Raw genomic sequence first — 72089 nt, 5'->3', positions numbered from 1 at the left:
CTGCACACTGCCCCCATCCCCCTCTTTCCCCCCACCCGACAGTCTTACTAGCTGGATGCTGTTCTCCAAGCTGCCAGACTGCATATTGGCAATCGGATTGGTATTGGCTGATATGGCTCATTAATAATTGGCCATTGGTATCAGCCCAAAAAAATCTCTATTAGTGCACCCCTAGTCCCTAGTTCTCTAATGTGCAATCCACACAATCATGCCTCCTGCCATGCCACATATGCATGGCAGGATGCGTGACTGTGGGATCACAAATCAGATCCCATCATGCTTTACTGCCTGTGCAGGGGATGTCTGATTCTGAGTTCCCCCTCCACTGGCAAGAAGCACATTCTTGTGGCTGGATCCCCCCTCAGTTGATGAGGCTTCCAGCTGCAGGGGTGCCAATGCTTCCCTGCAGCTGGGAGACCACAGCTACCGCAGTCTGTCAGTTGTGAGTGGGCAGGCTACACACGCAAATTAAAGCTGGATAGAGACCAACTATAAAGTTATTACAAATTTTCCAGCAATAACTTTATAGTTGATTGGACCTTTTTAAGGTGCCACAGTTAATTTGGATGTGTAGTCAGTCTAAATTAATTGTGCAATTAACCAGGCAATTGCATAATAGATGTAATGTGTGGAGAGGGCCATAGTATAATGGCTATGTCCATTCTGGAAAATCCACATTTAAAAAACTCAATTAGATTCATATTTACTGTTTCCAAGCAGCAATATTTTACTATGTAAACACTTTTTATTACTGAGGTTCTTACTTCTTCCCCTGTATATTAAATTGCTTTGAATCAGAAAAGGCTTTTCAGAACAGGTTTCTCACTGTATCAGCAAGAACTTATTCTGACTTCCTCAGAACATCTCCACTTCCAATCAGGTTTCCCTGCTGCAGACTCATCTCTCACTCCTGTGTGTGAAGAGAAACGTTGTCTTTAGGTCAATCACTCATTTCTCCCTATCCATCATGACTAGTCCTGTAGCAGCATTCCTTACAGCAGGCCATCACTACTGGGTGCTTTCATTATCATAAGCCCATACTGTGCTTAGCATAAATATTGCCAGCTACAGACCTAGTTTTCCAGTAACTTATTAGATATGCCATGTTAGCTAATCTGCCATAAAATATTTATCACCCTACAGGGGTTAGAAAAATGACATGCTGCTGTTGTGAAAGAATGAACAGCAAATGAGATGATTTCCCTGACAGGCCTAGACTGCTTTTGTGAACTCAGCAACATGAAGGTAAAGCAAAGTATAGCTTCTATATACTATTTTAGCTAGAGCATGTAAGTTGATTAGATTAAAAATATCTATGGCTTTAGTCAGCAAATATAAGTACTTTACCCTTCTGCTACTGATCTTAAAGCCAAAAAAAAAAAAAAAAAAGGATTGGTCCTATCTTATTAGTAAAGGTCTTCCTAATAAGACCAGATAACAGATGCCAGATACTGATACTGTTATGAATCTTCTACTGTTATAAATATCTGAATGTACCTTTCTATCTTGAAAGGCTGTGGCATTATTAAGATCCCTTCAACTGGAACCATGAAATAGATCCTTAGTGGCCAAAGGTTTTCTTTTCCATTCACCGTGCCAATGACCCTGCAAGGCAGAAAGGTTCAGGTAATGGATCAAAAAGGCTGGCATCACATACATTTCCTGTGTAATATTATTCCATTTCCCATGCATTTTGATGAACAGATAGGGGACCCAAATGCATAAGTACTAACAACATTGCCACAAAATTCACACCTTAGCAGGGCAATAAATAAGCAACAAATAATTCAAAGAAACATTACTGTTTGATATACAAGGCGGGTAGGTAGAGACTCTACACAAACTATGTATATCCTGGGTGTGTCTACTTGACATGCTTTACTGCACAGTAGACTAATCTACTCTGCAATAAAGCATCACCCTCTACACTTGTAGGGCATTTACTGCACTGTAAGTTAGGCTACTGAGCACTTAGTTAGTAGCTGTGCAATAGTTACTGTGCAGTAACACTAATGTAGATGCTGACCAGGAGCAAATTTGCTCCTGGTCAGCCTAGGGAGCTCTCTGTCCCCAGTCCTGGCACTGCTCAGCTCCTAGCTACCTCCAGGAGCTGGGAGCCAATCAGTACTGGGACTGGGGAACTCTCTGCCTCCTGTTCCAGCTCCCAGTGTGCAGCAGGTAGCTCCAGAGGATGAGGGGGGCTTGGAACCCTGCCCTTGCCCACCCACCCCCAGAACACCTAGCTCCCTGGAGCAGAAAGGTCCACACTGCACACAAGTGCTCTGGGGAGCAGGTGGGAGCTGGGTTCTAGTCTACACCCCCCCCTCCCAGAGCAGCTACCTCCATGCTAGACAGAGCTGATCCTGTGTGGATGAGGGCTAGGTTCCCAGCTACATCTACCCCGCTCTGTGCTGAACCATGCAGAGCTGCTCCAGAAGGTGGGAAAGGGCTGAGTTCCCAGTCCCTTGAAACCCCCTGAATGGGCTACCTCATGCCAAGCAGGGCAGCTGATGGTGAGTGTTGTGCCCCTCCAGCCAGCAGGATGTTCATTGGCAGCTGTCCCATACCCAGGACAGCTCCCAGCAAACCACTGCCAGGCAAAGAAGTCCTGCCTGCCAGGTGGCTTGCTGCCAAGTGTGTCCCAATAAGCATGGGGCCAGGAGAACTCTTCCCACTGCAGGGCAGTTGTCTCCCAGTCCAGTGCACATTAGGTCCCCTCCTAATGTGCGCAGGGCCAGAAGACAGCTGCCACTGCAGCCAGCTGAGTTCTCCTAGCCCCATACATATTGGGATTGGGTCCATGCCCCTTGCCAGACCCTGGGCTAGCACCCAAGGGAGCCTGGAGCTTCCCCTGGCTGCTGCAGGGGGGGATAGCAAGTTGGAAACAGTCCTGTACCAGGCTGCTCTCAATAGGGAGCATGTGGAGACATGTTCTTGGGGAAGGCTTACTGTGCAGTAAGCCTAATGCAAATTAATAGCATGTGTAGACATGCTCACTGGCTCTTGGCCATAACTATGGCACAAAATAACATAAATATCTCAGTTGAGTTCCTTAAAAGTTCTGGTAATTTTTGCCTAAAGACAAATGACAGCATTAACATGAAGCTGAAAGTGCCTTTATTGGAAATGTGTCGAGAAAAGAAAATAGGCAAATAATAATAATTGAAAAATAAAACAAACTTCTTCTGAAAGGTTCAAACATACAAAATGAAAGTTCATCCTGACATGTTTTCCCTTAGAAAATTGAATGAATCTTGTACTTCTTTACTTTGACTTGACTTCATGGGCCAAGCTTAGCCCTCAGATGTGATATAGGCCATGTACATGCACACTGTTTCTCCTGGGAGAGTCACTAGTGTACAGATGCTCAGGATTTTTCTCCCAATGGAAAAATGGCCACTCCAGGAGAAAAACAACCTGGCAACAACTAGGGTTAAATCACTCTTAAGAGAGTTTCTCTTGGGAGACCGAATGTCTGTATATGTTCTCTTCTGAAAGAAGCTACAGCATAATCCTCCTGCATCCCAGGGCCCTTTGCTCCCAATCCCTTCCCCCAGGAGCCTCCTGAGCTCTGCAATCCCCCCAAAACACCTGGATCCTTGGAGCAGAAAGCTCCACACTGCACACAAGTACTCTGGGGGGCAGGTGGGAGCTGGGTTCTAGCCACCCCTCTCCGTCCCCCTCCAGAGCAGCAAGCTCCATGAACAGGGAGCAGAGCCTGCCCATTTCACAATCCCACACTGTGCTTCATGAAGGCACTGACTGACCCTGAGCAGGCTGGGTCAGTAAGTCAAGGCTGCTCTGTACACTGCTACTGCCTGCCTCTGGGAAGACTGCAGAGCATGCTGAGATGTGTGGACAGGAGCCAACTGGCTGTTAAGAATCAGCACTACACACTCTGCTCTTCAAGGGCTCAGCATCAAATATCTGTTCAGACATCTCCAGTAAGTTTTTCTACCAGGCAACCAAACTTGGGAGAACACTCCCAGAACATTTCAACAAGTCTGTGTAACCATAATCAAAGTAAGGTTTACACAGACATTCCAACATAGGCTTCATCCCGTATACATGAAAAGATGAGCATATCTTTTCAACCTGCTCAGAAAAACAAAACAAAACTAAAAAGAAACACCATAATGATATGGGAAGGCAACTGAGTCTTCACTGGAATTAAGTTAATTAGAAGATTCACCTGAAATTCCTGTAAGATCTTCCCACTCTGTGTGCCAATTAAGTAAAACTATTCTATCCTTTGTCTTGCTTTCTGGTATGTGCTTCACTATACTCAGTATTTTTAATGTCCAAGGACAAAACTACAAGAAGGTTGCTTGGGGAAAAAAAAACAAGACAAATGCACAGTTTTTATATTTTGCAGCGAAAATGTATAAAGCTTTGACCTTTTAAATGCATGTTTGCCACCTGGTGCAACTCGAAAAGCTTTCCATCCATATGTCTAACATCACACTAACAAATGAAAGAAGGAAACTCTTCCTTTTAAATTAGTGCAGATACCATGTCATTTCAGGGAAAGGAAACATTACTCAAAACAAGTCCAAAGTGAGTGTTAAAGTACAGTTAGCAATGCCAGAAAGAGAAGTGTCACTTAAAGTGCTGTGCATTCCCCACTAAGGAAGGCAAAGAAGGCAAAAAGAACATATCAAATAACAGGAGCACAAATGTAAAATAATTTACCTCTTTCAGGTGCTGCTCACTTGCAACTTCCACTGAGGCCAAATCACTAGAAACTAGAGGTGCACTATTGGTCTATATCATATTGGTACTGATAAAAGGAAAATTGACATCATTGGCAACCAGCTTTTTTTGGATGGTGTGGCCAATGTCACTGATAAATGCCACATGCGTGCACATGTCTAACCCAGCAGCTTAGAGAGCAATGTCTGGCTGTTAAGTTTGTTGGGGGAGAAAGGGTAGGGGTAGAGACGGGGCATGGAGGGGTTAGATCGAAGCCTCTGCAGTGAGGGAAGGAGTGGAGCTGAGGCATGGGCTGGGACAGGCACTGACCAGCTGGGGCAGGGCGTGGGATGGAGCTGGCAGCTTGTCTGGGCAGTGCATGGAGGAGGGTTCCTGCCTCCAGCCACATGGCTGCCAGCACTTGGGACTAACTTTAGTCCCAAACTGAAGCCAGGAGAGGTGGCCAGCCAGAAGCCCTGGGGCTGGGTTCAGGTCAGCCCTCTAGTGGTTTGGCAGACCCAGCAGGCAGGCCCTCTGAGATACTGAGCAGTAACACATTTACATGTGTATTACTGTATTGGTAATTGGGCGTAAATTTGATACCTGCATGATGGTATCTTCCGGTGTCTCAGATTTCATAGACATTAGGGCTGGAAGGGACCTCACAAGATTATCAGGTCCAGCCCCCTGCCCAAAGGGCAGGAAGTCTGCTGGGCTCAAATGATCCCAGCAAGATAAGCATCCAAATGGGTCTTAAAGGTGTCCAGAGTAGGCGCTTGCACCACTTCTGGGGGGAGTCTATTCCAGACCCTGGAGACTTGGATGGTAAAGAAGATTTTTCTTATGTCCAGTCTAAAACAGTCTTCCTGGAGTTTGTGACCTTTAGATCTTGTCTTCCCCTGGGATGCCCTGGTGAACAGATGTTCTTCCAGTTCCTGGTGCACACCCCTTATATACTTATAGGCTGCCACCAAGTCACCACTGAGCCTTCGCTTCTCCAGGCTGAAGAGTACCAGCCTCTCCTCATAAGGCTTTTTCTTTTGCCCTCTGATCATGTGTGTGGCTCTCCTCCGGACCCTCTCAAGCTTCTCCACATCCTTCCTAAAGTGCAGAACCCAGAACTGGATGCAGTACTCCAGCTGCAGCCTCACCAAGGCCAAGACAGCAGGAGGATGACTTCCTGGGTCTTGCTTGAGATGCATCAATAGATGCAAGTCAGGGTTTAGTCTGCTTTCCTGCCTGCAGCATCACATTGCTGGCTAATGTTCATCTTGTGTCAATCATGACCCCCCAAGTTAGCACTACAAATGAAAGGGATTTGGGGGTCATGACTGACCACAAAATGAACATGAGCCTTCAGTGTGATGCTGTGGCTAGTAAAGCAAGTAAAACACTGGCTTGCATCCATAGATGCTTCTCGAGCAAACCCCGGGACGTCATTCTCCCCTTGTACTCGGCCTTGGTGAGGCCGCAGCTGGAATACTACATCCAGTTTTGGGCTCCACAATTCAAAAAGGATGTGGAGAAGCTTGAGAGAGTGAAGAGGAGAGCCACGTGCATGATCAGAGGTCAGGAAAACAGACCTTAAGATGAGAGGCTGAGAGCCATGGGATTCTTCAGCCTGGAAAAGCGCAGGCTCAGGGGTGATCTGGTGGCCACCTATAAGTTTATCAGGAGAGTTCACCAGAATCTGGGGGAATGTCTGTTCACCAGAGTGCCCCAAGGGACGACAAGATCGAATGGTCACAAACTCCTCCATGACTGTTTCAGGCTGGACACAAGGAAGAACTTCTTTACTGTCCGAGCCCGCAAGTTTTGGAATAGACTGCCACTGGAGGTGGTTCAAGCACCCACTTTGAACACCTTCAAGACACATTTGGATGTTTATCTTGCTGGGATCCTATGATCCCTGCTGAATTCCTGCCGCTGGGCAGGGGGCTGGACTCGATCATCCTCTGGGGTCCCTTCCAACCCAAATGTCTATGAAATCTAAGTCCTTTTTAGTCATGGTGCTAGTGAGTGCAAAGAAAGAAACCCCCTGCACTGCAAATTAGTGGTGTTGCAAATGCCTGCATGTGTGGCACATGCTATTTAGGTGGGATGGGTCTGCAGTACGCTTAGCTGTGGAGCAAATTTGTCTTCTCTGCAGTAAAGAGTGCATGTAGACACATCCAGTGATGCCTTCTTTGATGTTTTCATCAGGTCACAAAAGAAAAAAATCACTGACTCTGGGAACAGTGGTAGGCCATGTATGAGTTACAGCAGCTTAGTAGAAGAAAGTCTTATCAGGAGATAATTGTAGAACTAGGTTTGGTGACACTAGGTCTGGTTCTTCATACAGCTGTAATGCACTTGAACAAATATGAAGTCACTGGACAGACTGCTGCCTTCACTAGATGTTGAATTAGATCTTCAGCGCGTAAAGAAGAAAATATTAGTAGCTACGTGGTAATGGGAACTTTTCACATATTCACTATTTTCCATCCTGCAGTCTGTGGTTCCATTTTCCTATAGTGTACTTCCAGTCACTGCTTGGTGAGTTTTACTTTTTACTTGTCCATCTGAATGGCTAATAATAGATTCATAGGTGCAGGGTTGGAAGGGACCTCAACAGATCATCGAGTCCAATCCCCCAATCCCCTGCCTAGGCAGGAAAGAGTGCTGGAGTCAGATGACCCCATCCAGATGCCTATCCAGCCTTCTCTTAAAGACCCCCAAGGTAGGGGATAGCACCACCTCCCTTGGAAGCCCATTCCAAATTTTGGCCACCCTTACCCTGAAGAAGTTTTTCCTGATATCTAGCCTAAGTCTACTCTCTCTCAGTTTGTGACCATTGTTCCTTGTTATCCCAAGAGGAGCCCTGGTGAACAGAGCATCTCCAATCCATTGCATCCCCCTAATGAATTTGTAGGTGGCCCCAAGATCACTTATCAAGTAATCTCACGTCATGACATCCATTTTAAAAGCCCTTTAAGTTTTGTGTATGTTGAGACTTGCATATTCACCATTTGGGTGGGGGGTGTTGGAGGTTTTTTATAATGTGATTAATTTGTTTAATCAGTATTCATGTAGCTCCTAGTCTTTTGACGAAGCCACCTAACTGGTCCAAGTAGAAGATCCTCAACCTATGTAGTCAGTGTAGTTCCACAGAACTATTCCAGTTCACATCAGGTGACCTGTCTGGATTTTTTGCCCACATAACTACAAGGCTAAGATATACTCTGAACATTTTTTATTAAAAAAAGATATTTTATTGATGCTGGACCCCAGGATTTATATAATAAAATGTAACATTTGAATTCATCCTTTTTAGGCCAGATTTCTAAGCCTAAGTAGCAGCAATATTATTTATTACAATCTTTTTACACTACCCCAAGAAAAAAACTAAAGAGGCTGAAAAGCCTGGTGTGACAAATAAAACAAGCAACAGCAGACAATAGTGTAGCACAATTTATTTCCTTTGAGGAGGGAAAATGTCAGGAGAGATTTAATCTTCAGGGAGTGGTGACCATTTTTTTTTGTCCTAAGGCTTTTCAAACATTACAGGCTGACTGAGATTTTTACAAGATGAGATTGAATCCTTAGTCTACCTTTAACTACAGAGTATCAAACAACAGGCTGTGGGAATTGGATAAAATACATTTCATGACAACATTGCTGGTTCTGTTAAAGAAAGACCTGCGGCATCTCATTCCAAATGGGAAGTCAGTCCTGTAATTAGGTATTCAGTTGGCATTAATTCTGTGTGTAACTGTACATCAGTGCCTTTTCTGTATAGCAAGGATGCAAATGCATCGTAGATGCTAAGTTGTAAACAATATGCAAAGCATAAAGGAGTTGAAACCCCTCCTCCGCCATTTATAATAGTTGAATATATGGCCCTCCCCTCAATAAATGTAGCCAGTTGTTGTCTGGTCAGATATCTACCTAATGGAGAGCTAAATTGAGTGGGTGAAAGCTTTGGTCATTTTTCTCCATAGATATGCTTTCGAATTCTAGGAGGTCAAGAACTGAAACAAAGTTGGTATTCTCAACCCATACATATAGCCCACAAGACTGCATTTTGTTATAAAATATAGGAATGGTAACTAGCTGCTTCAATTTAACAATCTTCTTGAACTGTGGACATCAGAACCGAACTCAGTATTCCACACTAACAGTCATGTCATTACCAAATAAAGGTATAATCTAAACTCTCTTCTCCATTTTGGTATTTACCTCCTTATACCTCTTTCTTCATTTCTGTCCTAAAAATCATTCAATCATTGTGAGGTACTTGGATCAGTGGTGTAACTGAGGAGGAGTGACTGGGGTAAGACATCTGGTTCCTGGGGTCGCTGAATTTTGGGGGAGAGGGGGTATGCAAAAGTAACCACAACTGATTACACCACAGCAATCAGCACACCAGCAGCTGACACTGCCTTCCTTCCCCTGACACTGCATTGTAGGGGACAATATAAAAAGATGTGGTCCTTACTTTAATGAGCACCATGTGTATAAATACAAAAATAGAATATCCAATGGAAATTGTCTGATGTGAGTGAGTGTGAATTAGTGAAGGAAAGTGGCAAAATTCAAACACAGTCTCTCCTTCCAGTCTAGCTACAGATGGGAGACGTATTCAGCCTGTGAATTACAGCAACTCTATGAGACTGCATTAAGTCCAAACTGGCTGTTGGCTTTCCCCCTGCTTAGTCAAACCTGAAAGCACATATTTTTTTGCACCCCTTCCACCCTGGGTTGAGAAACATTACTGCTACAAAACTCAGAGCTATGCTACCTCAAAGGCAAAGGTGAACCTGAAACACCTTTGCTGATTTCATAAAACAATGAGATACTGTTCATCTTTAAATATATGTATTTTAAAAATCATAATATGCAAGTATATAAAACATCTGTTTTCAGGTTTGTCTAAGCAGGAAGACACTAACTGTGCTGTAGCACTCTGGGCAAAACTCATGCTAATATGCTACTGTGTACAGTAGTATTAGGCTACTGTACAGTTAGCATCTGTATAAATCCATGTGCCGGCGCTACTGCACAGTAGCAGCAGTTGCTGCGCATTGATTTAGTACTTGGTTATGCAAGTACTAAATTTAATGTGCTGTAACTACCACACATTAATGAACATGTAAACGTACCCAGTTTGGACTTTATGCAGTCTCACAGAGATGCTGTAATTCACAGGTTAAATCTCTCACCTGTAGATGAACTGGAAGAAGAGATTGTGCTTTAATTTCACCACTTTCCTTCACTCATTCATACTCACCCACATCAGACAATTAATTTATATAGATATAGGTATATACATTATTGTATAACTATATATAAATAATGGATAATTAGTATCCATTATTTATATATAATTATTCATAAATTTAGGGCAGTGTTAACACTTCAAGTTGATGATCCTTTTTTAAGTAAAATCTTGTACAATACTTATTGTTTCTGAAAGAATGAAAACATATCAGTGATAACCACAGTAGCCCTATATAGATAATTCTCTGTGTTTTCAGGGCTCAAAAGAACATTTGAACTTGAGGTGTATAGGTGTGCAAGCACTGGGGGAACAAGATGCTTTTTTTTGTTTTTGTTTTAAGTTGCAAGAACAAGAAATGTTAACGCCTCATGCCTTCCCTTATGGTTTTATGACCCCCACAGAGTCATGTCTGACTTTTTGAGAAACAGTACTGCCATAAAACTCAGAGCCCAGCTACCTCAAAGGCAAAGGCAAACCTGAAACACCTTTGCTGATTCCATAAAACCATGAGACACCGTTTATCTTTAAAAATGTATGTTTTAAACATCAAAAGATGCAAGAAAATAAAAAAAGAAGCTGTTTAATGACATAGGATGGGGAGAGAAAGGGATGCAATACGCCCTCTTTAGAATGCATGGCTATCATTCCCATTACTGCTAATGTGAAGTGCATGAACATATTGAGAAGAATACACCCTAAGGAATTCAGAGTATTTAAAACTTTTCAGCAGAATTCCAAACTCTGAACTTTTTATGGCCAAAAGATAATGTTCTGCTGATCAAATTGCTACTACTGTACAGACTAAGTGAACATAAATCTGAAATTTAAAGAGGCATAATGCATCCAGTACATAGTATGACTAAAGATGAGCTGAACAGGTTTAGAAAACTTCAGACTGAGGTTTCCGAACAGTTCACAGGAATTAGGTGCCCAATTCTCACTGAACTTCATGACCACAGATTTTCTGAGTTATTGACATATAAGTGTTTACTGACAAGAGTTTACTTCACATAAATATGTCCACAACACACCTGGCTAGAGAATAAAAGGAGGCAGGTACAACTGAGGCTACTGAAGGACATAAATGGATCATCAACAGTACCATTTTAAATTCAAATCAGTATCCTTGGTGAATACTACACATTTCAGAAGAAAGATATGAGAGATAAAAAGCTAGGATGAGAAAGAAAGGGGTACATTAGTACAACATTTCCTTCTTAATTCATTCATTGGCATAATCCTATTCCTTCTATTTAATTTTCCCTCTTTTGCTGCATATGCACTTTTTCACATTGTTTGGTAGCAATGGATTTGCCCAAATATGACTAAAGTGGCTAAAACTCTGTCAGTGGTCCTTAGGATACATATTTATTTAATTAGAGAATACCAATAAAGCAGAATGCTGCCTCTGGAAGCAAACCAAAAGAAGGCTACCAGAACATTATAATAATTTGCATGTTTTCAAGGCCAACTTTTATGAGAAGCTGCAATATTTCATGATAGCTATTAGGACAGGACTGCTTTTAGTTTTCTATCCATCCAAACATTATGGTAATACCATAGAGCAGGGGTTCCCGAACTGTGGTACACGTACCCCTGGGGGTACACAAGACATCTCTGGGTCATACATGGGAAAAATGGTGTAATGGTGAATTTAATTTTCATTATAATAATAATTGGCATTTAAAGGATTATAATGTAAGACGTATGCTGATAGGGGTCCAAAGGCAGCTGGTAAATCTGGAAGGGGGGGACACAATAAGAAAAAGTTTGGGAACCTCTGCCATAGACTATCAATATCAAGCAAGACTGGGCCAACCACATGTGAGGCACTGTAGCAGTGTCGGTACCAGTTCTTAGAAGGTTCTTACCTTTTTTTTTTTTAATTAAAAGCACACAAGTAGTCTTGTCTTCAAAAAGACTATCTGCATGTTTCACTTTAGCCATAAGATTATGTTTCTTATTGAAACAGATACATATTTAGAGGCTGGAGCTGGTAAATGAATGAATTTATGTCAAATTTTGAAATGTTTTTCAAAGTATTCACTAAACAGACCAATCATTTGATTCATGGTGGTATTAAGTTTATTATTATTATTAATATTATTATTGTGACAATTTCAAAAGGCAATCTTGCCTCTGGCTGTCATGCAGTCATCTGGCAGCATACCCAGGCCTTAGGGTCCCATCATTTTCCCAAAGCAAAACTCACAATCCCCTTATCCCCTGGCTTTTGTACCATTTCCCAGTCGGGCTCTTCCACCTGAGTTCAAAGGAGCATGAACTTCCTGTTGGTAACTAGAGCACTGTCAGACATGCAGGCCACTGCTCTAACTCATGGCGCTTTTCATGCAGGCCATATTTGATTTGGATTTGGCCTTAACTGGGGACAGTGATTCGGTTCGTTGATTCAGATCACTGTCCCCAATTCAATTCGGCCAAATCCGAAGATTCGATGCAGATTCAGAGAATCAGCGATTCGGCCATAGACACAGCTTTAAATGTTTTTTCTACATACCTCGAGATACCAGGTGTGGCTCATGAATGCTGCAATGCTAGTGCAGATAGAGCATCCCACAGGAGCATGGGGTGGGAGGTGGGAGAGGGCCCGTGTGCTCAGCTGTGAACCCAGAAGTGGACCGGAAGTACTTCTGATCCATTTCTGGGTCCACTGGGGAGTGCTCGGGGGGGCCACTCCTCACCACCCCCCCCAGCATAGTGATTAGCTGCAGGGGGATCCCAGGTGCCCCCCCAGACCCAAGAGGCACTCCAGACCCAGGAGTGAAGGGGGGCAGGGGGCTGCACACTCACTGGCAGGTCTGGAAGTGGACTGGAAGTGCTTCTGGTTCACTTTCAGGTAACCTGCTGAGTGTACGGGGGACCCCCCATGCTTCTGTGGGATGCTCCATCTGCTCCAGCATTGCAGCATTCATGAGCCGCCTGGTACCTTGAGGTATCTAGAAAAAACATTTAAAGTTGTGTCTATGTCTGAATTGCTGAATCTTTCAGAACCTCTCCAAATCGATTAGAAGGGTTCTGATTAAATTCAGAGAGATCAAAGGGTCTCCTGATTCAATTCAGATTTGGACATTTAGCCACCAAATCGGGCTGAATCTCTGCCAAATCAAATCAGGGACCGATGCTTCACACAGCCCTACAGCATAGCTGCAGAGAACTTTCAGGGGGCTGATTACACAACAAATGTAACTTCTGCCTGTGCCCCTAATCTCCCTGAGGATCTCCCTGAGGACACAAAAGCAATTCAACTAGCAAGTGTTTTGCAGTAATGTAGGACAATCTTTTTAAAACAAGATTTTTAGGCAACTGAATTTAAAGTAAATTGAAATGTAGAAATCAACCAAAATACATTTCAGGGGCCTTAGGTTTGAATGGAAAACAAATTTTCACTCATGTCATACTGGAAGCACTCATTGCTTCTTTGTTCAGCAGCGTATGGGATTATCTCTCTGGCTGCAGTCAATACCCATTCACAATATCTTGCAACTTCAGTTCTTTGTTTTGGGCTGCATTCATACTGTTTTCAGACCATGTCCTGCCTCCCTTGGCTGCCAGTCATTAAAAATTAATGTCTAGTAATTGCCATTTCTGAGGTGAATGGATTCACATACAGGCAGTCCTTGAGAGTTTATTCACAACAACCCATATTTGCCTATGCAATGAACACCCAGTCTCCTGCCCTCGCAAAGAAATTAAGCCCTTCAGTTTTAAGACATCACAAGACAAGAATGAGGAAGTAGGGCCACATATAGGGGGCTGGACTCGATGATCTTCCGAGGTCCGTTCCAGCCCTGATGTCTATGAAACTATCTATGAAATACATATTTTTAGATGAATACCACACTTCTCCACATTTTTTACAACCGCCATGCTGTCTTTAAGGTACATTTGTTATAATCTTCAAGTTTTGGAATGAAATCCTGACTCTGAGTTAACGGCAAAACTTCAATATTTTTCAGAAGACTAAGAAATTTACCAAAATTCTTTTCCTCTCCCTAAGAGAGTTCAATGGCTTGTCATATACATGTTTATTAGGGGTGTGCAAAATGGTCTATATTCAATTTGGATTCAGCCTGAACTGAGGACAGTGATTCAATTCATTGACTCAGGTCACTGTCCCCAATTTGATTCGGCTGAATCCAAATCTGAAGATTCGATGCTGATTCAGAGAATCAGCGATTTGGCCATAGACACAGCTATCTTTTTTCTACATATCTTGAAGTACCAGGCATGCCATGTCAATGCTGTGATGCTGGGGCAGATGAAGCATCTCACAAAAGCATGGAGTGCCTCCCACGTGCTTAGCAGTGAACCCACAAGTGGACTGGAAGTCCTTTCAGTCCACTTCTGGATCCACTGGGGAGAGTGCCGGGGGCCCCTGTGCCCCCCCCCAGCTCAGCAATCAGCCACCAAGGACCTGGGGACCCTGGGTGTCCCCTCAGACCCAGAAGGCACCAGTCACCAAGCTGGGGGGGTCCGCCCTGCCTCCCCGCGTGCTCCCCTGCAGACTTGGCAGTGGACTGGAAGTGCATCTGGTCCACTTCCTGGTCTGCTGCTGAGCATGTTGGGGAGCCACCCACTCTTCTGTGGGACACTCCATGCACCCCAGGATCGCAGCATTCACAAGCCAGATGGTACCTTGAGGTATGTAGAAAAAACATTGAAAGCTGTGTCTATGTCCGAATCACTGAATCTCTCTGAATCGAATTGGAGGGCTCCAATTCAATTCGGAGAGACTAAAGGGTCCCCTGATTCAATTCAGATTCAGAGATTCAGCTACCAAATCAGGCTGAATCTCTGTGAAATCAAATCAGGGACCAAAACTTCACACAACCCTAATGTTCATAGAGGGAAAAGCATGCCAGACTCCTGCTGTTGCTGTGATATGAACACTATGGCCCAGAGGCAGGCAAATGAAACATTTTTAATGTTTCAACCCCCTCACCTAATATTAGAAAAGTGTTTTTTATTCTAGTATGGACTATAACACATACTATTCCATAGGTGACAGTAATAATGCCTCCACGTTGCTTATTTCAGAAATGTGACATTTTAAGGGTGATGCCAAAGCATTCTGAGTCACACACTTAAAAGTTAATTCTGCTGAAACATACCCCTTCTTGTTTCAGATATTAAATTGATGATTAAAGGCAAATGATTTCTGTCTACTTTTAAATGGCATGGGAGTAGTGTTATACTCTCAGGGGAGTGCAAAGTTCAAACAACAGTTCCTTTACAAAATAAAACCACAATCTCATATGTTACTGATCATATTAAGAAAAAATGTCATTTTTGTTTTTCTTATGAATATAACCTAACAGTATATTTCCTTTCACAATACAAAAAGGCATCTCTCATGAATGTTTTAGATCAGGTATCTTTAAAGTTATAGTCATACCTTCTATACTTAGTTGTAATTTGTGCTCTCCTAAACAGGAGTAGAAGACTTGGTATGGGCTGCAATGTGAAACATTTTGGATCATTGTCAATTACTCTTTTTTCTTAAGGAACAGTTCTTTTAGGTTGGGGGAAAATGGAAAATGCTGGTTTTACTCAAAACCACATTTTCCTATTCATGTGTGTCACACTGCAAGTAGAGTTTGTTCTTGGCTTCAAAAACAGAGATCCTGGAAGCCCTGATCTTGCTCTCCACACTGCAACCACAGACCCTGCAATTCTGAGGTCCCTACCCCTAAGGCAATCTGCCTCAGGGCTGTAGCTCCACCATATGCCTGTTCAGCTAGGGACTTCATACTTTAAGGACCCCTTTTCCAAGGTATATCCTGGAGGCAGACTGTCCTGTAACTAAGGATTCAGCAAAAATGTTATCAAACCCAAGATGTTTCAAACATTCCAGGCTCAAGGAATTGGCATTTCCTGACAACAGAGCCATAACCAGGCATTTTGGTGCCTGGTGCAGGTCATGTGCAGAGTGCCCCTCTATGTGACACTATATAATTACCATATTTACTCAAATCCAAGATAAGGTTTATCCTCCCGCCCCCATTTAACATAGGAAAAAGAACATCTCACCTTAGGTTCTAGTTCAAGTGGAGGGAAGGGCGGCAGGGTTGGGCAATGACTGCTGCGGCTCTGACCCTGGCCCCAAACTAGATTCAGAGTTGGAGCCAAAGCTATAGCTGCTGTCCTCCCCCTGGCTCTGGGCTCAACCATGGAGCACATGATTGTACTGGCACCTGCCCCACCATACAGCAGTGGTGGTGATGATGGCAGCCCAGCCCCAGCATTGGCCCCAACCCGGTTGGCTTAGAAATGGTATTTAAAGGCCTGCTTTTTGGAAATTGGCTTATAGATATAGATATATGTATTATAAAGGGTCAAGATGGGCAGCAGGGGTTAAATGGATTTCTAAAGAGCTTGGGAGACACACACACACAGCTTCTCATGGCCCTGGAGGTAGATGGGCTACCTAGCACAAGGCCAACGGATGGACACAGCCTGAGAATGAAGGGGGGCATGCCATAACACAAGATCACAGCCTTCAAGGCAGATGGATTATCTAACACAACAAGGCCAACAAGGACACATAGTCTAGAAACAGCCTGGGCAGCAAAGAAGTATGTACCATACTGTCCCATAACACAAGATAAGTGACAACTGGCCTAAGTCCCAGTTCTGGGGGAACAGACCAAATTAAGACAAGTCCCGTAAGGCTACATGGATGGGTGACCACAGAGAAAGAGCCAACCAGAGATAGCCACGGATGAAGAGTCATCAAGAATCATTAAAGGGGAAGGAAAATACAAAGGCAAAGACTTGAAAATAACAAAGGGTCCCTCCCTTTGTTTTGTCCATCCCTCCTTGTCATCTTCTTCCTTCTAGTCCCTGAGAGGACTCCCCTAACCCCATCCCTGTCCCCCAGGAAGGGTCCCCGAGGCCACCATGGACAGAGGGCATAGACCAACAGCCGATCTCATGCACCCCACTGGAGCGGGGCTGTGGGCCTCGGCATTCCACCTCCAAACTTCTGATGCCTAAGAGAGAGAACCTCAGAGTGCAGCCTGTATCCTGACTTTGATGACAGCCCTTGGATTGGTAGATATAGAATTGTTTGATTGTTTGTATTGTTGCTTTTTTGTTCTTACTCTGTATCAATAAATTCACCTATTATTGACTGGCAGAAGTTGTGGTCGGTCTGAGGGTTGTGCCTGCCTGGAACAAAGGTATAGGTGCTGGATCCAAATCCAGTCCAACAATCCCAGCTGCCACTCCTGCTGCATGGATGGGTGGGGGGCAGAGTGACCATGTGCTCCATGCTCCTGGAGCTGAAGCCAAAAGGTAAGTGGTGGTAGGGTGCCAAGTAGCAGGAGTGGGGGGGAAGGAATGCCCCTGCTGCCTGCCCCCTGCCACTGCTTGCCCTGCTGCAGCTGGGGAGTAACAAACTTAAGACAGTCCCCTAATAATTAGATTCTGTACAAAGAAAGTTATAACAAACGTATACATTTCCCATTCATAGACTCTAATTATTAGGAGATCTTTAATAAATTCAAAGTTGTGTAGGAATTGGGTAATTATCATACTTCCATTTGCTCTGGTGCCCCCTGTTCAAAAGCATCCGGTGCCAGTGCACTGCTAGCACTGCTTTTGCTATGGTACTGCTTTACAAAACAAAGATTTATTAGGAAATTCTGATCAGCATTACCCTAGAACATTTTACCCTGTTTCCTTAAGTACAAGAAACCAATTTTTACCCTGAAGGGATTCTAATATATTCAATGGGGAAAATTCTGCTTTTAATCGTGATAAGGCTGCGTGAGCCTAAGGATGGTCAGAACATGTTTTAGGAGTAGTCAAGGTTCTTCAAGGGACCAGGGGATTCAAATAGAATAAATGAAAATGAATCACAATTATGTTAAACTTCTGAAGATTCCTCATAAGTAGCTTGTCATAACAACATAATAACAACTGAAGTAGCATATAGTGCTTAGCAACATCCTCCATTTGCTCTGCCAGAGATCCCCTTCTCCTCTGTATGTGACATTCCTTTTTTGTTTTTATTTTTGGGGGGGGGCACTTTTTTGTTGTTTTTAAATAAGTTATCACTGATTTGAGAGTAAACAAATAAGCTCTTTTAAAGCAGAGGTTTGTGATCAGCTTTTGTTTCCAACTGCACAAACAACTACAATAGCAGATGGGAAGATTACTAAGGAACAGACAAGAATGAATTTTCCACACCATTATCTTTCGTAGGTGGGAGGAGCAAAACAACACCTATTCAATTACACTTCTGGCACAATGGGCTTCTGTCTCTGGGCCAGATGTGAACTGCTTTTTTATAGCAAAATGGAAATCCAATTAGAGCACATTGTAAAGTGACTGACCTTACCTTCATCTGAGTTTTCATCAAAGTTGTTACATAAAGTATTTGTTCTGTTGTTAGCTGCATGTGTCAGCATCAGGAGCTATTTTTTGAAAGGCAGAACTAATTGCAAGGTAACAATAGCAGCACTATGATTAGTGCAGATCACAATTCCTTTTCAAAAACTAACCATTTCATTTTCCTAGATTTATAAAGACTGTTCTTATGGACTGTGGATCAAATTCTAAGTAGTAGTAAACACCTACAATTTCGAAGATGGAAGTTGCAGGGGTTCATTACCTTTCAGGCACTTGGTTGGAGTGAAATGGCTTGGATTCTTTTTTAACAAATGCTTTCCTCTGAAGTCTCAGTTACATATGCATCGCTGCCAGGAGGCAAGATACTAAGCTAGTTTAATTGCTAGTCTAACATATGCCATAGCATGGTGTATACTATGCTGCTAAACAATATAGTATATACACTGAAGTTAAGTGTATGTACTTTCTTTAAAAAAAAAAACCCTTCCATTCTTTATTGCTGAAAATATAGTATGTTTAGTAATCACATGCATATACATATTAGGCTTTTTGTGGTCAGCTTCATGCAGTCACTCCTGTGGGTGTCACTGTGATAGCTGAACAGACAGAGGATGCCAGTCTATTTCTACTTCCAGCTAAACTGTGAGAGTTGAGAGTCCATAATTTTTCTTTGCTTTGCCAGGTATCAGGACAAGAACCTTGTATTGAAGATGTTGTCTGTCATGTTTTATCTGAGCAAGACATTTACATGTTTCAACAGTGCCAACATCAGCTTTCAAGTTCACATATAAAATGGCAACTTCCATTAATCACTAATTAAGTAGGCATCAGGCCAGGGGAACAGGTTGCTCTGAGAGCTTAAAATCAGCTGTACATTTATCACCAGCATATCTGTTATATCTCAGAACACTTTGTGATTCCATTAAGAATTTCAGAAGCAGAAATGTCAAAAAGAAATTATAATAATGATAAATGAGCTGCTATAATTGCCAATGAGTCAATTTACTAATGGGTTCCTGCTTTATTCCCTAGTTGTAAGAGACCCGATTGTAAATGTATGTTTTTATCAAGTAACATTTTACAAGCTTCAGAAATCTGACATTTATTTCCCAGCAAGGAAGGTCTGAAACCCTGCTTGGCAAAAATGCTAACGTGTGGAATGAATGAGACTGACCCTTTTTTTTTTTGTTAGAACATTTTAATTCTGCAGATAACTTCCTAAGGGCTGGTTTCTGTTGGGTAGGGAGCTGCTAAATGAAGATGTATATGGTAATTTAAAACAAAGTGAGCTATGACAGAAAATATGAAATGGGGAATCAGGGATTTATTTAATTGTCTTTTCATACATGAAGGTTTAATATGGATGGAACATTAATGCTAAAATAGAGTGTCAATCTGAAAAACAAACCAGACATATACTGAATACAATGTTGTGAAAGTTCCCATTACAAAAAGGCCACAAAACTTTCTGAAGTGTAAAACACGTTATCCTTTGTTCTAATAATACTTTTCTCCATGCAAACATGAGTAATAAACATACTGTATCTATATGAAATACATGACACAATGATTAATACAGCAATGTTTGGAGCATTCCAGAATAATCAGGATAAGATGCACATTTCCAAATAAGTCTTCACAATAGTGAGGATGTCTTGTTTTGAATGCAGTAATACCAGCTCCAAATCTGGATTTAGTAAAGAAATAGTTTACAAGGATCATCCCAAGATTTTATACAGCAAAGAAAGAATATAGAGGTGCTAACCTGACTAGCATAAATGTTACTTCAACAAATATTAGAACAGGAACCCTAGGTAACAGGAATCTAGGTAATTAATAATTCTGAGTGGAAGTCTTTTCCATACCAAAGTGTTCCACACATTTGCAAGCCACTTTGGGCTGGATTATACCATGAACTACATAACCCATGCATGGGCCATGTGGACTTTAAGACTGGTTCTGCAGGAGTAAGCAGATATTGCACTCTTACTTAACCTCTGCTGCATGAAATCGGTACACTACCAAGCGGAGTGAATACAGCCTTGATTCCACCTTCCCAAAGCAAAAGTCAGGGCAAGAAATGTTATAATTTGCTGCTGGTATAGGTCAGGAGCAAAATCGTAAATTCTTCCTCCTGAGCAATGAATACAGGAAGAAATCCCTCCTTAGAGGACTGGATCTGCATTCTGTGCCTCCTGGCACCATCCCTGGGCTAGTATAGCTCATGCATTGATGCTTTTGCCCAAGGACAAGCCTAATTGCTCATCCAGGCTCTTCATAGGAAGGAGGTATAGATTTTCTCCAGTGAGCAGAAAAAAGAAAAGAATAAATTCTTGCTGCCAGCAAAATAAACTAGTAAGTTTTTCAACCCTGCTGCACCTGCCTAATGAAATCTCAGCCATCTCAGCAGGGGCAACTTCATTCATCTTCAAAGCCCTTTACAAACATTGACTAATCTTCACAGCACTCCTCTGGGCAGGAAAGTATTAATATGCCCCTGTAAAAACCTTTAGAGAAATTGAGGTGCAGAGAGGCTAAATGAAGGAACATGGTTTAAGATTTCTACACACGCATCCCAGCGTGTCAGAGTGTGCCCTAATGTCACTCAATAGTCCTTTTGTACCCAGCTGAGCAAGCTGCATCCTGATTTGAGATCTAGGCACGGTGTAGTGATTAACTCCTGCTCACCACATATTCCCACTGCAAATAAATGGAGAAAGAGGTCAAAGGACAAGAGCTGGATGGAGCATTGGCTGTGCTCTGTCAGTCACGTGCAACTTGATCAGTATGTCTGATGAAGCATGAGGGCAAAAGTAAGGATGAAGTTACACATTACATTTACATCATAATAAATCTGTGGAATATTAAGTGGTATTAAAATTAGAACATGCTGGGCACATCTATACATGCGCTTTAATGCACATTAGCCTATTTTAATGTTCATTAAAGCATCACAAAGGGCATTTATACACATGCTTTGGGGTGGAACTTTTAATAAAAGCAACCAGAGAGTCTTGTGTATCAGCGTCCCTACATTTAAAAATGGCGGCCTGGCACTTTATCTAAAGCTCATTGAAAGAGCTTTAAATAAGCTGGTGGGGGCATAAAATGGTGCCCCCACCACCATTTTGAAGCACACAAGATGTGGGAGGCTGCTGGAGCACAGTAATTGCTATGCTTCATCAGACTTGATTAATCAAGTCTGTTTCGATGTGCTGGAATTACAGCAGGTCAAAGCAGCCTCCATCCTCATGTATAGACATTCAAAAAACTTGTGCTATTGTTACTCAAATTGCCAATTGCTCAAATCATGAGTGAGACTTTATAAAAGGGGAATAAGGCAAGGTGGCGCATTTATTGATTACATGAGTTAGACATAGAGGTTCCGATACTCCTTTCATACAAACGCACACAAATCATCATACATATCGTTATACACACACACACACACACACACACACACACTTACACAAAACAATCATTTTATCCACACATACACCAGATATACTTACCAGCAATAGTTGCTCAATATCAGTCCAGGGTGGCCAATCCGGGCTTACTGAGTAGATGATGGTGATTTGAAGATAGCAGATCTGAAGATAGCAGCTGGAGCAGGGTGAACAGATGCATCTGTGTTCTGATGAAACAGCAGTACAGAAAGAGACTCACCCAAATTGGCATTTTCAAAGTGTTCTTTTATAGGGATTGGCATCCTTTGTTTCAGTGCTTTGGGGTTTTTCCATACCCAGCTTCTGTTTTTGCAGTTGTTCTTCTTTTGTCTTCAGTTTATTTTAGCCTTGGAGTGTTCTTGTTGCCCGTGTGGCAGAATTTCTTCTTCTGTTATAACCTTTGTGCCCTCGATCTTCAAAGGGATTCTTCAGCCATTTGTTAGTTAGTTACTGGCTGGTAACTTACATTTGGTGCCTTGTTGCTTACATAAACAGTTAAATCTTCTTCTCCCATCTCTATGCCATTCTCTCACCATTCACCCTTTTACAGACACTCATACATACAGGCTATGCAGAGTTTATTGACTTATGTCAATCAGAAGGATACAAAATGGAGTTTTCAAGTTGCCTGCGGGACAAGACTAACATGGTTATATTTCACTATTATTACACTCTATGTTAACATCAGCTACATTAGTTCAGTTCATGCTACACTATTTCATTAATGCTCATTAAAATAGGCTAATGACCCTTTTTCTAATACCTCACAATGGAGGTACTAAACTTAATGCACATTACCTAAAGCGCATTAATGAACACATGGACGACTAGACGTGCCCACTGTGAGCAGTTGAACATTAAGGTTAATACCATTTTTTACCTGCATCTTTCTGACTTCCCATTACAGGGGCATGACTAAGAGTCAAGACAACTGGGCCAGATACAGATATTATACTTTTACCATTATAAGTGATCAGAAACTGGTCTGTATCCACAACAGAACAGAAGTTGGCATTGGTTTAAAAATGACAGAACCCAGTCTATTCTCCCCATCCCCCATTCCCAACCAAAGGGCAAATTGTCTGTTCTGGTTGCTACCAATCTAAACTATGCCACTTACAGAAAACCATGCAACTTAGATCAATTTTGTCTCAGGCTTTCTGAATGTCTAGATACCTAGCCCTGGGCGGGGGTAGGGTCTGGGAGTGGTGCATCATAGGTGTCGGGGAATCGGGCCCCAAGGTCACAGTGGGCCGAGGGTGGTATCGGATATGAACAGATGGGATTAGCGGTGAGGAGTTCTGAGTGGTACGGGACACATGTGGTTTCAAAGTAGATTAGATTTATTGACTTACGCTTTGGAGCGTAGGCAGAGACACTTGCTTCGGTTACTGTTACAAAACAAATGAACAACTAAGGGGTCTGTTGGCCCATGGGGTTCCCAAGTGAGCCCTTGCTTTCTACCCTAAAGAATAGGGTACCCACTCATTAGTCCCAGGGCTGGTCAACAGCTCATAGGTGGGGTAACGAACAACAACACTAACACGGTGTGACGCCAGTCCAAGGTGGACAAACGGATGATCGGTGCCAAGGTCGATGAAGAGTGATGCTGAGGTCAGTGCCGGGTATGGTGAAATGAAGCTGTAGTCAAAGTGAGTCAGGTTGATCAGGATCGTGGTCAGGATCGGTGCCAAAATCAGGCCGGTAGCCAGGAGATCAATATGAGAATGAAGGGGAAATTGAATAGCCAATTAGCAATGAGGAGGAGACCGATGGGCCTGAAGCCCTCCAGAAGAGCAGTCCCTGCAGCCGCAGCCTCTGCTCTCTGGATCGATCTCTCCCCGTCTCTCAGTCCCTGCCAAGGCAGCCTCTGCTTACAGGTCAAGCACAGTCTCCCCTCACACACCCAGCACCACATTGACAGAGAGAACCCAAAGGTGGGGGCTCACAAGCCCTTTATAGCAACCAAGTGGCCAATCAGGTTGCTTGCTCTGAAGAATTTTCTAGTTCTATGAAATCATGCTCTTAGCCAAACTGAGCATGCCTCTGATTAGATTCTGTATATGACTGAGCATGCGCATGATGGAAAAGTAGGTCACGCTTGATTGACAAGTCACCCAGGGGGCACATGCTGGGCACGCTGTGGATTTTTCCATAGGCCTTGCCTGCTTGTCTGTGCATGATCAAACTTAACTCTTGTGTTGCCAGCATACATTCAAAATTTGGTCCGGACAATAGGATGCTGCAGAATGGCAAATTTCTTGTTTTTTCTCTGTGGAACAGACTGAAGTTACCCTACTATGAGTTAGGGAGCACATCCCAGAGTTAACTCTCACTTGAAGTAGCAACAATTTGAGATTATCATGTGGGGCATTCAGCATGAGTTAGAAAGCTTTAACATGCAGAAATTCACATTTTAAGCCCCCTTAGTATGAGTCAAGAGTAATGTGTAATATCACCCTAAGCTGTGGTCTATCCAGAGCCACAATTTCCATATTGCAATCATCCCTGGGGCAAAAGAGTGTAGGGAAAAGTTGTGAATGTTCATCATTGAGGCCATCATGGACAAATGAATAGGACATTGCATGAGAAGTCCTGCTGTTCCAATTTAAAAAGAAAAACAAAAAAACCCCAAAATCTTGCCATTACTAGACACAATGCCTTACATGGAAACAAATTTGCCCTAATCCAAGACAACTTTATATATTCCTGTTCCTGGCTGTGATACAGGACTATTTCTTTCTGGGTCAAGGTAGTTTCTTCCCAGGAAAGCTGCTGTTTGTGTGCAACTGCCCTGAGGCAGAAGCCTCCAGGATTTTGCCTTCAGGATTCACTAACTTGTAAGAGTAGTCATACCCTGAGAATTTTGCAAGGATGGAAAACACATATAACCCTACCCCCATCTTCTTTCCCCCTTCCTGGCACACATTTCACCCCTTTAGAGAAAGTGTTATTTCTTCACTATTTTCCCCACTGTGGAGGGGAGCAGGTGAGAGAGATAGACAAGGAGAAAAAAAAACTCCCTGCAGGGAAAAAAGAGGCTGCTAATAAGGAGCCAACAGTATGGGACAGGGAATGGGAGCCATGGGAGTGGTGTTTCTGAAGGAGCTGCTCCATAAAGATAGAGTGGCCCTGGGAAGTGGGGGGCAGGGCACAGGAAAAGCAGGAGGAGAAAGATGTGTGCTCAGAGGCCTGGGACAGGGACTGAGAGCCAGGAAGAGCTGGGGAGCTGGCTCCAAGCAGGTAGAAGAGCTCGGGCAGGCTCTACTGAGCTGGACACTGCAGGCTGAAACGGCAGTGTGGGCAGAAGCGGTGGGACAGCTCTGTCAGAGAGGGGCAAGCTGTAGGAGAATTGGCTTCTCCGGACAGGTTCCAGGTGCTGCAGTAGTTTTTTTTGTTTTTCCCCCCCTTCTTTCTTTTTTGTTGCCCGAGACTGGGTTTGTGTTCTTTGGACCCCAGGCAGGTCCATGCAGGGAGGGAGCTTGTGTGTGAAGGCAGCTGTACCTAAGACTCAAGGAAGGACAGATTTGCCCAAAGCCACAAGTGGTGGCCAGGACCCAGCTGCATGTCCCTAGTGGGGGAAGCACAGGTCGGGAGTATAGAGGGGGACTGAAGCCCTGGGACTAAAGGCCCCAGGTTGGGGTGTTTGGGACCATTTTAAAACATGATGGTAGAGGGCAAGCTACCCCAAGAGAGGGAGGAGAGTAAAGCCCTCCCACAATATCATGCGAGACTTACCTGATGCGAAAGGAAGCCAGGTGGTCTATTCCCTTGTGACGTGGAGAATTCCAAGACCAAACCTTGAATGAAAAAAAGTTTAAAAATTAGGTCACTCACAAAAGGCTATGCTCATAAATCGGTGATGTAACATCTGGGTGGTACTAGGACAGAGTGTAGGGGAGATTGGAGCCCCAGAAGAAATCCCTGTATGGGTTGCTGTTAGCCAACTGCAGTAGTGTCAGGGGGTGGGGACTAGGAGTGGCCGTGAACTCCCTAGCACTCCGTACTGTCACCTAAGGTGTACTCAGCACCCTCTGGTTCTCGCCCGCCACGTCTTTGATGATAATTGGTTCAGATGGGAGTCTGCCTTTTTCCCTGGTGAACGGTATGAATATTACTACCCCTATTCTGTATGGGTGCCTCTGCGCACCCCTGCCTTACGGGCTATGCATGCCTCCTTACCTCCCCTTTAGCACGCCCCAAACCTCGCAGTTCTTCCCAGATGTTGTCTGGTCCTTAACCTTCTGCGCCCTGTCTGGCACCCCCTTGGGCTGAACCCGTAACCAGTACTCTACCTGGCACCCCCGGGCTTGGCTTGCCACTAGCACCCCTCCGCTGGCACCCCTAGGCCTGGTCTACAGCCAGTGCCCGCTTTCTCTGGCACCCCTGGGCTTGGCCTGCCACTAGCGCCCTACCTAGCGCCCCCTGGGCTCAGCCCGCCACCAGCGCCCCTTTCTCTGGGCATCTTTGGGCCTATCCCGCAATCCACATTGGGTATTTACTTTGGTGGGTTCAGGCGGCCTGAGCCTTACCTGTCCCCCCTCTGAGTCCTACGAATAACAACCATCCAATTGGGCTCAGGCAACCCAAGCCTTGCCTGGCCCCCTTCTGAATCCTGTCACTAATGGTAGTCCATTTCTGTAAGTCCAGTTAGGCTCAGGCAGCTGGAGCCTTACCTGGCCCCTCTGATTCCTTCAGGACCCCTCTTGTCGTGGAAGCCCTCTGGAACCCGCTTCGGTCCGCACCCATCCTGAGTGCCTATCAAAAGTGCCTCCCGCCCGCCTTGGGGTGGCCTGATATACTACATGGCCCGCCTAGGGCCTGTCACCCCTCTCTAGGACCTTTGCCGCGCCTCTCGCCCTCTCTAGGACCTTTGCCGCACCTCTCGCCCTCTCTAGGACCTTTGCCGCGCCTCTCACGGCCACGCCAAGCATCTCTGCGGCACTCGTCACAATGTGCCCCTGCAGCACTACTCACTGTGCCCCCGCTGGGCACTGGGAGCCCCCAAGCTACTGGGGAGCCCCCATGAGGCCTCCTCGCACCCCTAAAGCCTCACCCGGTCCTCCGGTGTAGTCATAACAAACCATGAGCCATGCGGCTACAACACAAGCAAAAAGCCCACCAGCTTATAACACAAACCACACACAACGCTGGCTCTCACCAATACCTTTCTCAAGGCTCTCCCTCTCCCCTCACATCATTGCAGTGGTCAAACTGCCACCGTAGGCTCTACTGCTCAGCTCTCCGCCGCAGAGCCCGAGCCCGAGCCCGAGCCCGAGCCCCTGCCCCTGCCCCTGCCCCTGCCCCTGCCCCTGCCCCTGCCCCTGCCCCTGCCCCTGCCCCTGCCCCTGCCCCTGCCCCTGCCCCTGCCCCTGCAGTGGCCAAAGGGGAACTGCTCTCAGGCTCCAGCCTGAGCTGCTTATACAGGGCCCGGCCCTGCCCCCTTCCGGTCACATGACCTACTTGGTTGCCATAGCAACCAGCACCTGGGGCTGCCCTACTGATTGACAGCAGCCCACCTTCTTTACTTAAGGCACAGGACACCTCAGTGTCCCTGTGACAAGTAGAGAGCAAACAACACTGCCTGATTAGTAACATCAAGAGAAAATCCAAGATGTGGCAGGTGAGAGTCACACCCCACCACAGCAATCTACAGGCAAGTACTAGCAGGATGAATGGATCAGGCCAAGAGGGTTCTAGGTCACTGAGTATTTAACCTCAGCCCTCTCATACCCACTGACAGAGATAATGCAAGATTTGCTTCATTTTCACAGGCAAGCAAACAATAGGAACACAACAGGCATGTTTTAAATCTTCCTGTTTGCAGACAAACAGGGGTATGAAAACTCTCCTGGAAGTTATGGAACCAAGATGACTGAAAGTACTTCCCAGCTCATTCAGGATAGTTATAGTTGATCACATAAATCTGTTGTTAACCAAAGTGGTTACTAAAACATATGCAAAACCCTTCCTTCCAGCTGTGAGGGGCAATGTGGAAGGAAAGATAATTCTTCACCCACTGGTTTCTCATGAAGTATGACTTTTGCTCATGTTGAAGAGTTTTACCTGTAGAATCTGATTTTCCTTGGTTTAACTCAAATACATGCAGCACAGCAGGAGGGATAAGGCAAGAGATCAAGTTCACCTTATATGGCCATTTTGGTCTCTGTTTGAATCGTCTTCCTGTGATGCCAGCAATCATGGTTTCAGCAGGAGGTCTAGTCTGAGAACCTCAGAGGGTATAAAGCTAACAGAATTTTATAACATTGCCCCAAATGGATAAAAACGTAAACAACTGATGTGCTTTCACTTCCCTTAAAAAAGGAATACAGCAATCATCCTTTCTGGCTATGAAGGTAAGAAAGGGGTAGAGAGAGGACCATTGAAAAAATTATGTAAGAAATGATGATGACCACAGAAAGAGACGATGAGAGAAAGGACATGGATGAAGGTTTCCATTCCCAGCACAAGGAGAGACAACTTCACCTTGATGCAAAAATTGTGGTTCGTTTCTTTTGGAGGCTTGCAAATAATATTTCTCAGGCACACACTATTAGCAGCACAAAAGGTGTATTTGCAAATAGGGTCAGAGCAGAGACAGAAAATCTCAGATTGCTCCGCCGCCGAGGAAACCCGCAGCAGGCACTATATACTCTCTTTCCTGGGCACGTGTGCAGAGACAGGAACTCTTACAGCTCATTTTCGGTTCATACAAACATATATGTGATTACATCACTTCATCCGTTGCATGTGCATTATAATTAACTACTTAAGTATGCGGGGCGGATAGGCATATATGCATCAGCTAATTACGCACGCTCAGAAAGCTCTCTAGGTCACCAAGAGTTGAAATCCCCCCCCTTTCAAGGACACAGTCAGTTGAATTCCAGCTTCTGTAATCTGCATGTGAATTGTCAGGGGGAGAAGAAAAGGGAGTGATTTAGTATAAGAAAAGATAGTAAATTGGCCAAGAGGGGGGAGGAATGTCCTTGGTGGTGTTTCTTCTTATCAGGTACGAGATGCAAACTGTGCAGTTCTAACAACACTCTATTCATTATGCGTTTCTAATAATATTTCTAACAACCTTTCAGAGCAAGAATAAGAGCCCAGGGAGGAAGGGGGACAAAACAGAAAATGTTAGGAGTAAAAACAAGGGCAGATACAGCAAGAGGATTTTCTGATTTTGTGAGATGACATCAGACTTTTTCTATGATTGCTGTTATGGATTGAATGCAAAAGATTTGGTTCAGTGATGTTCAAATACTTATCAGAACCCCATGTCCCTTACTTCCCTCCCTGCCTTAGCCACGGTATATTTTGAATATCATGAACACAAATGCATTTAGCATTTGTGTAATCTGGACAGATCACTCAAGTTAAATGTATACTACTGACAGACAGCAGAAAGCTCTAACACTTATTTGAACACTCAGGTAGTGGAATACTGAAAAGCAAGGAAGGTCTGCTAAGGGGCTGAGATTTAGACTGCATTAAAAGCACCTAAATGCTGGCTGAGATGGGGAAAACGCAGTTCTGTCTAACCACAGCAAACTATTGTTAAGGGGTCCTTGCCATAAGGGGGTCTGTGATTATAAGTGGTTGATATCTTAGGCAGAGGCTCATGTTATGTAATGCCAATTGGTAAGAATTCAGATACTGAATGAAACAGACCTGTAAGCTCCTTGGGTGCTTGTACACATAATGGGGGTTTAGGTCTCCCTAAATTGAAATGGTGAGTTTTTAATTGGTGTGTTTTTGATTAATTGTTTTTAATTAAAAACCCACAGTTTCAATTTAGTAACTTCTGTCATGTCACAGTGATGCCCCCCCCCATCAGCTCTCCCACCTGGTGGACCCAGGATCCCCACAGCTCAGGGACCACTCAGCCCACCAGCAGCTTGCCCCCTGGCCATGGGAGAGGCAGGCAGGCTCTGGGGAGAAAAAAGGATTGGGTCCCTCACTGCTTTTTTTTTCTCCCAGAGCCTGCCTGCATCTCCCATGGCCAGGGAACAAGCTGCCAGCAGGCTGAGTGGTCCCTGAGCTGCAGGTGACCCTGGTCCTTCCCTCTGTGACAGTGGCACCACCTAGGACTACCTGGGTGGGCTGCTAGCAGGTGCATGCTGTCCAGGGGGTGCTGCCACCATGAAGGAAAGGACTGGGCCTCCCACAGCTGAGGACCCCCCACAGCCAGCCATGAGAGAGGCAGGCAGGCAGGCTCCGGGGGGGCGGGATGGGAAGGAAGGAGGGAAAGATCAGGGCCCTCGCTGCTTTTTTCTTTTCATCAGTGGGGCCTACCAGCCTGAGCTGCTGTTGAATTGTGCATCCCCTGAGCTGCATGGGGCCCAGTACTTCCCTCCACGGTAGCGGCACCCCCCAGGACCACTTGGGTGGGGTGCTAGTAGGCAGGTACCACCTGGCAGTGCAGCCACTGTGGAGGGAAGGTCTTGTATCCCCCGCAGCTCAAGGGCCACTTGACCCACTGGAAGCTCACCCACAGCCACAGGAGAGGCAGGTCGGCTCTGTGCACATAGTCTTCAATGATTTCAGTGAGTTTTGGATCAGGTAGTCTATGTCATAGACTCCGTTGGTCAACTTGTTTGTACAGTCTCTAGGTAGGTGTGTGCGATGTTTTGGTCGTCAAATCAATTTGGAGAAGATTCAGCCTGATTCAGAGACAAATCACTGAATATGAATCAAATAAAGAAAAAAAACCACCTCCAAATCAATTCGGAGCCTCTGAATTGATTCAGAAAAGAGTCAAAAAAAAGATTCAGCGTTTCAGAAGCCAGTCTTTCAGGGGAACAGAAACTTAGAAGGAGGGAAAGCAGGGGGAGGAAGACTAACTTCTGTAGCTGGCCAGTGACTGATCTTTCCTCAAGTCACCTTCCAATCACAGTGCTCTGGGGGAAGGACGTAGAAACAGCATACAAGTCTCTGTCTGCAGCCTTTCTTTCCCTTTTGTGAGCTGTTTCTACCTGAGCAACAGCATCTGAAAGGTACTGGACTGGCTTTGCTTCCTTACTAGTCAGTCTCCTGCTAGTTTCTGTTCTTGGAAAGGATTCTTACCTACAGTCCCTCTACTTATCCCTATCCAATCCATTTCTTTCAACTTATTCTTCCCCCAAAAACCTCTTATTTTTCTTCTTTTTTTTTTCCCCCTCTCACTCTTTAAAAAGAAAGCTGTGTTTTCCCTGGCAGTGTGATCCATCACATACATATGTGTGATCCATCACATACAAAGCACATACATTACACACACACACATACACAGAGAAGAGATATTATTATTAATTATACACACATACAGTAAACACAACACAGAAGTCAGACACATACAGTAATCAGAGAAGAAGAGATATTAGTTAGCTGCACACACATACAATAAACATGACACAGAAGAAGAAATCAGACACATACAGTAATCAGAGAAGAAATTATTAGTTCACTACACACAGAGAAAAGAGAAGATATTACAGCTACACACACACCTCTACCTTCCAGCACAGGAAAGATTAGTATGAAGCGTGCTGGAAAGGCAGGTGCCAGGTCTTCTGGCAGGTTAGGGAGAGGCACTAGAAGGGTTAGAGGGAGAGCTAGAACTGCAAGTCCCCTCTCCACCCCACGCCCTGCAATATAGATGCATCCTCTTTCCTGGAAGCCATGAGTCTTCTGCTGCCAGTGGGAGCAAGGAGGTGGGAGCAGTACCTGTCCCTGCAACTGCACCATGTCCCCTGACACCAGAAATAGGGACCAACAGCAGAATGACAGTCTCCTCCACCCCAATTTCATCTCACAACTAAGCCTCCAAGTGCCAGAGGAGGAGCTGGATCTGGAACCAGGGGCCCTGAGTGCCCTAGCAAAAGAATTTCTGGGGATGGAGGGGGAATCTGAGTTTGTTCTTCCTACCCCTCAAGTTCCCCTAGAGTCTGGTATCCTTTTCCAGGAAACACCTCAGAGGAGGTAGAGGTTGTGGAGGCAAGTGGCTCAGCTGAGTCAGCTCCTGCTGTTGTTGAGTCTCTGCTTGCTGAGGAGGGGGATGAGGCAGGATCCCCACCCTCAACCCAGAAGCAGGGAGGTTGTGTGGGATCATTTTGAAGTAGCAAATGATCCCAAGTATGTATCTTCCAGCACTGCTACAGGCAGATCAGCTTGGGCAAGGTGAAACACTTCACCATAATGGCAATACTTGCTGTATCTCAGAAGGCAGCACCCCCTTGCCCTTCTTCCTGCTCATCCTGGCACCAGTGGGAGCATGCCCAAAGGGAATTCCACCTCTCACTCCAAAGTCCCCATCCCCATGAAGCAAATGCAGGCTACCCTTGAGCGGTAGGGGAAAGCTACAGACAAAGCGGGGCATGTTGCAAGAGCAAGTGAGGTCACCCAGAGCACTGGGGAGATGCTTGCTGTGGATGGCCAGCCCTTCTCCTTAGTTAAGCAGCCAGGGTTCAGGTGGCTCATGGTGCTCGTGGCCCCATCCTACCAAGTTGGCACACACCAACTTTAGCAGGACAGTTGTGACCTACCTGTATGAGGCATGCAGGGAGTACTTGAGGGATGAGATGTGCAAGGCAGGGCCACAGGTAGCCTTGCTCTTCACCTTTGACATCTGGAGCAGCCAGGATGGAGATCATGCCTATCTCTCCCTCACAGGGCACTGGTACAATCAGTCAAGGCATTGGTGGGCTCTCCTTCAAGTGGAGGTGGTGGATGAGTTTCACATGGCAAGGGAAATCATGGTGGCCAGGAACCACATGGTGTAGGGGTGGCTTGTTGGGCAGGGTGAGCTCACCCGTGGGTTCATGATCACTGACAATGGGGTCAATATAGTCAAGGCAGTGTGTGGCGCACAAGTTCCACCTCACAGTCAGGGATGCCTTGAAGGGGGATGGGGCTGCTGGTGATGGTGCCATCACTACTACCCAGCTGATTTCAAAATGCAGGAAAATGGTGGGCTACTTCCACTGCAGCATCAAGCGGGGCAAGATGCTGTGGGAGAAACAAACAGAACTGAGCATCCTGAAGCACAAAATCATGCAGGATGTTGAGACTTGGTGGAGCTCCACATACCTGATGCTGGAAAGGCTGGTGGAGCAACACGAGATGGTCTTGCTCAGGGAGATGGGGATCAACTGCCCCTTTAACAAATCAGAATAGGATACCCATATCTTCGTGGTCTTCAAGCCCTTCCTCGAGGCCATTGATACCCTCAGTGCTGGTGATGCCCTCCTTAGCCAGGTGATCCCCATAATGAGGGAACTTGAGAACCAAATTGGAAAAGTTTCTGGGGATGGATGATCCTAGCTGGGGCAAGCCACTGTCACCAGAAGTGCAGGCACTGGTGAGGCGGCTGAAGGAGGGCATCAAAAAATGGATGGATCTGTTGTGGTCCAGTATGGTCCACATGCTGGCAGGCATGTGTGACAAAAGGGTGAAGGGGAGCATATGCACTGGCAGCACCAAAACCCTCAATCACTGGATGGAGGTGCTGGTGAACAGTCAGCAAGATAGAAGGGCAGAGGTGAGGGGACATAGAAGAGGGGGATCCACTTTCCCGTGCCAGCACTCCCAGCACCAGCACCAGCACCAGCCAGTCTCCTCTACACCATGCCAGCCACTGCCAATGTGAGTCCATGAGTTTCTGTATCTAGGAGGTTCATGAAGTGAAGTTCATAGGCCTGTGTGTGAAAAGTAGTTTGTAAATTCAAACAAGCACCAAACCTTTTCAGACACAGGCCTATGAACTTCACCTCATCAACCTCCTAGATACAGAAACTCAAGGACTCAATATAGACATTGGATTTATAACACTCTACAACCTGCCTGATATCTGACTCTCCAGGTAGCAGCAGGTACTTCTCTGCTTTAACCTGATACACCTCACTTCCCCACTACCCCAGCCTGTCCCTCTCACCTCCTGACTCTTCCATTTCCATTTTCACTGACTGGTTTTCTTGCATGCATTGCATGCCAACTTCTGGCTTCTTTACTATTCCTTCCATCCAGGAAGGGTACACACACACCAACTAGATGCTTCCTCAGCCTGATGAAGGGCTTTAAACCCAAAAGCTTGTAAAGAAGAATTTCTCCAAATATCCCGTTGGTCTAAAAACATATCAGATTGACCCTAAGAACTTTGTCTGCGGCTATGTACTTCAATCAACACAGCTATAACGTATACCCCTTAACACACATACGTGACACAAGTTTTGCTTTCAGCAGTTTCACAGAAACCCCTGCACCACTCTGCCTAAAACCTGGCAGGCCTCTCTCATGCCAGCATGAGGGGCGAAGTATGTGGCAGGACAGGTGCTAATGAGGGCGGCCATTTAATGCCCTGCTCTCAGAGCTGGAAGTGGCAGTTTAGTTTCTCACCACCCAGCAGGGGAAGAACATCTCCCTGCTGAGCTCCTGTGCCAGGAAGAACTGGGAGGTATAAGGATGTAGCAAAACCTCCCAGTTTTTCTTTTTTATTATTATTTAAAAATACATTCCCTCCTCATCCCCAACCATTTCTGACTTTCTCTTTGCCCTCTCTATCCCTTATCAGTGATTACAATACTAGGTAAGCTCAGTTCTTATAGTAGCAGGCCCCCTTTATATTGTAAATAGTGTTCTATTATGTTTGTATTGAGTTTTACTGTTTTATATTGAATTTATATGATTTAGACCTATGTCTAAAGTAATGTCAAGTAATGTCAAGTTTCCATTTTGTATGTCAAGCTGTATCTTGTGTCCTCTGCCCAGGTGTAACCTATGTTGTAACTGACTCATGTCTAACCAGTCTCATGTAAATTGGTTCCTGAATGAATGGGAATGAATGAGGGTGCTTGAGATACAATGTTAGCAGACCTCTACTGAATGATCAACTCAATGACTGGACCATCAACACAATGACCAGATCATTGACTTGCATTGACTCACCCAGGAGCAGAACAGAAAGCCAGCATTTGAAAGACAAGACCCTACAGAAACCAGCAACCCCATTATTGTGTCCTACCAGACAATGAAGACACTTGGATCTGCACATAGGCATCTGAGCAGGACTATCTGTGCCTGGACATGTCCATCCCATAGGAGACACAGGTAGAGTGTGACCTCCTTGGGACACCTTCTCCATCTAGACCAACGCTGCACCACACCACCTATTTACCCAGAGGCCCTGCTGGCAACACCCATTGGACAACACCTTGCTGAAGAAGACCCCCACTAGCCATTGAGGATCAACTCACAGCCCAGGATAAGTAGCTATCACCCACCTTCCTTCCCCAAGCAAAGGTCCTAGACTCTGTACCTACACACTTTAACTTCAATCTCTCCACCAAGCCTTTTTCTTTCCTGCTACCATTGTGTGGGTGCATGTGTGAGTGCTTGTGTGTGGGGGGGTAGGAACCAATAACTTTATGAGCTATATAACATACTACCTGTGACAGACTAGCTGGCAGTGACCTAGCCCAGGGGTTTTGAAGGGGCAAAAGATGATTGGACGACTCAGGATTCCCTTTCCTCACCAATCAGGCCCCAGAGACTGACCCTGCTGTGTTCCGGTTGGCCCCTTGGGTCACCTGGAGGGGGATAAAAGGGGCAGCGTGGGCTGACTCAGGGGGGAGGCCAGTGAGGGACAACAAGGAAGGGGTTTCACAGAGCTGGTAAGAGCTGAGCCAGTGGGGCAGGAGCACTGCCCCAAAAAAGCCTGAACAAGCAGGACCTGCAGGCAGCAGTGAGACCCTCAGCAGCACGGCGTGTGGCTGGCAGGAGAGGCCCCCCACTGGGCTCCAGGATCCCCAAGGAAAGGCTACAGCCAGCAGGAGAGGCTCCCCCGCTCCAGCAAGGATATGAGCAGCAACCTGAGAGGTTCCCAGCTCTGCTTCCAGCTCCTCCAATCAGAGGCCAGGCAGCTCGACGTGAGGCCGGGGCTCCAGGAAGGTCAAAACCCCTAGCAGGCTGGTGCAGTGCCATTAGTGGTGGCTGTGTGGCAGTGTTCCTGCCTACCATGTAGGAGATCTGGGTCCAAGTCCCAGCAGAGGTGACTTGGGGTGAGTGAGCTAACAAGAAGCAAATCTTCTTGCACTGGAAAGGGGCCATTGTGTTTTCCCCCCTTTCTCCCCTTCCAGGTACCAAGACCCTATGTTTTCTTGCCATTTGATATTTTGCATTTTGTGCCTTTTTATATTTCGCCAACCCATATTGTTTGTTCTGCTGTTGTGTTTTATATTTTGTTACCCTGTTTTTTGTCAATGATTATAAGTGTCTAACCTTTGTTGAATCCTGCCCCCTTGGGGTGTTGTAGTGTCCACTATACCCTCTGATTTATGCCTGTTATGTTCCCAGTATTAAGAGTTATATGGTTAAGTCCCCATTGGTGGTCTGGCTCTGCTCTACAGGGGAGGAGAGTCCTTACACCTCCCACAGCGCTTGTGCACCTGCTTTGATCCCTTCAATTGGAGAGGGGGTACCACCCGGGTTACATACCTGTTTAATAAAACTGATATTTTTGACCCCAAGTTGGTTTCTGTCTCACTCCAGGCTCCCAAGTAAATCCCTGTCTCTCTTACCTCCCTCTGAGCTTTGCTGCTCTCTGCCGCCTCTATCCCCTCTGGCTCCAACTTTCTCTCCCTATCCACTGACCTCCTGGCCCTGCTCTTTATTCTCCCAGCTCTAGCCCCTGCTCTGTCCTCCATCTCTGCATCCCTCTTCCTAACGGCTTTTCACTTTGTGTCTCACCACCTTTGCCTTCTCCCTGATCCCTGTCTCTCTCTGCCTTCTCTCCCCAATCTCTCTCCATTTGTGCCCCACCACACTGTCTCTCTCTGTTCCCCAGTTGTGCCTCGTCATCTCTGCTTTCTCTCCCCGATCTTCCCTGTTTCTCCTTCTCTCTCTATTCCCATTTGTATCTGCCTTTTTTCCCTGATCTTTTCTGCCTCCCTCTTCATTCTCTTGCTTTCCCCAGCTTTTCCCGGTACCCAGAGCCCCTCTCCAGCTCCCAGCACCCTCCACTGCTGCCCCTCAATCTGGCTCCGGCACCCAAAGCCTCTTCTGACAGCCCTTACCCAGCTCCCAGCACCCGCTGCCTCTCCCCCACAGCCTTTTCTGGTACTCAGAGCCCCAGTTTGGATCCTGGCACCCGGAGCTTCTCCCAGCACCCACTCCCACTCCCCCGCAGTCTTCCCCCTGTTAGAAATATTATTAAAAATGCATTATCAATAGCTGTTAGCTCCTATCAATAGTGTTGTCCTTTGCCAGCCCTCCTTGTCTCCTTAATGAGAGAGGGAAGGGGGGGTTGGGAACTGAAGGAAAAACTCCAAGAGCTCTCTTTGTTCTGCAAATTTACTCTCTCTTTGTTACAGTAAAGCATATACTCCTTAGCGTTCTCATGTAGATAAGAGTAAATTGCAATTTTTAATGGTCCTGTCCTTGGGGCAGAGAAGGTTTGAACTTTTGGTAACCTAAAGTACTTTCTGAGCAGGCGCAATCAGCTAATACATATTAAGCCTATCCGCCCCGCATACTTAAGTAGTTAATTATAATACACATGGGATGCATGATCTGACGTATTCTCATGCATGTTTGTATGAACCGGAAATGAGTTGTAAGAGTTCCTGCTTCTGTACACGTGCCAGAAGAGAGGGGATAAAAGCCTGCTAATGATGGTACTCAGGGGCAGAGGGTTTTGATCTTTTGTCTTCTCCCTCTGACCCTATTTGCAAATATATACCTTTTGTCTCACCAACAATGTGTGCCTAAGGATTTGTTATTCAATGAGCCTCCAAAGAAAACGAACCGAGAGAGAGTTTTTTTTACCTCAATCTGGCGCCCAACGTGGGGCTTTCTTTGGATAACTCCGGAGTTCGTCGGCACATCGTCTCTGCCCCCCTGGGGGGTTTGCGCGCCGAGCCTTTCTTTTTGGCTCGCCCTGAGGGGGGGCTTGAGGTGTGAGCCGGAACATCCGGAACACTAAGAGCTCCTATGCAAATTTTGTTTTTTTTTGGAGTCTCCAGGTACACATTTTTGGCTTTGGATCGAGATCTCTGGGGTATCTGAGTGAGTATACGAATTCCCTTTGCCCAATTTGGTTCTGGGTCCGGAGCAGGAGGTGTGCATGTTCTCATGGTAAATCATCTGCTGTAAGGGACTTTTTGGTATTTGGTGTGCCTTGGGTGCACTTTTGTGGGCAAAATGGGTACGGTTAGCTCCCGTGTAGAAAACACGGATACCCCTCTAAGGTGCTTATTACGTCATTTTAATAAATTTGCAAGGCCGGCCGATTACGGAATAAAAATGAAAAAAGATGATTTAATTAAGTTCTGTCAACTCGAGTGGCCAACATTTGGGGTCCACTGGACCCCGAAAGGATCCTTTGTGCTAAAAGAAGTGATAGCTATCCATGAAATTGTTATGCAAAATGGGTATTGGAATCAGTTTCCTTATATTGATTGTTGGTTGTGGGTGGTTCAAAATCAGCCACCTTGGATTAAGAATTACTTAGTAAAGTCTCATGTGATGCTTGTTAAGAAAAAGACTCGGGGGGGGGCGCCTGTACTTCCTGAGTCTAATGAGGGGGGGGATTCTGAATTGGCTGAGTACCGGACCCGTGCTCCGGTTGCCCTGTCGGGTAGCGAAGATGAGTCAGACGCCTCCTCGGCATCCAGTCCTTCTGCACCACCGCCCCCTCCCTTAGAGAGACCACCACCGACGTACCAAGGCATACCTAATGAGTTAGAGCGTGAGCCTCAGCCAAGTGCCTCATCTGAATCAGGAAATAAGGGTTATTATTTACGCAAGCCTGTAGAGTCACAGCCGGTGCTGAACTGTCCGATGCGAGAGGTTATTGGGGAAGGAGGCACTGCAACTTTTGTCTACACCCCATTTAGCACTTCAGATTTATTTAACTGGAAGAATCAGAGCCCCTCTTTTCGTGAAGACCCTGAAAAGATGAGGGATTTGTTTCGATCCATTGGGCAGACTCATCGACCCACTTGGGCTGATGTCCAGATGATGCTCCAGACCCTCCTAACCCCGGAGGAGAGGAGATTAGTGTTAGGGACAGCAGAGCGTATTGCGACAGCCAGAGTTGAGTTAGAGGGTGCTGCTGGTCGTACTCTGCGTGATACCTTCCCTGTAGAAGAGTCAAGATGGGATAATCACACTGCCGAAGGCAGAGAGCTGAGTGCACGGTATCTGGGAATTATAGTGGAAGCAATGGGAAAGGCAGTGCCTCGGGTTACCAATCTGTCTAAGTTGTATGAAGTGAGACAGGGAAAAGAGGAGGATCCCTCAGCTTTCCTTGGGAGGCTGTATGAGGCGTTTCGCAGGTTTTCGGATCTGGATCCAGAAGCCCCAGATAACCAGCGCATGGTAAATCTTATGTTTATTGGTCAATCTGCTGCTGATATCCGTAAGAAGTTACAGAAAACTGAGGGAGGTGCTGGGAAACCGATTTCAGAGCTGGTGGAAATTGCATATAAGGTGTATGGGAATCGTGAGCAAGTGCAGGAGCGCAAGGAGGATAAAAAGGCTCAGCGACAGATGGCAGCACTAGCAGCTGCTATAACTGGAGGGAACTCTGAAAAGGCTGGGATGCAGAAGGGGAAAGGAGAAAGAGTGGGAGCAGACGTTTGTGCTTATTGCAAAGAGAAAGGACACTGGAAGAGGGAATGCCCAAAGTTGAAGGAGAAGAGAGAGAGGGAACCGAGAGGTCACCTCATGCGGGCAGAAGACAAGGGTGAGGATTCAGAATGAAGGGGACAGGGATCTAAGACCACTACCCTTCGGGTTGGAGCCCGAGAAGATCCCATGGTAACCATTAGGGTTGGTGGCAAAAACTTTGAAGCCTTGGTGGATACTGGGGCTACATTTTCAATGATTCCAGAAAAAACCCCCTGTGCAGGAACTAGTGAACAGCATGTACTTGTGGAAGGGATTGAGGGAATGCAAACCCGACTCCCTGTTTGTAAACCACTCCTCACCAAAGTGGGAGATCATTTGCTTGAGCACTCCTTTGTGTATTCTCCAAGTTGCCCGGTTGCACTCCTTGGGCGGGACTTACTCACAAAATTGCAAGATGAGATCTTTTTCAGAGACGATCAGATGGTGGTCCAGCTACCTGTCAAGCAGAGCTCGAACTATCAGATGGCTCTCCTGGAGGACCGACGCCCTGCAGTAAGTCCAAAAGATCACATGACTGGAGTAGACCCCTCGGTATGGGCTGATGGAACCCCTGCGCGAGCTAAGTTCGTCTCCCCGGTAAGGATCGTACTCAAGGATGGGGAGGGGCCCGTTCGGGTAAAGCAGTACCCACTCAGCCGAGCGGCCAGAGCTAGACTCAAGCCGTTAATAGAGAAATACAAGAGGTACGGATGGCTAGTGGAAGGGTCTTCACCCTATAACACCCCCATCCTTGGAGTGCCAAAGGCAGATGGGGTCTCATACAGACTGGTCCAAGACTTACGGGCAGTAAATAAGAAGGTCCTTTCAGACCATCCTGTAGTCCCGAACCCTCACACGATTTTGACACAAGTACCGGGGGAAGCTGAAATATTTTCAGTGCTAGATTTGAAAGATGCTTTCTTCTCTATTCCCCTTCACCGAGACAGTCAAAAATTGTTTGCTTTTGAATGGGAGGATCCAGACACCTTCCATAAAGCCCAACTCATGTGGACAGTTCTCCCACAAGGATTTGTAGCAGCCCCTCATATTTTCGGACTTGCCCTTCAAAAGGACTTGGAGGAGTGGAAGGGATCACACCCCGCAGTGACTCTCCTCCAGTATGTGGATGACCTGCTAGTTGCAAGCCCAAACTTGCAGCTCTGTGAGGAAGCCACCAGGTCACTCCTAAACACTCTGGGAAAAAAAGGATATAAAGTTTCTAGAGAGAAAGCCCAGATATGTCAGCCTGAAGTCACATTTTTGGGATATAAGCTCTCAAAAGGAGTCAGAGCCCTGAGTGCAGATCGCATACAGGCAATCCAAGGTCTAACCCCACCTAAGTCACCCAAGGAGCTACGAGCATTCCTAGGGCTAACTGGGTTCTGTCGACTATGGATACCAGATTATGGCGGGAAGGCTAGACCACTGTATGACTCCCTGACTAAGGAGAGTCTCACTAAATGGAAATGGAATAAAGAAATGCAGCATGCCTTTGATCTGCTTAAAGCAGCATTAACCCAGCCCCCTGCCCTGGCCATCCCAAACAGTAAAAAGCCATATCGACTGTATGTTCATGAGAATCGAGGGGTTGCATCAGGGGTGTTGACACAGCCATCGGGCCCGACCTGGAGACCCGTGGGATATTATTCAAAGGTTCTAGATCCAGTGGCACTCGGGTGGCCAGCCTGTCTTCGGGCTGTGGCAGCCACAGCAGTGGTTGTTGAAGAAGCCCAGAAGATAGTCATGGGTGCGGATATGGAAATACTCACTCCTCATGGAGTTCCCCAGATCCTAGGGACTGAGGGAGGGAAATTTCTTAACCCCTCCAGACAATCACGGTATGAGATATTTTTGCTCTCTAATCCAGGACTTACTTTCAAACATACTACAGCCTTAAACCCTGCAACCTTGCTGCCGGAGCCAGGAAAACCGATGCATGACTGCCTTGAGGTCCTAAATCAAACCACACAGGTGCGACCTGATCTTGCTGAGGACCCAATTGAGGACCCAGATGTTGAATACTTCGTAGACGGCTCCAGCTCTGTCATCGATGGAAAAAGACGAACAGGATGTGCAGTGGTAACCTTGGATAAGGTAGTATGGAGGGAGTCATTGCCAAGCTCATGGTCGGCACAGGCCGCAGAACTCACTGCGCTCACCCGAGCATTACAGCTGGGGACAGACCAGCGGGTTAATATATACACTGACTCTCGCTATGCTTTTTCTACAGTCCATGCACACGGACTATTGTGGAAAGAAAGGGGTTTTATTACGGCCTCTGGGAATAAAATTGCTAATGGCCCCCAGATTATCAAGCTACTAGAGGCACTCCACCAGCCTAAAGAGGTAGCAGTCATTCATGTGCGGGCCCATGGGAAGGCTGCTGAGGAAAAGCATAAGCTTGGAAATGCAAAGGCTGATTCAGCAGCAAAGGAAGCTGCATTTATTGGGGGAGAAGCGGAGGAGGTATCCAAGCAGGCCATGTCCCATGCCATATGGCCAGACATCCAAGATTTAGTCCCACAGTATTCCCCTGAAGAAGATAAATTTGCACAAGGAGCTTGTGCAGAAAAGAACTCCCAGGGGTGGTGGATAGTACCAGGAGGGAAAGTCATGATACCTAGGCCATTGCTTCAGGAGGTGCTGCAACAGCTCCATGCAAGAACCCATATGGGAGGCTTGGCCATGGGTGATCTAGTGATTCGCCAAGCAGTAGCTCCAGGGCTATATGTAGAAGCTCAGCGCATTGCTACCAAGTGCATCACATGCCAGAAAGTAAACCCCCGAAGGAAACCCCCTGTGCCAATGGGAGGTAGACCCTGGGCAGCGTACCCTGGACAGGCATGGCAGATTGATTTTGCCAAGCTCCCACGGTCCAGACATCACGGGTTTTTACTTGTCATAGTAGACCAGCTCTCTGGTTGGGTCGAGGCCTGGCCCACCAGGACTGCCACTGCGGCTACAGTAGTGAAGTATTTGTTGCAGGAGATCATTCCACGGTATTCCCTGCCTGAGTCCATTGAGTCAGATCAGGGACAACACTTCGTGGGAAAAGTGGTTCAAGGAGTCGCGCAAACTCTCAAGGTTACTTGGAAATTACACACACCATGGAGACCACAGAGTTCAGGACAAGTGGAACGTATGAATAGGACTTTAAAGACTTTGCTCACCAAAATCTGTATTGAAACACGTCTTAAGTGGCCTCAAGCATTGCCGCTCGCCCTTACTTGCATTCGAAACACTCCCCGACGGGGCCTTAAATTGACCCCATATGAAATTATGTTTGGCAAGCCGCCTCGAGTCTTACCTCCTGGGATGCGAGAGAATGTAACTTTTGAATTAGGTAATAGTGAGCTTCATATGTACGTTATTGCTTTGCAGTCTGTCTTGTTTTCTCTTCACAGGTATGCAGCCTCCTTTCAGCGCCTGCCTTTAGACGTACCGGTACATGACTTCTCCCCGGGAGACTGGGTCTTGGTGCAGCGGTGGAAAAAGGAACCTCTGGCTGAGAGGTGGAGTGGCCCTTTCCAGGTACTTCTAACAACCCACACCGCTGTAAAGATTGCTGGCCATGACCGTTGGATACACCATACCCGTGTGAAACGACATCCACAAGCGTCAGAGGACAACAACTCCCAAGACGAACTCACTCCGGAAGCTGAGTCGTCTTCGGAACAAGAAGCCAGCAAGTGGAGCTGTGAACCTACTGGTGATCTCCAAGTGCGCCTGAGACGGCTTAATCAAAGTTCAGAAAATTAGTCCAGAAAGTAAAAGGGAAAATATGGTGGGAATTATAATGTGCCTTGTTGTTATCTGCATAATGAAAGAAGCAGGATTGCATAGCCTTAGCCACTGGCCTATGCCCCCGCTTTCCCAAATTACTCCCCCAGGGACAAATTTGTATGTTGATATGATGGAGAGGATTGCAAGTACTTTTAATCTTACCAACTGCTGGGCCTGTGGGGGGCTCCGAGAGGCCGGAGAACAGTGGCCTTGGAGGGCTTTTCCTTTGGCCCCAAAATGGTTAGTCAGTGACAAAGCAGATGTTAAGAGTACTGGTCAAGAATGGGATGAGAACCACAGCTGGGATCTTTCCCAAGTGGCATTGGGAGAGTACTGTATTAGCAGTAATGGTACAGGAAAGAGATTAGGAAAATAGCCCATGTACCAATACAAACGTGGGAAACCACATGGAATAAGGACTGGTGGTTTCAATTATTTGGAGGACCCTGGTGAAAAAAAGTAGGGTTTGTGCTTTTGTGTGCTCTAACTGGTTTGATTTTTATCCCTTGTCTCATTCCTTGTCTTACTAGATTGATAACCACCACAGTAGAAGGAATGCAGGTTGCAGCAGTCCCTCTAAAAGCACAGACTGTAGCAAAAGTCATGGTCCTCAGAAAAATTCCTCGTAATTATCTTGATATGCCCAAATGAAGTAAAGATCAGAAAGCATCTTGAGGGGGGAATATTGTTAGAAATATTATTAAAAATGCATTATCAATAGCTGTTAGCTCCTATCAATAGTGTTGTCCTTTGCCAGCCCTCCTTGTCTCCTTAATGAGAGAGGGAAGGGGGGGTTGGGAACTGAAGGAAAAACTCCAAGAGCTCTCTTTGTTCTGCAAATTTACTATCTCTTTGTTACAGTAAAGCATATACTCCTTAGCGTTCTCATGTAGATAAGAGTAAATTGCAATTTTTAATGGTCCTGTCCTTGGGGCAGAGAAGGTTTGAACTTTTGGTAACCTAAAGTACTTTCTGAGCAGGCGCAATCAGCTAATACATATTAAGCCTATCCGCCCCGCATACTTAAGTAGTTAATTATAATACACATGGGATGCATGATCTGACGTATTCTCATGCATGTTTGTATGAACCGGAAATGAGTTGTAAGAGTTCCTGCCAGAAGAGAGGGGATAAAAGCCTGCTAATGATGGTACTCAGGGGCAGAGGGTTTTGATCTTTTGTCTTCTCCCTCTGACCCTATTTGCAAATATATACCTTTTGTCTCACCAACAATGTGTGCCTAAGGATTTGTTATTCAATGAGCCTCCAAAGAAAACGAACCGAGAGAGAGTTTTTTTTACCTCACCCCAGTGCCCAGAGCTCTGATCTTGCTCCTGGCACCTGAAGCCTCCCCAGCACCCCTGCAACTTCCCCTAGACTTGCAGCCACTCCCCGGCAGTTTTTCCCTGGTGCCTGGAGCCCTGATTTGGCTCCCGGCACCTGGACCCCTCTCTGGCACCTGCAGCAGCTCCCAACACCCCTGCAGTTTCCCTGCTTCCCCACAGCCCCTCTCTGGCACCTACAGCACCCGTGGCTCCCCCTGCTGCTCCCCAATCCAGCTCCTGGCTCCCCAACAGCCCCTCCGGTTCCTCCCAGTCCCAATTTCCTTCTCCCTGTGTACCTTTTGGCTCCCCCACAGCTCTGTCTCCAGCTCCAGTCTCTATGCTGGCTTCTCCCCGGCATTTGGCTTTTTCCCTTTGATCAATTAACATTAATTAACTTCAAGTTACCCCAAGCTCCAGTGACCTGGACTTGACGTCAAGTGACCCCAAGCACCAAGTTACCCCAACGCCCCCTAGTGCTAACACACAGCCATGAAAGTGCATATTTGTGTGTCTGTGTACATGTACATATGTGTGTGTGAACTCATAGTGTTTGTGCCATTTGTGTGCGTATATATAATTTTGTATCATGCCCTCCCGTCTAACAGTACAATATTGAGATCCTGAGTGTTGATCTGGTGCATGTCAAGCCAACCAGGGCAGGAGCTATATGGAGAGGAAGAGGCCCCATATTATCCTGGGCATGGCCTAAAACTGCACCCGAATTGGCTGAATATGAATCTGAATGAAATATTCCCTACCCGCACAGGCCTATCTCTAGGTAGGCTGTCATCAGTTCTGTTGGACTGTGAGATACCCAGTCACAGAACTACTGGTACATTTCCAAGCCTGCCTTTCCTTGTATTTTGCTTTTCTCTTCAGGCCCTTTTCTCTTGAGGCTAGGATATGAATATTATTGAAACCACACAGGCCAAACTGGAATTATTTCAACAGCAGTTTTTAAAACAAGAATTTGCAGTGGACACTGTCCTTATCCATCTCTGTATGATTATGTAAATATATATATGGAAACAAAGTTAAAAACAGAACATTTTACTCCAAATTGATTTCTGTATTTTGAAACAGAGCACACTGCAGCTCTTCTTCAGATATAATGGAAATATTTGCATTCTCTGTATAAAAAAATTCTCACTACAAGGTTAATGGTCACATCAAATTCTTACCGATAGAAAATTATGCTAAAGGAAGTATTTGCTAGTAGATGTAACTATTACAATAATGGAGTTTTTAATGGAGCTATTTCATAGCCTGATGCAATAGTAGACTATATTCCACAAATTTAATCCTAACTTTGAACCTGCTACTCATTTTCTACCTCACTTGAAGCCAGGCGTATTCCCCTCCAAGTGCAGGAATTAAGTGTTAAAATTCTCCCTTTTAGATTAATAGATTCTTAGATTATTACAGGCTGGAAGGGACCTTACAAGATCATTGAGTCCAGCACCCCTGCACTAGGCAGGAAAGACAACAGGTGACCATCCAGTCTCTCCAGTTCATCCCTGGTTCTGGTGAGAGATGCATGGGCAGAAGCCTTCTGCACCCCCGTTGAGCCCAGGGACCCCCAAGACCCCCCAGTGGAACCACAACCCAGACCCCCAACACAGTCAGAGTTAGGTGGGGCCTGTGGCAGGGATGGAGGGACCACAACGCAGACAGCTGCAGGGCAGCTGAGTCAGAGCCAAGCAGGGATCCCACAGGCCCTGGAGTGGTGTGGTGACATTGCCAAGCCCTTCTGCACATGCACACAGTTTAAAAAGGGCCTGCCAATGGCATAGCCGCAGTTTGTACCCAGATCCAGTGAGAGCCACATGGGCAGAAGCCTTTTGTGCCCCCCATTGAACCCAGGGACCCCAGCAGCACCCTAATTCAGATCCCCGGTGCATCCAGAGGTAGGTGGGGCCTGTGGCAGGGAGGGAGGGACCCCAACCCAGACAGCTGCAGGGCAGCTAAGTCAGAGCCAAGGAGGGACATGTCCCCCCCCAGCTTCTACTTTGCCCAGCCCCGAGAGAGCCATGCAACTGGAGCCTCATGAACAGGATTTTGTGCAGAAGGGTGAGTGGGAGGGCCTGAGGCCCTACCAGTGTGCCCTTATGGTAGGTAGTACTATCAGTATCGAGCCTACCAGTGGCATGATGTGGATGGGCACACACTGCACCCTGAGGGTCTCCTCAAAGTCTGAGGCCTCCCCCTTTGGCACCTCAGAGGCCTCCACCCAGACATAACCCATGGTTCTGGGCTCCACACAGATGGAGACTCCACTGGGGAGGAAGACCTTCGACACTGTCTCTCACCCTGTTCTCATTAAGAAACAGGGGGACTGTGGTGTAAACACCCACACAGTCAAATGGGTCGCCAACTGGCGGGAGGGCCGCACCCAGAGGGTGGTAGTGGATGGGTCCTTCTCGACCTGGAGGGATGTGGGCAGTGGGGTTCCGCAGGGCTCGGTCCTCGGGCCCGCACAGTACAACATCTTCATCAATGACTTGGACAAGAGGGTAAAAAGCACCTTGTTCAAATTTGCTGATGACACAAAGATGTTGGGGATGTGGACACATTAGAAGGAAGGAATAGGCTACAATCGGACCTAGACAGGTTGTAGGGGTGGGCGGACGAGAATAGGATGGCATTCAACACTGACAAGTGCTGCACCTGGGGAGGAAGAACCAGCACCATACCTACAAGCTGGGGAACTCCCTTCTTGTAAGTACAGAGGCAGAAAAGGATCTTGGAATCATGATTGACTCCAAGATGTACATGGGCTGGCAGTGTGGGGATGCAGTCAGGAAGGCCAACCGCACCTTGTCATGCATCCACAGATGCATCTCAAGCAGGTCCAGGGAGGTGATACTCCCCTTCTATGAGGCACTGGTCAGGCCACAGCTGGAGTACTGCATCCAGTTCTGGGCGCCACACTTCAAGAGGGATGTGGACAACATGGAGAGGGTCCAGAGGAGGGCCACTCGCATGATCAGGGGACAGCAGGGCAGGCCCTATGAGGACAGGCTATGGGACCTGAACCTGTTCAGACTCCATAAGAGAAGGCTGAGGGGGGATCTAGTGGCCTGTTACAAACTAGTCAGAGGGGACCAGCAGGCACTGGGGGAGTCCCTGCTTCCCCGAGCACTACCAGGAGTGACTAGAAATAATGGTCACAAGCTGGCAGAGGGTAAATTCAGATTAGACATCAGGAGGCGCTACTTCACTGTCAGGGCATCTAGGATCTGGAACCAAGAGAAGTGGTGCTGGCTGCTACCCTGGGGGTCTTTAAGACAAGTCTTGACAAACACCTTGCTGGGGTCATTTGACCTCAGTACTCTTTCCTGCCATGGCAGGGGGTCGGACTTGATGATATGCTCAGGTCCCTTTTGACCCTACCAACTATGAAACTATGTAACTATGGCTAAGTTTGCTGATGACACTAAACTTTGGGGCATAGTATCCACACCTGAGGACAGGCTTGGGATCCAGGATGACTTGGATAAACTTGGTAAGTAGGAAGATACAAACCTGATGACGTTCAATACCAATAAATGCAAGGTACTCCACCTCAAGGAAAAAAAACCCGCAGCATGCTTATAGGCTTGGCAGTGCTATGCTTCCTTACACCACTACTGAAAGAGACTTGGGGCTCATAATTGACCACAAGATGAATGTGAGCCACCAGTGTGATGTCGTAGCTGGTAAAGCTAACCAAATTCTGGCTTGCATCCATAGATGCTTCTCAAATAAATCTCAGGATGTCATCCTCCCACTGTACTTGGCCTTCGTGAGGCCACAGCTGGAGTACTGCATTCAGTTCTGGGCTCCACAATTCAAGAAGGATATCGAGGAGCTTGAGAGAGTCCAGAGGAGAGCCACGCGCATGATCAGAGGGCAAGAGAATAGGCCTTATGAAGAGAGACTAAGAGCCATGGGACTCTTCAGCCTGGAAAAGCGCAGGCTCAGGGTGGACCTGGTGGCTGCCTATAAGTACATAAGGGGTGTACATCAGGATCTGAGAGTACATCTGTTCACCAGAGTGCCCCAAGGTAAAACAAGGACTAATGGTCATAAACTTCTACAGGACTGTTTCAGGCTGGACATAAAAAATGTCTTTACTGTCTGATCCCCCAAAACCTGGAACAGACTCCCTCCAGAAGTGGTGCAGGTGCCTACTCTGGACTCTTTCAAGACACGTTTGGATGCTTATCTTGCTGGGATCCTTTGACCCTACCCGACTTCCTACTCCTGGGGCAAGGGGCTGGACTTGATGATCTTCGAGGTCCCTTCCAGCCCTAAGTTCTATGAATCTATGAAGATTTCCAGGGTAGGTGATTTCACCCCTTCTGAAGGGAGTTTATTTCACAGTCTGGACACACTTTTAATCTCCCTCCTCCTCTTTGCTACCCAAACTTTTCCATAAGTGTGAGGGCATCTTTCACATTGCATTGTGAATGTTATAGGCTAGCATCCTGAACAGCAGGTATCAGTGAAATCATGCAAGTGACAGGCAAAGTGGTAACTTGTACAATGGATCCTAATCAGACCCATACGATGCACTATTCAATATTACATCTTGATGGGCCTAGAAGGATTTTTCACAGCACCATAATAAAAAGTTACTTTATAAAATTGAAAATGAGAATAATCCTAGACTAAAACTGGTTGCTGACAACTGATTTTTAGCTTATGCACTTTACCATGTGAAAAGTGGGTTAAGTATTATTTATTAGTAAGGCACTAAGACCAAAGCATCATAAGTCTGAACTATGCAAGTGGCATATATGGATGTAAGAAATGACCTTATCAAATAATACTGATTTAAACTGTTAGAAAGCAAATGTTGCCTCTGCATGCTTCTGTAGGAATACCAGTATAACAAAAACATTGCCTTAAATGAAACAGGATTAAAGTTAGAGCACTTTAGCTAACTACAGAAGCATGTAGAGATACCATATTTACTGAAATCCAACATGAGTTTTTTTCCTCCCAATCAACATGGGGAGGGAGCCTCAACTTAGATTCAAGTATATCCAGGGCAGACAGAAGCAGAGCTGAGCTGCTACTTGCCCTGTGCTGGGGTGGCTTATATAGTAGAAGAGGGGGCTCACAGTGGGAATAAGCCTACATGGGGGTAAGGGGCATGCAGCCTGCTCCCCCTCCCCCCACCATTTACCTTGGGCCCCAGCCCCAGCTCCAACCAGGCCCAGAGTTGCTGCCACTGTTATAGGGCTGGAGCTGGGGCTAGAACTACCCCAAAGATAAGTGGGGGTGAGAATGGGGGAAGGGGAGGACAGGCACCAGGGGGGCAGGAGGGGTACATGGGAGCAGGGGACAAGTGGCAGGTGGGGGCAGGTACTGAGGGGACCGGTGGTACGGGGGACAGGCAAAGGGTGGAGGGCACACAAATTTATAATTTTCCATGTAGAGAATCTAATTAATTATTGGGAGCGGGGGTGGGGTAATCTTAACTTGAAGATGTCTTGGATTTGGGTAAATATGGTAACAGTTATTTTGTAACAGCTGATGTAAGCTCCATAGCAGCAGCCACCCCTCCTCTTTAAAAGGAGTCAAAAGATAGCCTATTCTATAGTCAAGGAGCCAATATTTGCCCTTTTTAGAATGCAAATTAAAAGGTGAAAAACAAAATGACAGGAGGATTAAGAGAGCTCAAGTGACTTGCCCAATATTACACAGCAGGTCAGTAACCCAGATCTCCCAAATTTTACACTGATGATGCATCCAGTGGACCATGTTACACCCCTGTGTTTGTATTTATGGCCATTAACTGTGATTTCTCACTATAACCATAGCAGTTAGAAGTTCAAAGATATTCAGCTAGAATTAATCACTAAAAATATGTGAGGAAATCTAAGTACATTTATTTATATCCAGGGCAAGCAAATTATTTATCTAGTGTAATCTGCACAACCATTTTGTTTCACAATAGTTTGTATGGTTACATTTGTTTTCCCAAATGAAACGTGAATTGCCCGCATATACTTACAGTAACATATTGACCAGAAATATGCGCTCTGTTTACCAGAAATGCTACGCTATTCTTAGCTTGTCAAACTTATTTTCTCTCAAGGAACTATTTGTTTGATTCTATGCTCAGTTAATAGTCATGTCCTCAAGCTATTTATTTGGATAACAGCAATAGATCTTAGTGTAATTAATGGAAGAACACACAGCGATGTTTGTGAACCTGTCCTCTGTTCCCACAATGCAAAGATCCTACATCTTTTACCATCTAATTACTTTGAAAACAGCCAGGGTTGTAACAATATTGACAATACATTCCAAGATATCTTAGGTCTTCTCTGTGGGTCTCTAAATGAATAAATTGTTATGCTTATCTGAAGAGTTAGGACAAGAAATTAATCACAAGAGGGGGAAAAACCTCATGTGACCATTTGCTTTAGGTCCTTCCCTCCCCCCACCCACGTTGCCCTATTTAAAAACAGTCATTTGTGGTACTAGCCTAATATTTTTAAGGTGAAGAGGTTTTTTTACCCTTTACCCTTTGGTTGCACGTCACTGCCCAGTAGCAGAACTTCCAATCATCCCTTTAAGAGGAACCTCCCTGGACCACTGATACAGTTTATAGAATGCTGGCAGGAATTACACTGTTCTTCACAGGAGAGTCAATATTTACCCATAGTTAGCATACAGTGTTATCCAAAAGACTGTGATGCAGGGAAGGTTGGCTGTGTCTAACATAAAGAGGTGACTATTATTGAGATAGACGTTTTATGGGATTTTTGTTAAAGGTAAGAGAAAAACAGAAAAATTGAGTAGAGGAGAAGAGGAAGATTTTCAGGAGGGGGGAAATGTCATTTTCTGCATAAGCTTTTACTGTTAAGAGAAAGAGAAGAGGTAAAATGTAAAGAAGGGAATAATAGTAGAAAGCAGTAAATGAATGAGAAAGATTGCACTGTGCTGGTACAACAGAGTGACTGTCATTATATTCGTATAAAGGTTAGACTGTCTTATGGTGGCACAGCTTATTCTCTTCCAATATGTTATAAAGCACCTTTATGGCAATATAACTATAGGAGTGGAAAAAGGAAGGCGTACCATACCATAATGGTATAAAAATAAGATATAGTATAGATAAGCCTTTATTGCCTCCTGCTTCCCAATTGTCAGAGATTCTCCTTGAATTTGAGTCTCCTCAGGGGAAATCTAGACATCCAGTTTCCAGAACTGAAAAGGGAATTGATAGAGGGAACGTTTCTGAATGCAAACTTTAACTGGGCTGTCTAGCCCTCTGCCTCTTAACTTATTCCCAGAACAAATTCATTCTTTAACAAGAAAGCCTTACCAAAACAAGTCTTCTCATACATTTTTCTCCAGGAACAATATAATCAACTCTTTACATATTTCTAGATCAGAAGCGGCAGGGAACAGAATATTGATAATCTTACATTGTACAGCTACCAAATATTTTAAAATCTTTTTATGCAGTATTGGCATCTGGTTTTATCCCTGTACCCCTCTTCCTCCTCCCCCATCATTGCTGTACCTTCCCTATTGACACATGAATAGAAAGGGGATAAAAGCCCCACACCACTCAAAAACAAGTTCTTGTATTGCTTCCTTCTAAATATTTAACAACCAAATTCAAAATGTACTTGAAAACTATCATTGGAATTGAACCTTTTCTACTGATTTAATTTTAGACTTGTTGAATTAGTCATCTTCCCCCTAAAATATAAGCACACTTCACCATATGTACTGCCTGCTTTTAATAGACTGAATTTGATTCTTCCATTCCATAATACTATGTCTACACAGTAACTTCCTGTTCTCCCAAGCGGCATTTCTCAAGTATGTGATCCTGCTCCACGAAGATTGATTCCTAAACTAGAAGCAGCGTAGCTGACACCACAGGTGAGTGGGATAATGAAAATGGGGCTGGATAATTGGCATTGTAACTCAGCAGTGCTAATTCAGCTGAATTAGCCATGGGCAGCTTTACAACATGCTCTGGGGTGGAGGTGGGGGAGGCACTTTCATTAGAGCAGCTCTGAGAGTCACTCTAATTAAAGCAGCCACAGTGTCATGTGTATTCAGTGCCCTGCACTTCAAAATGGTGGCAGGGGCACTTCAACTAACACCTATTCTACTCAATTAATGGAGTTTGTTCCAATGCATGCTAATTAGGACACATCAGAGTAGACATCTGACACGTGTCTAGGTGCTCCATATGGCTATACTGCTTCTGGTTTAGCAAGCAGACCACCCAGAATTTGAAGACACTGTTCCGGAGTGTGGCACGTTTACCACATATGCCAGGGCTACTGAAAGCATAATTCAAGAGGGCAATGTATCAAAAATGTGTTTGTTAACAAGCTATACTTTTAGATATATCAGGACAACATTCAATATACAGGTGACTTTCTACCACATTTACACTCATGCAGATCTTGAGATCTCTCAGAAATTGAATCAACTCCTGGCACAAACCAAAAAAAACCTTAGAACTGTTCCAGTTTTGGAACCACCAGAAATTATCTTGCACCAACAGGTCATGGCCTTTAAAGGGCCACTCCACCACCTAGGACCAGGGTATGTACATCCTCAGTTCCCCATTCCTGATACACCCTTCCTATCTCTAGCCTACCCTGGAACGCTGCTGTATGTTGGAGAGCCTAGGACAAACTGAAGTTGTGTTACCTGTGCCACAAAGATTTCTCTATGCTGTCTTATTAAAAAGAGCAAAGGATTTGGTGCTTGCTGTGCATGAGAACATTTATACCCCTTCTCTAATTAAATAAATGATACCCAGATACATTAAATAACTGAGTCCACACTGGAAAACAAGACATCTCTCTTTATATAGAGTAGGTCAAAAAGTCTTCACTAAAACAAAGAGAAAATACTGTACAAAATATCTATATTTATATCACAAAACAATACAGAAAACCACTAAAAATGCAGGTAGAAAAAACAAATTTTTCACCTCAGGAGTGTTTTTTCTTACTAACTCACAAACATCTGGGGAATGATTGGCTAAGCTGCAGTACTTCAGAGAAGGACCTTGTGGTTACAGTAGACCATAAGCTGAATATGACCCAACAGTGTGCTTCTGTTGCAAAAAAACCTCCAAAACCAAACACCATCACCAAAAAAACCCAGCATTTCTTCGTTGTATCAACAGGAGTGTCACTTGCAAATCAAGGATAGTGACTGTTCTGCTCCATTCAGCACTGGTAAGGCCTCACCTGGAGTATTGTTGCCAGTTTTGGGCCCCACATTTCAAGAAGAATGTGGACAGTTTTTGGGAAGAGTCCAGTGCAGAGCAACAAAAATGATTAGGCATCTCAAAGGCAAGAGTTATGAGGAAAGGATAAAAGGACTAGTAGTATTTACTATGGAGAAGAGAAGACTAAGGGAGGATTTGATAACAGTTTCAAATACCTGAAATGTGATTACAGGGAGGATGGAGATGGGCTTTTGTCTGTCTGTAGGGGAGAGGACTAGGAGCAATTGCCTCCAGCTCCTGCTGGGGAAATTTAGGTTGGAGATTAGCAAGAACTTTCTGACTATAAGGGTGATCAAGCATTGGAACAGACTACCTAGAGAAATTGTGAAATCTTCATCTGTGGGAATGTTCAAGAGCAGGTTAGCTAGATACTTGACAGGGATGAGTCAGGGATGAGCCTGGCTTGAGCAGAGGACTGGATTAGATGACCTCATGGGGTCCCTTCCAGTTCTACTTTCCTATGATCCTATGATCTTATAGGTAGACCCTATATGACATTGGTAACTTGCAAGAGGTCAGGACGTAAAAGCCAGATCTTACCATAAAACCACATTCCCTAGCCTTATCTTGCAAAGAACTAGTTGACAAAGCAGTAGAACACAGGAAAAACGAAAGAAGGAAGCCTATCCAACATATATTTTCTCTCTCTTCCCTCCATCCCCTGCCCCCTATACATGCATACATTTATTTGCTTTTATCATTTTAAAATCAGAAATTGTAATTTTTATTTGAGTACAAAGTGTTAAGAAAAGTGAATCTGCTACCAACAGTTTGGTCATATGCCAAATAAGTTTTTCTTTAGACATAAATCCTCACAACAGTAAATTAATTAATTTCCTCAATCATATCACCTTCAGACGTGAATTATTATTGTGGCACTTTCTCAGGCTTCTGTATCTGTAGTTCACAGTTACATGAAATTAAAATATAGAACAGTACAAATGTATAAGGCCAAATCAAGCACAGTATCACCACTACGCAACAGTACTGATAGAAAGTGGCCCTGGATGACCCCTCCCCCCCCCAGGGCTTTTCTCAGGTGACACACAACTGGTATAGTGGCTTTTATAAAATCATTCTGCCCTCTTGCCTGAGTAGGGGATATAGGTGGAGCAAGATGGTTCTGGTTATATCTTTTCTATGCCATGCCGAACCTACTTCCACAGTTTACAGGAATTTGTAATCAGTTAACTACACAACCAAACCAGATGTGGAGGAAAACTACCTCAACTTACTACCGCTTCTTGTATGGCTGTTTCTAGTCATCATCAAGGATTGAGCCCACAGTGTACTCATATGTTGTTGTTGTTGTTTGTCCTTCAAATTTGAAGATGGCCCATGACATCACTGGTTGGTTTGGTTTTTGTGAACACATGAATGGCTGATCAGGGCCGATTTGTGCTTTGATCTGTCTATGGCACGCTGAGCAAGAGATGCCACTTTATGTTACTTAATCAACAGCGCATGTGCTGCTGTTGCAAGATTTATGATGTTTGCACTTCTGTTCTGCCTCAGCAGTTCTTCCCTGCTCAAAAATGGTAGCTCCTATATGGATGAAGCTTCATCAGATGGAACAATCCTAAATGAGATCTTCCAAGACTTCAGGTCAATGTTGAAATATTTCAAGGATGACTTGAGTCCTTGTAGCATTTCTTCTGGCCTCCCTGACAGATCTTTCCCTCCTGTAGCTCACCATAAAAGATCTTCTTTGGCAGTCACTCATCTGACATCCTATTGACGTGGCCTGCCCATCTAATCTGTGATGTAATCAACAGAATGTGGAAGCTTGGAATGCCTGCCCATGTAAGAACCTCAGTGTCTGGGCCCTTGTCTTGCCACCTTAACCTCATCAGTTTCCTCAGACAGCCCATGTGAAAGTAATTCAGCTTTATAGCATGGTGTCTGTACACTGTCCAGGTTTCCCATGCATACATCAGGATTGGCAATACAATGGCTTTGTAGACCTTCAGTTTTGTATGTTGACTGATGCCTCTGCACTCCCACACATTTGAACTGCATGTGATAGTGTACTGCCAAGTTAGGTGAGCTTGTCCACTGCCTGGAGTGTTTGGCCATTAACTGTAAAGGTAGGCTCAACATAAGTCTTTCCTGGTGCAGGCTGGAGCACTACTTCTATCTTCTTAGTGTTGATTGTGAGACCAAAGTTGTCACAAGGTAAAAAGAAATGGTCCATACTCCGTTGTATGTCAGACTCAGATTTGATATTCAAGGAACAGTTATCAGCAAAAAGAAGATCACGAACAGTCATTTTCTATAACTTTGTCTTTGCCTCAAATTGAAGAGTTTGCCATCAGTCCGGTAACCACTGTTGATCCCAGTATCACAATCACGAAAAGCATCTGTAAGCATGGCAGAGAACATCATACTGAAAAGGGTTGGAGCCAACACACAGCCCTGCTTGACTTCACTGGTGACTGGGAATGGTTCAGATGACTCACTGTCATCCACAGTGTGAATAAATGTGCCATCATGAAATTGTCGAACCATTGCAATGAATTTCTCTGGGTAACTGAATTTTGCCAGGATCTACCAAAGGACCTCCTGACTGACTGTATCAAATGCTTTTGTCAGGTCAGTGAAGATCATATACAGGTTGGAGTTCTGTTACTGGCATTTCTCTTTAAGTTGGCGAACTACAAACACCATGTCTATGGTCCCGCATCCTTTCCTGAAACCACACCAACTCTCAGGCAAGAGCCCTTGTTCAACCTGTTGTACAAGGTGATTCAGTGGAATTTTCTTTAAAATGGTGAGGATTTTACTGGCTATCAACAGCAAGGAGATGTCCTGGTGGTTGTCACAGGATTGTCTGTTGTCTTTCTGCTTGTACAAGTGAATGATGGGTGCATCCTTGTACTCCTGAGGTATGGTACCCTGAGTCCACATTGACTGGAAGAGTTCAGTCAGTTTCAAAACCATGTATGAGCTTCTGGCCTTGTAGAATTCTCCTTGTATAGCATTTGCTCCAGGAGCTTTAGCACTTGACAGCAGATTAATTGCTTTCACAGCCTCAGTCAGCATTGGAGGATCAGCAAGAGATATGTTAGTGTCTACCTGGGGCAGTAAGTCATCAATAGTAGATGACTGCTGATTGAGGATGTTGTTGAAGGGTTCTGCCCAACAGTGCAGTATCTTTCCTTTGTCCATGAGCAGTGTGGTGCCATCAGCACTCAGTATGGCCTGTAGATTTTCCTCAGAGCATCATAGAAGTTCTTCATTTCATTCCTGTCTGTGTAGGACTGAATCTCATCTGCCTTGTTAATCAGTCATGAGTTTTGCATCTCTCTGAGTTTGCACTGGACAATCCTCTTAATGTTATTGAGAGCTGCCTTCATAGATGTTGAAGTACTGTCTTCTAAGAAGGCCTTATGAAGCCCATGTTTCTTGTTCCATTGTCTCCCTGTGTCAGTATCAGTTTCATCATACCAATCTTGATGTTTATGTGCGGTGGGGCTGAAGGTATTGGGTGCAGCTGAGTAGGCAGAGGCTCTGAAGGATGCCCAATTTTTCTCAATGTTATTGGAGTTAACATCAGTTGTTAGTAGTTGGCTGCCCAGTTCTTCAACAAATGCCTGTTTCACGTTCTCCTGTTTTAATCTGGAGACATTGAGCTTTTGGGGAGCTTTTTTGCCTTGTGGTCATCTGCTGGGATGTATCCAGATATTCAGTTTAGAGACTATGAACCTGTGGTCAGTCCAGCATTCTGTACTTCTCATGGCCTTTGTCACTCTGACATCCTGTCCATTTCTTCTCCTGATGCCGATATAATTAATGAGATGCCAGTGCTTGGAGCACAGGTGCATCCAAGATGTTTTGTTGCATTTTGGTAGGTGGAAGACTATGTTGGTGATCAGGAGGCAATTTTTTCTGATGATGCCTGGCCATGCTTGGTGATCTACACCAACTCTAGCATTAAAGTCACAAAGGGTTATGAGCTTGTCTGCCTTCAGCACTTCTGTGATTAGAGACTCCAGATCTTTGTAAAATTTGTCCTTAATCACATCTGGATTGGTCATAGTGGATACAAAGGCACTGATGAGAGCTGCACATCTTTGCCCAGATAGTGGGAGTCTCATTAGCATGTGTCTATCATTCACTCCTTTTGGGAGATTTGTAAGCTTGCTGACTAGCTGTGTTTTGATGGCAAACCCAACACCAGCTTCACATCATTCTTATTTACTATGGTCACTCCAGAGGAAATTGTAGCTGACTCCATTTTCACTTAGCTGTCCCTTTTCAACTAGGCAAGTTTCACTCAGGGCCTTTATCTGAATGTTCTCCACCAACTAGAGCTGTTCTCTCTGATTTATTTCACTAATGGTGAGTGGTTTCACCTTTGTCTTTTTCTGTGGTTTTTGACTGCTATACTGGGATCCCTGTCAGTTGTAGTATGCTGACCAGGGTTAAGGTGAAGCAGACAATGTTTAGGTCACCTTTTCTAGCCCTGTCCTCATGCTACAGAGTGACATCAAGGGTGTGAGCAGTGTGATCCTAAATAAGGATGCTCTGTCACCCAGGGGGCTGCCAAATTCCACTGCTGCTTCAGTTCAGTGAAAAGCAACCCAATGCTTTGAACTGCCTCTGTGCAGGTCTGTAGCTACAGCTCCCAGTGTATCCACACCTGCTGTTTTGCTGCTTACCCATCACCACAGGACTTAAGTATGTCTATGAAGATATAGTGATGTCATGACTTGATGACTTGTGTGTGAGTTGGATTTGAGAGGGAAAGTTGAGCAGAGTCACCCTCACTCTTGTCTAGGCCTGTCTGAATCCAGTGGCATGACAGGATTGAGACATCTAGAGACAGTCTGGATGCAGTGGATAGCCATCAGGTCCTGCAGCACCCGAACTGATGCCCTACACTGTCCACACAGCTCTAGCCATGTATCTTCACAGCCAGGGAAATGAGCATATCTGCTCAGCCACCTGATCCACCAGAGAGGACTTTCCAGAGGAAGCCAGATGTAGCTGTCCACTCTGGTCAACAGTTTATCCCTGCACTTATTTTTATTTCAGGGTCAGCTCCCCTAGCCTTTCCCTGCCAAGGGGCAACCCACAAGGCATCATATTTTAAAAATACAACTGGTTATTTCACTTCTAGAGACTCTATATTACACATGGTGGAATTAGTAACCTTAGAGTTCCTCAAAACACAAACATAAACATGTCTTCAAAATCAATATACCTATGAGAATGTCTTACCAGCAGGAATGTCAGTAGCATAGGCTTTATCATTGTGTGCCAGTTCCAGCTGGCTGGGCATGCACCAGATCACATCATAAAGATGCTCCCTGCCTTAATAGAAACTCCACAAGAGGGAGCACAGCGGTGGAGAAGCTGGCTCTTGATTCAATGTGTCCCAGTAGGGGCGAATGGAAGGAGTGAACAGCAGTCCCTCCCTATCAAGACTCAGTGTCTTTCAACTTACCTGAGGTCTGCTGGACGAAACTAGTTGAGCATCAAGAGTTCCTCATTGTCCTGTGGGAGGAAAGAAGATGATGACCCATGAGTTATTTGAGGCAAAGAGAGAGTATTCTCCAGAAACCCTTTAAAAAAGGGCATATTCTAGACTATGCTGTCAATTTGAAACCCCATCTAGGGGATAGGACTTAGGCAAAGGTAGCATTTGCAGCCCAAAGGACCGAATAGAATTCGGGTTAAGGACTTGTGCTAAATATGCATCAAATGCATGGGGACAATGATGTGGTGCATTATTAAGTCAATAACCTGACTAAGACCAATAACAGCGGGCTGGCACAAGGATGGGGTGCAAGGGGAGGTGGAGACCTGAGGAACACCACTTTGCTAGCAGTTAATGGTACTGCAGACCAGGAAACCTCCCTCTCCTTTAATACTTAATATCAAGGCATAGCAGGAGAGATGAAGGTTTGTACCATTAAGAGTTTGTGACCTGGTCAAACTGTCAGGTCCTAAAGGTGGGCACACTGAAGATCACACCTCAAGGCATAAGTGACCAAGTAGGGCAATGCACGGTTGTTTTAAGAATACTGATCTTCTCCTAATTAAAATTATTACCCAAGATTTTATGTGCCAACTTGAGATATGTGAATCACACCTGGCTTTCAGAATATTCAGGCAGTACTTAAATCAGTGGGACTACTCACAAAATTCAGGTACTGCTTAGTAGAACCCATAATGTAGCCATTACAGTTCACAGCAGTTGAATGGTGGCAGTCAGGCCCATTATCAATTTTGTGAACACTCTTGTGTTATTTTTCACATTGGTGTGTTATTTTATTAAAGGACTGTGGCAGTGAGAAGCCCCTATAGGCTCTGCCGGGGCTGGGGAAACCCCAAGAGCCAGATCCCCAGCGAGGGATAATCAGAACCCCCCATGCCTGGGAGAACTTACCTTCAGGCACGCAGCCAGAACAGGAACTGGCACTGCTACCGCGTGAGCCGGCATTTCACTGGCTTTTCAAACGGCTGCTCCCAGGGCGGGGGAACACCAGGCCAATGGCGGCAGTGGGAGACACCACTGCGGGAAGATTTAAAAACCCTGCTGGAAGCCAGCAGGGGAGAAAGGAGAGAGGGAGAAAGCCAGCAGGGAGCACGCCAGTGCAGGCAGTGACTCCGGTGGCTGGCAGGAGTGTCGCTGCACGAGCTGCGCCTGCGCCTGCACCTGGAGCAAGGGAAGCAGCGTCCCTGCACTAGGCTGGGGAGGATCGGTCCCTGACTGCCCAAGCTGCAGAGATTATAGAAACATCTCTCTCTCAGGAAGAGAAAGAGAGATGCAAGATAACACGAGCCCAGCCTTGGCACCAGGTTCTGGGGCTCCGGACACCTTAACATCCAAGCAACCGACCGGTGCTGAATCTGATGCTGAACCCCTTAGTAAAGGGGCTTACAGTGAACGGTGGAACAGCAAGACCAACACCTAAGCAGTTGGTGAGTGGATGGGTGTGAGGGAGAGAAAGAGCCAGCAGGCTCCTTGGCTCCCAGGCTAAGCAGAAGGCCAGTGGCCCCAGGTCCACAGCCCCAAGGAGCCAGGCAGAAACCCCACCTTACCCAGGTGTGTGGGGAAGGGAGGGGCCGGGACTTCCTTCGCCGGCATAAAAGAGAGGCCAGGGCTGACAAGCGGGAGCAGCGCAGAACCAGAAGGAGGACGTGGAGGTGATGGAGCATGCCGGCGTGCGCTGCAAAGGACGCTGCGAGCAACACTGAGTGCCGGTAGGAGCCTTTGGAAGAGGGTAAAGCCCCAGCGGGGTTTTGAACCCAGTCTGCTGGCCGCTGCGGGCATAGAACTGTTTCTATACCAACCGGGAGCAGACGGAGCCCGGCTGAAGCTTGGTACCATAAAGTCCCTAATAGAAGGACACTATTTGACTCTGGGTACCATAGTCCCTGTAATAGGGTTGAAGCTCAACAGTGAGTTTTAACTGTGATGAGGGAAGCTGATTAAGCCCTCCAAGGGGGCTCGTCAAAAGCCAAGAAAGGGTTCGACCCCTCAGAGGGCAAGCGGGTATTGGAAGACGGCTGCAGACAGCTGGAGCAGCCGCTCCGATCAAGGGAGCCCTCTTGATCGTAGTGCTTGTTTTGATTTTCATCTTTCTTTTGTGGATCATCCGAGGGACGGGTGGATCCGTGGCCGGACCAGGTAGTCGGCTACCATCCCAGTGGAATGGGCGAGGGTGTGGGGGTGGCGGAGCCCTCAGAAATTTCGGGACCCACACAACGCCAGTGAGACTCATAATTGGACTGCGCATGTTGGACAACTGAACCAACTCCGTTAATATCAAAGTCGTGGCAGGAAAAGAAGACACGTGTGACACCCCAATCAAAGGTGAGGATACACTAGGTGGCTGGCAGGCGGCGACTGCATGATTTGCGGACTCGTGGGAACACCCCCTCTAACAACGGGGTGTAGGGGAGGCGGAGCCCCAAAGAATATCATGGCACAACTGTAAGTACCTCCGTCACTGGGTCCCCCTCCAAGAAGAGGAACACCACTGAACCCATCCTTTCACCCAATAACATCAAGTCATAGCAGGAGAGTTGAGGGGGGAGGGGCCGTGGTAAGAGAGGATGGTATGGTACCTGTCACACCCACTAAAGACACCACATGGACCAAATCAGAACTTCTTGGAGTAACATCTACTCTTGTAATAGGAAACAGTGCTTGTTCACAGAGGACAAGGAGGCTGTCAATAGAACAACATGATGGAATTCTGCCCATGAAAACAATGTAGCTGCCAGTAAATGTTTATGTTTTAAACTATTGGAAAAATAGTGGAAACATCTATTTTCATTTTAGAGAACATAGATCCAAAAATGTCTCTCAGGTACCTTAAAAACATTTAAATAACAAAGAAATCAAACACCCCCATGAAAAATACCAGTAACTTCAAGAAGACAGGCTAAACTGTGATTTTAGTGACAGTAATACAAATATGGATTAACTGTATTTCAGTCAATGGAGTTATTCTGGATATAATTGGTTATTAAACACAGAACTATTTCCAAGCAATTTGAATTTATTTTTGTATTTAAATATATAATGACATGTATCGGTTAAGTGCAATGCAAAGTATGGGCTTATGCATTACAAAGTGATTTCTGGAAAAGATTTAAAGAACATTTGCAATTAGAGAAACTGAGATTCTGGCTTGAATTCTTTATACCTGAAAGCATAGGCAAGATTATGATATGCTTTTACAGCACATTCCTTATGTCAGAATTTCTCTTTTTTCATCATTTTCTGATTACTTTCTGCTTCCATGCTCTTTGCCATCATTTTACCAATTCTCTCTGCTTATTTTTCCTTTCATGTCTAGAAAAGTAACTAAAAAGCCTTCAGATTTTCATCCTCCCATGGAAATAGAGATATTTTTCAACTCTTTCTTAAAAATACATCTTGAAAATAAGTTACTCTTTTCTCAGCCTGTAGATAATTGATTTGATACTTCTTTTAAGGAAACATTTATCATCTGAAAAACTGAAACTGACATTTTTTTCTTCATTGTGGATGAAGAGAAGGAGATATTTGATTTATTACTAACTTTTGACTGAAGTGTGGAGGCTGGTTTCTTTCAGAATTTCTTATAAATAAACCAAACACTTTCGGAGACAAACAACTTAGTTAAAGTTTCAGAAGGTTGGCTTATCTTCGCAGGGCTCCACTATCCCCATCCCCATCCCCTGCCCTAACCACACCAGATATTCCAGGCTTGTTGTTGCTTGCCTCTTGGATGGGAAGTCCAGTCTTAGTCCTGTGAGCCCCCTAGTTGGGGTCTTCTGCTAAGTCAGTTGCTTGCCCCATTCTTCCCCACAGGTCCCAAGACAGCTGCACCTCAATTCTAATCCTGCCGTTACCTTCAGGGTCGGGATGGACTCACCTCTCCTGAAGGTGTAATCTCATCCACATCTCCTCTTTCTTCTAGGGTCCTGAAGCAGTTATTTGCATCCCTCGGGACTGGACCCACTGACAGAGTGGTCTTCTCTATTGCCTCACCAGCTTTTCTCAGGTAAGTTCGGGGACCAAGGCTTTCCTCCAAGCCTCGGGCTCAATTCTTCTCTCTGCGTCCTCTCTATCTGTATCTGGCTCTGGACAGACCCTGGACGCTTCCTCGGCATCCCTTTCAATTCCCTTTTTCCTCCGTTGTGTCCCCCCGTGGCAGTGTCTGATTTGCTGTCTTTTGAAAAGCAGTTTTCCTTTTTCAATCTGGTTTTCCTCTTTTTTTTTTTTTTGTCTGCAGTGCCATTTTCATTGTCCCGGACTTGAACTCTGGAAGCTGGGCTCGCTGCAGCAGCCTTTGAACTGTGGCAGCCCCAGCTGGTTCCTTTAATTAGTCAGGGCGCGGCATCTTTCCTGCCTCAGCTTGGTGCGGTTTCTTCAGCATCTTCTGGAAAGTTTTGTTTCATTATATTCTTCCTCAGTTTCCTGTGGCAGGGTGTCTTGGCCACCCTGTCACAAACTGTAATCCAATGGGTGTTTAGGGATCAGTTCATCTTTGTATTCTTTTTTTCCCTCACATTTTTAAAAATAAAATCTAACAAACTTAATCTCTGGTTAGCAAGGAAATCACATCATAGAATCACTGAGTGGGAAGGGACCTAGACAGATCATCTAGTCCAACACCCTGCCATGGGCAGGAAGGAGCACTGGTGGTGGCAGGGGTCATAAGACCCCAGCCAGGTGCCTAGCCAGTCTCCTCTTGAAGTTTTCCAGGGAAGATGAGAGCACCACCTCTCTGGGAAGCCTATTCCAGGCTCTGGCCACCCTTACAGTGAAGTAGTTCTTCCTAATATCTAACCTAACCCTATCCTCCCAACGGCTTGTGGCCATTGTTCCTGGTGACCCCAAGGGGGGCTCTGGTGAACAGACTTTCTCTGAGTCCCTGCTGGTGGCCCCTGATAAGGATGTAAAACATCCAAAATTATTATACAACTTGCAGAGCACCAAATTCTGCATCCTTTTAAGCTAATGACAAAACTCCCAACAGGGTCAGAATTTGATCCAAGGAATATAAAGCTATAGGTGAAATGGAACACCAAACAGCCTGAAAAGCAAAACTGGAACTCAAACTCATGTACAGACAATCCCCTGGAGGAGATGCACATCCCCGCTGGTGAATATTGCCAGTTGGATGTGGCATATCCCGAGTGCCCTGTTCCTAGTTATTGCTCATCCCAGTAGACAGCCACTTAAAGTAACTGAATTTTTGTGTCCCACTCTAGTAATGGGAGTAAGTAAACAAAATAAATGAAGCTTCAAAGCAATAAAGGTAAAGTAATCTGAGCTCCATTCAAGTATGATTCTCTTCTGAGGACAACCTTGCCTGGCATGGGGGAACGTGGGCAACATCTCACTGGTGGCAGCCCTCTGATCCTGCACCACCCAGCCCCAAGTAACCTAGCTAAGGAACCGTATTATCCTTAGCTCTGCAGGGTCATTATCTTATACCAGTGGCCAGTATTCGTAAGCAGTGGTGCTCAATCTTTTGACCTCGCAGGCCAGATGAGGACTGTCTGCAGGCAAGATTGGATCATAGGGCCCAGCACACTGGGATTGGGTTCGGGGGGTCCAGCACTACCCCACTCCTGCCTCCCCCAACATGCTGGGATTGGATCCCATGGTCTGCACCATCTCCTCCTGCCCACCGGGCACTGGGATAGGGTCTGGAGCTCCAGTACTGCCCCCTACATACCAAATTTGGACCCCAGGGCCCCAGTACTACCCCTCCCAGCCCCCCATGTTCTGAGACTGGGGCATGGAGCCTGACACTACCTCTCATGGTCCTGCATGCTGGGAGCAGGCAGTTGACCCAGCACATGGGGCCCAGTGCTCCCCATGGATCCAGAAATTTGGCAGCAGGGGAGAGGAAGTGCCATGGCACCTCAGGCCAGGTCTGGCCCCTGGGCCAGAGGTTGAGCACCCCTGGCATCAAGGTGTTTACCACCATTGAGCCCTTATGCCACCCAGGCATTTCCATATACAGAACTATTCCTTATATATACAGAGCTATGCAAAGCTTTGGGTGCTGATTCAATTAGGAGGAGATTTGGCCCGATTTGGTGGCCAAATCTCTGAATCTGAATCAAATCAGGAGACCAGTTAAAAGGTCTGAATTGAGTCAAAGCTCTCTGAATCAATTCGGAAAAGATTCATAGAGGTTTGAGGATTTGGGCAGTTCCTGCTTGCTGCTGCAGGGAGCTGGATCAGGACACTCTGCTGGTAAAGTAGGGGGTATGGGAGGTGAGACTGGAAAAGGGGGGAGGGGACCATGGGGGGACCCCTACCCAGGCCCCATCCCCTGCCTGCTCCCTCAGCCCCCCTGAGTACCCCCCAACCCTGCCCACTATCCCAGCCCTCCCCCCCCATGGCTTCCCTGCCTGCCCCAGCTCCCGGCTCTTCAAAAAAAGCCCTCACTCACCTGCTGCTGCCAGGCAGAGGGGTGATCCCCATTATCCCCACTACCCCACACCATGTGGGGGGCTGTGCCAGGAGTCCCCCAACCCCCACCCACTGCCCCAGCCCCCCATGGTTGCCCTACCCAGCCCAGCTCCCTGCTCTTTAAAAAAACAAAAAACAAAGCCCCCACTCACTGGCTGCGGTAGCAGCCATTGGGACTTCTGGGAGCTCATGGCAGAGCCCCACATGCAGCAAAGGGCAGTGGGGGGCAGGAGGGATCTCTCCCCGCCTGGCAGAAGCTGGTGAATCAGGGCTTTTGTTGTTGGTTTTCTTTTTTAAAAGCTGGGAGCTGGGGTAGACGGGCCAGTCATGGGGGGGCTGTGAGAGCAGGCAGGGGTTGGGGGGTCATGGCAGAGCCCCCATGTGGCGTGGGACAGCGGGGATCGCCCCCGCCCCCACCTGGCATCAATTTGGGACAGTGATTCAAATCACCAAATTGAATCACTGTTCCCCGAATTGGCCGAATCCAAATCTGAAGTGAATACTAGCCACTTCACACAGGCCTACTTTCCACATCATACTCTGTATACTGCAGGTTTCCAAGCTCTCTCTCCCCAGTTTTATGGAAAATTACCTTACAGAAGGGATGTGGCCACTTTGTGCTGCCCAAGGGGGCACAAAGTGTCTACAACAGAGTAAAGAATCCAGCCTTCACAGCCAATACTGCAGGAAATCTAAACCTGACCTAGCTCTCACTTGTTTTGTGTCCAGTGTATGACCATCTCTTGTCTGCACTTGTACCAGGCCCCAAATGCATGTCTACAATTTTAACTGGCTTTCTGGGTGGCCTGACTGGTCTATTTTGTGTGACATATTGATGATACAGCATTTCTATGAAAGGGGCTATGGTTCAGTACATAACACTGCATTAAGTGAGGAATCCACAAAGCTGAAAGGATTCTCCACTTACATTAAAAGTACGCAGATCCATGGCAATTGGTAGTTAACTAAAATGTGGTACTCTTTGGTAAAGGATACATAAGAAAGAGAGCTAAGGAAAGCACCTCTTAAAGAAGAAAGCACAGTGAAAGGAAAGCACTTCTCTAATTGCAGTTTCTAGAAGGCAGGACAGTGTAGCACCTACCAGACAACTCATTAGTTTATAACAGTGGTGCTCAACCTTTTCTCCCTGTGGGCCAGATGGACAGTGCCTGGTCCATCCAGCCAGTGGTCCCAATCTGGTGCCTGAGAAGAGCATGGTGCACACCAGCTGGTCATGTGAAAGTGGACAGCCTAACCCCAACCTGGCCCTGTGTAGAAAAGGGGGTATGGATTGGCTTGGCTTGGCCCTGTAGGGGGAGAGGGAGTATGGCCCATCCCCAACTTCACCCCCTGGGGGGGGGAAGGAGGTGTGGCCTGGCCCCAATGCATATGCTGGGGGAGGGGGCATGGCCCAGACCCAACAGGGGAAGAGGGTACAATCCAGCTTCAACCAGTCATGCTGGGCTTGGGGTTTGAGAAATTGGTGGGGTGGGGAGAGTGACCATATTAATGGCCACTGCTCCCCTGCGGCCAAATTTCCTGACCCAGGGGATCCCCGTGGGCTGGATTCCAAGGCTCTGCGGACTGCAGCTGGCCTGTAGGACAGAAGTTGATCACCCCTGGTCTATAAAAATGAGTTAATCTATAAAGGTCCCACACTGCTCTGCTTTCTACCTAACTTTAGACTGACACAGTTAGCTACCACTTTCCACAGTTGCATAGAGAGAACAACCTGCTAGCAGTTTTAGTTAGCATGAAGAGCAATTCGAGGGAAATAGGCAGAAATTGATATTACAGTGATTTATTTCATAGCATTTAATTGGAATATATCACTCTCAAGGCTTGTTTTTCACATATGTGGATTATGTTTGCAGTACACGTATGGCAGTTAACCTTCTCCCTTTGCTAGCTAGGATCTCCCACCCAACAATTTTTTACAGCGTTGGTAAACGCAAATCATTGGGGGTGACTTGACTTATTTGTCTCTTCCAAAACTCTTTGTATAAACACCGCCTTCTGTTAGCATTCTACACTGTGCTGAGTGATTATTCATTCAGTGCATGGTCAGAATGGAAACTAATGTAAAGTCTACTTTGGCCCTTAAGATGGTTAGGCATATTTGCCATACTAAAGAAATACAATGAAGCTGAGCTGAATATTTGACTATTGAGTAGGGTCACGGATTTTGCAATTCACTGAAACAAATCTAATTAGAAGGAAAGCATAAACAAATTAATTTTACTTCTAGGGCTGACAAGTCTTTATTGATCAAACAGTAAAACTATGGCAATATTAATAGCATAATTAGTTTAAACTATAGTTATAAGTCTGATATTATTTAAAGCTATTTGAAGGCAAATCAAGGCTGGAGTGTGAGTTGTAATTTTAAGTACTTTTTTATATTAATTATTCAATAGTAACTTTCTTTAGGCTTTGTGGAAAGCTCACTGCTGTGTATCCCTTCTTTCCATGCTCTTTAACTGAATCATGGCAGTAAACAAGATGGATCTGATTCTGAACTCATGTCACTTTTAGACATGTAAGAGCTACTTTCACTTTCTGAGGACAAAAGGGTAACTCCACCACTACAGCTAGAACCATGGTTTTCAACTTTTTTTGTTTTTTTTATTTGCAGACCCCTAAAAATTTCAAATGGAGGTGCAGACCCCTTTGGAAATGTTGAATGGAGGTGCAGACCTCTTTGATTTGTAAGTGTGGGTATTCACATTTTTTATTGGTCATAGTCATCTTTTACAGACTCCTTAGAAATAGTCTGTGGAACCTCTGGGGTCTATGGACCACAAGCTGAAAACCGCTGAGCTAAAGGCTTTGTCATTGACTTCCAGTGCACTAAAGATCAAACATTAATTTTGTAGACAACAGTATTCCTTGGGAGCTTTAAGTTACCAGCTGAAATAACAGGCTTGCAAAGGTGGAATAAAGGGCTTCTGAGCAACAGGCTTTGCAACCTGTTTTAAGAGAACTACATGTCTCACAACATTCAGAATAAGATAGAAAACTCACTATTTTGACATAGTATTCCAACAATAATGAAATAAAATGAAAAACAAAATCAAAGAAGAGAGGGAAAAAAAGGGGAAGGAAGGCAGGAGCACAAGACAAGCCAATAAAAGAGGGAAGAACAGTAGAGGAGAAAATAAATTAAATAGAAGTCTTATCTCCCAAATGTCTTGTAAGTAGTACTGAAGGGGAAGAAAATAAGAACACTGTCGTAATGTGCACTGTTACCACTTTTCTGAGCATACCAATATTATAACTGTGATGAGGGTGCTGACTGAATTTGTTTTAATTTCTCAAAAGTGAGTTGTTTATTAAAAATGCTGATATGTTTTGTTTTTCACTGAAAATTATTACTTTATCCTGACATTTTTATTAAAAATATTACTGAATATATTACATAGCTTTCAATACACAAAAGGCTTTCAATAGCCATATAGAGGATACCGGAAATTGAGAACATTTTAAAAAGTGCCAGTCAAAAGTATTATGCAGATAAAAAGAAATTCAGTATCAAAACTCTTGAGGGTTTTGTGTCAACAGTCTTTTACGAAAAAAAAGTTAAATGTTTCATATGAAAACTTCTGACTACTACTACCACCACCCAGGATACTTCCTTTTCCTATATCCCTCAGTGTTGCATGCATTTCCAAGCTCTCTTTCTAAAAGGGAAGGCGTAGTCTTGAATAAGGCACCTCAGTAGCCTGAAAAGTCGAAGTGTCTTATCTGGGGCCAGCAAACATACTGCCAAGATAATATGGTCTGCTAACTAGAATTCATAGTGGCAGTTGCTATACATGTAGATAGCCTCATTAATATTTATGAAGATTGTGAGGATTGTGCAAAATTACTAGAAAAATAAAGGACACTTGTCAAAATATCTACTGTAGTACACATCACATCTGAATATTCTGTAGGAAAATAATAGGTGATAAGCTTCGTATGAGGTATAAAAGGCAAAGTCAGCCCAACTGCACTGATCTAGGCAGAAGAGGGAGGGGAAATCTTTCTTAATGATAGTATCATTCTAACTGCTTTAGTGAGTGAACCAATTAAAGCAGTTTCCCAGGGAAGTTCACTCTCAGGCAATTCTGCAAAATTACAACTAATGAGCATGTTAGTTGCTCCTGGCAGCTGATTTAGATAATGATGATGCACATGGTAGACTGGTGGTGGCACCAGAAGCAACAAATGAAGTTCAAACAAAGGCCACATGGCCATAGGACCTACAGGATGACTGGCAGTTCCACTTCCCTCTTTGTATGTTACATAAAAACAGTTTCAGTCTTACGGCAGTATTGAGTCCATTTATCACTTTGCTAAATAGTTAGCGTCAGTGTAAAATAGGGGAATTTAGGAAACATATAATCTGAGTCTATTATTGAACTCAACTGAACAAGTGAATAAATGTACTTATCATTACTACATTCGTAAAACTTAGGGGGAAACCTATGCAGTAACCCAGAAATCTACATAAAAGGGTAAATCTGACAAATAATTTGTCACTAACAATGGGCCCAGTTCTTATTCCAGTGTATTAACATAAACTGCCATGTAGCTACCGTAGTATGATTGCAGTACACCAACATATGGCCAAAGCAGCATTATACAATCAAGTTCAAGTTTTCTTTCAGCAAGTCTAACACCTTTTTCTGTATACAAATTGTGCAGGAACACATTGCATAATTCTCAAGTGTGCTATTCAAGTGTGCTGTCAGCATTCTTCACAATAATTCCTTTCCTGCTGATCCTTCATACACAATGATCATTTGTGATCTACGTTCTAGTAACAGAAATACATAGTTTCCTTTCCTCTATAGTTTGGGAGGTTAGATGACAAACCTAGTCTAAAACACAGCTATAGAATTAAAGTAAGTGCAGTGTTGACTACCTACATAATCCACCCAATCAGAGAACAGCAACTGCTACATTACTGTTAACAATATAACAAATTATATGAGAACAAATTTGGAATTTTGATTGTGATACTCTTTAGAGATGCCTTTTTGTTAATTCAGCTGCATAATTCAATGGCCAAAGCAAACTGATCCAGAGTTAAATTAGACAGAGCAAACAGCCAAAAATTCAGTGATTAGGATGCTCACTTGACATTTGAGTGCCCCAGCATTCAAGTCCCTATACTTCCAAACTCAAATAATTTCAGTGTCTTTTCTATTTCTTCATGAAATTTCTCAATCTTAGTTTCATAGATTCATAGTTGGTAGGGTCGGAAGGGACCTGAACAGATCATCAAGTCCAACCCCCTGCCATGGGCAGGAAAGAATGCTGGAGTCAAATGATCCTGGCTAGGTGATTATCTAGCCAAATGGAAAAAGAGAAATATTTTGGATTGTTGAATATTCATGGTACCAGGAAACCATTTCCCATCTAGCCTTAGGAACGACTCACTGCCCACCCAAAAAGACAAGATTAGTGACATGGGATTCCATTATCACTCTAGTATCAGGATTCCCTGCTGCTACCTCTAGAGAGATATTTCATTCAGGACTGCTTCAGCAGCAGGAGTGAATCAAATGACCCAGGTCCCCTTGAACTTTTCTCCTTTTCCTACAAACAGAATACTCTTTTGAAATCATGCTGGCAGAGCTACATGGTGTCACAAGTCTGAATAACCCTTCTCAATGCATGGGACAGTTCATATCTCTCAGAGTTTTTGTTTCAGGTTCTCTGCACTGCATCAATTACACTTTGCAACATGCAAGTCTAGCAAGTCAAGCTTTCTTTTAAAAAAAAGCATGGGTTCTGCTTTAATCACATGACTGCAGGAACTGGAGCCTAAAGCTAGTGCATATGCTTTGATCTGAATAAGTCATAGGGCTACTGTTGCATTTTCTTAAGTAGACTGCTTGCGTAAGTAAGAATTACAGCACAAAGAGCAAATTTTGTGATGGAATATACAAGCCACATTTGCAAACATTCATATAAGCTAAAAAAAGTGTCATGCATTTGCACTAGTAACCTTGAACATTTATTAATTCCAAGATCATTCTTGATTTCAAACATTTGTTGAGAAAATAAATACAATATTTTTCTTTCATTGGCAACACAGAACAACTGCTCTATGAACAGTAAAGTATTTTTCCAGAGTTCTTTTATTTCCCTGGCCTGCTTCTCAAATTTAGAGTACCAATCGGGAAAGTATTAGAATATATGCAAAAATCTAGGGTGGTTTTCAGGCCCACTTATCTTATTGAGTTGCCTACTTATGTTCTTACCTAGCATTAATAAAAATAGCACATTAACCTAATCCTCTCACCTCTGAGTCACTACAAGATCTCAGGTCTTAAATCAGAGACACCTGAAAAATTGGAATAATTAA

The 72089-nt window shown here is 45.2% G+C and overlaps 1 long non-coding RNA gene across 1 annotated transcript; it reads right to left on the bottom strand.

The window, feature by feature from the left end:
- Positions 1–23294: 23294 nt before the first annotated feature.
- LOC149871537 (uncharacterized) lies at positions 23295–59297 on the bottom strand. The gene is made up of 3 exons (XR_016440537.1): positions 59246–59297; positions 25516–25577; positions 23295–23418 (listed from the first exon to the last, which is right to left on the bottom strand). It is a non-coding gene; the product is annotated as an uncharacterized LOC149871537 (long non-coding RNA).
- Between the last annotated feature and the right edge of the window lie 12792 nt (positions 59298–72089).

Source organism: Crocodylus siamensis, chromosome 2 (genome assembly GCF_052110815.1).
Source record: "Crocodylus siamensis isolate JL-2025a chromosome 2, ASM5211081v1, whole genome shotgun sequence".
NCBI classification, from domain to species: Eukaryota; Metazoa; Chordata; order Crocodylia; family Crocodylidae; genus Crocodylus; species Crocodylus siamensis.
This window is presented reverse-complemented; position numbering and strand designations above follow the sequence as displayed.